The sequence below is a fragment of the Barbus barbus genome (genome assembly GCF_936440315.1).
Source record: "Barbus barbus genome assembly, chromosome: 12".
In the NCBI taxonomy this organism is placed as follows: domain Eukaryota; kingdom Metazoa; phylum Chordata; class Actinopteri; order Cypriniformes; family Cyprinidae; genus Barbus; species Barbus barbus.
In genome coordinates this window covers 10,087,568-10,148,515 of record NC_136740.1, presented here as the reverse complement: position 1 = coordinate 10,148,515, position 60,948 = coordinate 10,087,568, and the positions used below count along the sequence as shown (strand labels likewise).

General features: G+C 40.7%; 3 protein-coding genes across 4 annotated transcripts; all 3 read left to right on the top strand.

The window, feature by feature from the left end:
- Positions 1-8,666: 8,666 nt before the first annotated feature.
- LOC306878516 (angiopoietin-1-like) lies at positions 8,667-39,490 on the top strand (the record flags this gene model as incomplete). Its single annotated transcript, XM_079430961.1, has 8 exons — positions 8,667-8,678; positions 8,794-8,952; positions 9,148-9,266; positions 9,394-9,626; positions 10,222-10,352; positions 14,995-15,110; positions 15,265-15,395; positions 39,432-39,490. The coding sequence occupies 8 exons, from the start codon at positions 8,667-8,669 to the stop codon at positions 39,488-39,490; spliced, it is 960 nt and encodes a 319-aa protein (XP_079287087.1).
- Positions 39,491-44,383: 4,893 nt separating this feature from the next.
- Positions 44,384-55,428, top strand: LOC306877897 (zymogen granule membrane protein 16-like). Of its 2 annotated transcripts, none has more exons than XM_079429923.1 (4): positions 44,384-44,500; positions 44,764-44,854; positions 53,512-53,638; positions 53,779-55,428. In XM_079429923.1, exons 2-4 carry the CDS (start codon positions 44,800-44,802, stop codon positions 54,104-54,106), a joined length of 510 nt encoding a protein of 169 aa, XP_079286049.1. In that variant the 5' UTR covers positions 44,384-44,500; positions 44,764-44,799; the 3' UTR covers positions 54,107-55,428. The 2 variants fall into 2 exon arrangements, with proteins under 2 accessions (XP_079286049.1, XP_079286050.1); XM_079429924.1 differs by having other exon boundaries at positions 44,497-44,560; positions 53,779-54,408.
- Positions 55,429-56,168: 740 nt separating this feature from the next.
- LOC306877970 (zymogen granule membrane protein 16-like) lies at positions 56,169-58,502 on the top strand. Its single transcript, XM_079430035.1, has 4 exons — positions 56,169-56,210; positions 56,528-56,618; positions 56,917-57,052; positions 57,272-58,502. Exons 2-4 carry the CDS (start codon positions 56,564-56,566, stop codon positions 57,585-57,587), a joined length of 507 nt encoding a protein of 168 aa, XP_079286161.1. The 5' UTR covers positions 56,169-56,210; positions 56,528-56,563; the 3' UTR covers positions 57,588-58,502.
- The last annotated feature ends 2,446 nt before the right edge of the window (positions 58,503-60,948 follow it).

The window sequence follows — 60,948 nt, the reverse complement described above, 5'->3', positions numbered from 1 at the left end:
AAACTGCTGCGGTACATGGACAGGGTGCTCATTCTGCCGGCCGCCAGACGTCATGCCCTGGTGAAAACATCAGACGGAGCAACGCTGTCTTTCTTTCCAGATTTTTCTCCGGTCACCGCAAAAAGAAGAAGTGCATTCGTGCCAATTAGGAAGGAGATGAGAGACGCTGGCATCCAGAATTTTCTAATTTATCCTGCAACGCTGAAGGTCATTCTCAATCAAGGTGAACCTAAAATGCTACATTCCCCAGAAGAAGCAAGAGATTTTCTCAGATCCCATTCATCCACCAGCTCTCAGTGAACTCCAGCTGGACATTTGTTGTCTAATCGGAGAAGAGATGCTCTGGATGGTTAGGTGACTGTGTCTTTCACTGTTCACTTTAATGTTCACTTCTTAATTAATAGTTCATTGTGCATACAGCATTGCTTACTGATTATGATATTTTTTTGTTTTAGTTGTATTCTTTATCTCTCTTCTCTTCTCTTCTCTTCTCTTCTCTTCTCTTCTCTTCTCTTCTCTTCTTTAAATAGAAATACTACCTAATCAATATGTGACTATGGGGCCAAATGCTGGTGCTACAGTAATGTGCAGGGTTTTGTTGACGCCACGGACCATATTAAGGGGTGCAGGCAGATCAACGTTTATTCTTAGTTTGATCTGCCATAGTTCATGGGAATGTGTTTATGTTTTTTTGAATGGTAACGGGGAGGGTGGGGGTGATTTAATGGTAGACTCAACTGGTTTTATTTTCAAACTTGTATTTTGTCTTATTATGCAGTAATTCTGTTTGATACCTATGACTGACCTTAATATTCTGAGTTGTAATATTAATGGGCTAAATGACCCTCACAAACGTACAGGTTTTCGGGATTTTTTGCGAAGAAGAAAGATTGATATAGTGTTAGTTCAATAATCCCATTTGAAAGAGGAGGATATACGCAGGTGTAATAATACGTTTTATAAAGTGGTATCTCACTCTTCTTCAGATACTAAAACCAAGGGTGTCCTAATATTGGTGCGGAGGACTTTAAATATTACTGTTTTAGAGAAAGGCTGTGATACAAATGGTAGAATAACACATATAAAAACAATAGTGAAGAATAGGAATATTGAATATTAGTTTATGCCCCTTGTACTCCTGACCCTACTTTTTTCTCTGTTTTGTCAACCTATCTCTTGAAGTTTTCAGATTTTGAAATTGTATTGGGTGCAGATACGAATTCTGTAATGTCGCATATCCTAGATAGATCGGGACCAAAGGAATCACACTCTCAAGCTTTGTGTTCTGACAAACTTCGGCAATGTGTAACCTCATCCTCGTTGGTGGACAGTTGGCGTTTATTAAACCCCCAACTGCTCCCAGAGCGCCACAGCAATGGCTGCCCACTGCTCCGGGTGTATATTCACTACCGTGTGTACACTTGGATGGGTTAAATGCAGAGCACAAATTCCGAGTATGGGTCACCATACTTGGCCACACACCACTTCCCTTACCCCCTTTCCCTAATTAGAACCTTCTGCTAAGTCTTTCACTTTCTTTTCTGCTACTCATAAATCATATTCGCGAATTGACTGTATTTTCATTTCTACTTATTTATCTTCAGCTGTTCGTGATACCGATGTCTGTTCCTTATCTCTGTCAGATCATGATGGAAATTTGTGCAGATTATCTTTGATCCCTCGGCCATCTCGTGCCACTAGATGGTGATTTAACCCTAAATTGTTACAGGATGAAAACATTTGCAGTCAATTCAGAAATAAATTTTAGTTTATTGAAATTAACCAAGGTTCAGTGGATGATCCTCGAACACTTTGGAATGCAGTTAAAGGATTTATAAGGAATAACTCAATTTTATATGCCTCTTTCCTTCAGAAAAACCGACACAAAAAGATAGTTGAACTGGAATCACAGCTCCAGAATCTGACAAGAGATAATCAGTGTTGTTTCTCAGACAATACACTCAGTAAAATCATGGTGGCTAGGTCCGAACTCAATTCATTACTGAGATCCAGGGCAGAGTGCCTGATCCAAAGATCCAGGCAGAATTACTATTTTCAAGGGAGTAGACCAAGCCACCTTTTAGCCCTAAGATTACGCAACAATTAAAAGTTTGCTAATATTTCAGCTGTGAAATCCCAATCTGGGCTCATTATGACAGACCCAAAAGACATTAATATTGCACTCTTTGTACTCTAACCTCTATACTTCTTCCTCTGATGGTGACCCTGATTATTTTGCATCTTTTCTGTCCAACCTTGATTTACCTAGGCTGTCCGTTTTCAGATTCGGAATACCTGGCTGAACCGATCTCTCTTCAAGAGCTGGAGTCAGCAATTCGATCAATGAACAAGGAGAAATCCCCAGGCATAGATGGCATTCCAATCTAATTGTATCCTACTTTTTGGTCAGATTTAGGCCCCCTCATGTTAGATATGATACATTTTTCAGTTACTCAAGGCTCATTTCACCCATCCATTAATATAGCTGTTATTTCTCTCTTTTTAAAAAAAGATAAAGACCCGACTTCCTGTTCTAGTTACTGGCCACTTTCTTTGATAGGGACTGATGTTAAATTAAATGCTAAAGTACTATCTCGTAGTCGAAATTTATGAATAGGCTAGTTCATCATGACCAAACAGGATTCATTAAATCTCGCTTAGCTTCGGATAACTTACGCAGGTTATATCATATTATTAATTCAAAGAATAGTTTGTCCTCTCCGTATTATCTCTATATACGATGAAAGCTTTTGACCAGCTAGAATGGAACTATTTATGGGCGGTTCTACAGCATCTGGGTCTAGGATAGAGTTTCATAAATATGACAAAAGTTCCGTATGCCAATCCAGCAGCCACTTTTCTCACAGGTGCTGTTCACTCTAACCCATTCTTTATAAATCGAGGTACTCGTCAGGGTTGCCCGCTGTCTCCTCTGTTATTTGCCCTAGCCTTGGAACCCTTAGCTGAAGTGGTCCGACAATCTGAAATGATTTCTCCCATAAATATATGGCATACTCATCATCATATTTCTTTGTTTGCTGATGATATCTTATTGCTTTTGGAGAAGCCGTCACATTCTATTCCTCATGTGCTGAATTTATTTGACCAGTTTGGATCTCTCTCAGGGTTTAAAATTAATTGGAGTATGTCATGTTTACTTCCCCTCAATTCTAAAATTGATTCCATGTCCCTTTCTATATCTATTCCATTGGTTCAAAACTTTAAGTACTTGGGGATAGATGCTTTTCCTTCCCTGCAGGAAATCGTCTCAAAAAAACTGTAATGTATTCTAGCCAAAGTATCCTCAGATTTGGGAAATTGGTCTCGTCTTCCTACTTCTTTTCAGGCCCATATATTGGTGATTAAAATTAATGTTCTCCCACGTATCAATTTCTTTTCTTCCATGATTCCTCTCGCTCCACCGGTTGGCTACTGGAACAAACTAGATGCATGTGTTTCACGGTATATATGGGATGGGAAACGTCCTCGTATTAAACTGACTACCTTACAACGATGTAGATTACATGGAAGTCTTTCTTTCCCTAATTTTAGATTGCTCAAGCCTTTTCCCTCTGCCATTTAGCAGTTTGGTTTGATCCTGACGCTTCGGTGTCTTGGAAAGCAATTGAGGAATCTATTGTTTATCCGTATAAATTGATGCATCTTGTTTTTTTGGGAATTCCGCTTAGGCAGTGTAAATCTTGGTTTGGTCCCATTGTAACCCACCTCCTCTCCACATGGAGGGATGTTGAAAGACATTCACAACTAGCTACAAAATGGTATAGACATTCAGCCAATTTTACACAATAATAATCTTTTGTCAGGCAGTACTTCATTTCATTGTCCGCAATGGACTCATAATAAAGTAAACACTCTGGGAGATATCTATGATGATAGTGGTTTAAAATCCTTCCAGAATCTTAAAACTCAATATAATCTGCCAGGCACCTCCTTCTTTATGTATTTGCGCATTAGATCGGCCCTACAGGCATATGGAGTGCCTTGGAACTCTCAACTGCCTGTTCACCCTTTGCGTAAACTAATCCTTCATTCTGAGGAATCTCCCTCCTCTGCTTCAGTCATCTATCTTCTTCTTCTTGAGCATTCATACAAACCTTTATCTATTACTACTGTTTGGACTAAGTATCTTAATGAGGATGTGCAAGTTTTATTTTCCGATCAGGTATGGGGTATGTTTAAATTGTCTTCTAAAAACCCTAATCACCAAATGATTCATTGGAAATTGCTGCATAGCCTTTATTTGACTCCAATGAAACGTTTTTATAGGAATCTGTCGTCTTCTCCTAAGTGTAATCTCTGTTCCCAACGAGTTTTAGGCACGTTTTAGCATTTTTTTGGGGAGTGCCTTTCTCTCTCACCTTTTTGGACTCTGCTCTCACTGGACCTATCATATTTGTTGGGCACTGAGATATGTTTGACTCCGCGCCATTTTTTCATGAATGACTTTTGGGACTTCACCTTGTCCGCCCAACAAAGATCTTTACTGTTAGCTGCTCTCACAGCAGCAAAAACAAATGCTGGTCAACCGTTGGAATCCTCCTCACACAAATGGAGAGACAAACCTGTGTATTTGTTGGACATTATCTCGATGGAACTCTCTACTTCTCGTATACATGGTTCTAACGTGAAAACTGTTAATTCATGGCATTCAGTTTTTAATGTTGTGTCTTCTTTTCTAAAATCTTTGTAAAATTATTTTATTGTTATTTGTTTATCTATTAATATTAATTAATATATTTGTATTATTATTTATTTATTGATTGATTGATTTATTTATTATTATTTTTTTTTAACTCTACCAAGGGGTGGGATGGGTTCTAAATTTGTACGGCTGCTTTTTGTTTTGTACTACTGTTCCACAGAATAAAATTCAATAAACAGTTTTTAACAACATCAAACAAAAAAAAAAACCCAGCATCTCTGATGGTATGGGTGTGCATAAGTGCATACGGTATGGGCAGCTTGCATGTTTTGGAAGGCACTATGAATGCTGAAAGGGATATAAATGTTTTAGAGCAACATATGCTCCCCTCCAGACGACGTCTATTTCAGGGATGGCCTTGTGTATTTCAGCAGGACAATGCAAAACCACATACTGCAGCTATTACAACAGCATGAATTCATAGTAGAAGAGTCCCGGTGCTGAATTGGCCTGCGTGCAGTCCAGATCTTTCACCTATAGAGAACATTTGGCAGTGAAAAATACGTCAAAGATGACCACGAACTATTCAGCAGCTGGAAACCTATATCAGGCAAGAATAGGGCCAACACTAAAACTCCAGAAACTCATAACCTTAATACCCAGATGTCTTCAAACTGTTTTGAAAAGAAGAAGAGATGCTACACCATGGTAAATATGCCCCTGTCCCAACTATTTTGAGACCTGCAGAAGGCATCAAATTTGAAATTAGCTAATTTTATCCATAAAATTGTAAAATTTCTCAGTTTAAACATTTGTTATATTATCTATGTTCTATTGTGAATAAGATATTGGCTCATATGATATGAATTTATTTATTTTTTTAAGTTAAAAAACATCCCAACATTTCTGGAATCGGGTTGTAATTGTATTTAGTACAAATAATACTATGTTTTCATTTGCTTGTAGGGCAAACAAATCTGTTGACCAATGAGAATGTGCTTCCCATTGCCACATGCACAACTCAACTGCTGTATTCCCTCTTGATTTCAAAATGATACGGCTCTTTCCACATCTTCAAAATTTATTTTATACATTCCTATCGGTCAAGCACTTCGTCAGAGCTTTCTTAAGTGAGTAGGCGCCCCAGTGGGGCAGGGTTGTGTGTTTCTGGGCTGATGGGGGAGACTTGATCTGTTCCTAAGAAAACACCCTCTGTCCCCATTTCAAATCCCAGTGAGCTAACGCAGCCAGCAGTGAGGACGTGTGGGCTTTCAACCATACCTTGGGGACTATGTTCTACGTGAAATCAGGACTGAAGATTGAAACACTGCAGCAAATACCCTTTTTTAAAAACAAATATGGAGATATGTCCCTTCAGACTAATGACTGATGATTAATTGAAAAAAGGAAATAAACTTTAATACTTCCATTGTATGCCAACATGTACCGTACATGTATTTTGGTCAAAAACAAATCCACTTGATGTTCCATTCTATGAATCTCTTGAGATTCTTCGATCAATGTACTTCACTGCGCTTAAAAAACAAAACAAAAAATTGAAACAATTTTAATTATTTTGAATACTTTTCAAATGGCCTTTATTTATATATTTTAGTGTTTTAACTATTCAGACTTTTAATCTGAGTCTATAAAAATTCTTAAAACTATTAATTATGTTTAATAATCTTAACCATTGTAATATATATTGTGTTAATCTAATAGAAACAATACGATCAAAAATGTAAAAATAAATAAATAAACAAACCAAAAAAAGTCATGACCTAATTTCTACAAAACCAATTTGCTCGATTTAACATTTATAAAAAAAAAAAAAAAACAGCTAGTGATTTTTGATGCTGCTGTCTAAGGAGAGCATTCATTAAATAATTCAATATTACTTGTGAGCAGAAATGATTTTTTTTTTGTATTGAGCTTCATTCAGAATCGGTCAATTGGTCATTTTATTGTTATATTGTACTACATGTTAAAAATGTAATTTCCATCACCATCACCATCACTAAACATAATTGAAGATAATTTACCTCAGATAACACACTAATGTTTCTGAGTCTGTATTATCTTGACCTATTGAAAAGTCTTTCTGTCTACACCATCTGTAAATCACAACCCCTGCTCTCTTACCACTGATATGCTCTGAAAGAAGATTGCGACTTGTTTAATCCCTGCCTGTGGCAGTTTGGTCCAGCTAGCACAGTCTTACTAGGATACAGGACAGTAGATAAACACATCCTGTTACAACACTTCATCTGAGTGTTATACACTCCAGGCCCAGAGGACATACAGCTATCACTTCAATGCAGCGAGTATTTATACATCTTGGACTCAATCTCACTGAGAGCAGCTGAAAATATCTCTTTCTGTAAACACTGTACAAAGTGCTGATAAGCAACCCAGAGAATGTGCCAGTCCTGAAGCGTTGCTCTATGGGATGTGTTAAAATTGTCTTTGTTGTGATAGAGTAAGAGTAAGCAGAAGTGTCATAATATTTTGATGATATGTTCAATTTATAACTGGTGCTTTGCTTGGATATAGTGGTATTTGTTCCTGCTACAACAATTACTGGCAGGTGCACAAAATCAAGCATAGAGTCATGCAATTTCCAATACATTTTTAGTAGATTGGAGTGTACCCTTTCTGTCTCAATATGACAGTGTTCATGTACACAAAGCAAGGTTCATAAAATAATGGTTTATTGAGTCTTGTGTGGAAGAATTTGACTGCAAAACATTGAGAACTTTGCCCCCATTTGTGTCAGTGACATATGCAGTAAGAATGATCACAATAAAGAAATTTAAAACACGTTAACTTTTTTTTTTTTTTCTTTTTTTTTTTAGGAATTGTAATGACTCTAAAATGTAATTTGTTGTAACCATCAAGTAAAAAGTGAGTGCACACATTCTCATACTGCCCAGTGTACTGTGTTAATAAAGGAATTTTCCATATTGATTTTTACAGGTGCTTTACCCCATTTCGAAGGAAATTATCATAAACTTAACTGAAAATGTACTGGTAATTTTCTGCCAGAACATTATCCATTTTCCTACTGATTGACTGATCGATTGATTGATTATTTTAAGTTTCTGTATTTTTCAAGTTAAAAAATGTTTTACAAATACAAGGAATTATTATTCATAAATGTCATTAAGTTTTTAGAGAGTCCTGAACTAACCTTGCCTTGTCATAAAAAAAGTCAAATTATCTGATATTATAAGAAAAGTGCTGACCTTGATACCCAGTTGTGAGTGTCTTCAGATGCTCTCTCTATATGATATTGTTTCTTGCTTTTATTTCATAGCATATTTCTGCATTTTGATTGCAAAACATGATTTAATTTTCAAAGGTTAAATATCAGTGAAGCAGTTTGCTCATCGTGTTTAGATGTGTATTCAAGTCACTGACCATTTAAAGTAATGTTACACGTTCCTGTGACTAAGCCCTGGAAGTATCACTAGATGGACTTCAATAGTCATGCAGACACCTTTAGGATTAATTGAAATGCCAAGACATTTAAAAGTGGACAAATGCCTGTAGATGGAAGTGATCCAGCTGAACCCAGTCCATCATGTTGAGGAACTCTCTGCAAAAGCACAACTGTAGCATAGTTTTCATGCATGAGATTGCCATAGCAAACAAACACGTCTATATTTTATCAACAAAATGGGATTACAAACAGACTTTGTCTTGCAGCTGTTTTGTTATTTTAACTGGAGTTTATAGATAAAAATTCCTCATTCAATGGAGCTTTTATCCCCATTTTGTCTCAAAAATGAGGCAGTGGTCCTCATACTTAAAAGAGTTTCACAATAAGACATTAGTAATGATACTCTGGGTGTTTGAGGAATTACGATTAGGGTTCCTCATTGTTTTTCTCTTCTTGGTTCCCTCACTTTAATATGAGAAAATGTACAATGAAATATAATACATATTGTCTCATTCAGGGTGTATGTAGCTGCTCAAGACCAGAGTGATTCAATCCTGCACAATGCCCCAAAAAGTACAGCTTCAAGTATTTCAAAATAATGTAAAGTATGTGACTTTGTATAAAGACCATAATGAATAATGCTATGCTCCCAGTCACTCTTTCTCTCTGCCTTTGTGTTTGCATACAGATTGAGGTCTTTGTAAGAGAGAGTCTGACAGAAGACGCAACACGCCTGCGGAATAATGCTTTACATGACAGTGAAATGACAGTAATGCTGGATCTTGGCACCAAACTGCTTTCCCAGTCCACCCAACACATCAGGAGACTAACATACATGGAGACACAGGTGTGAATTCATATCCAAAATGTCCAAAGGCATTCATCATAACATGCTAATATTGGCTTGTAAGTATTCTTGGAAAATCATGAATTTACTTAATAAGAAACACCCTTTTCCTGTGTGTTGATGGCTACAGAGAATTGTGAAGCTGAAAAGTCTCTAATATGACAATAGCACAACTAATATGTCATTATATAACAGGTTTTGAATCAGACTTCAAGAGTGGAGATTCAGTCACTGGAAAACTCCTTGTCCTCCATCAAACTTGAGAACAAACTGGTCTGGCAAACCAGTGAGCTCAAACAACTTTGGGAAAAAACGTAGAGTAGAGGGTCTTTCAATGACACTTTTTGACACTTTTCTTGACACATGATGCATCTTTCACTTACATTTTTTTTGTTCTTGTTGTTTTATGGTAATTCTTGTACTATTCATGTCTGTGTTCAGTGCCCTAAAGCAGCGTATGAGTAACATGGAGGCACGTCATCATGCAGAACTGGGTTGGATAAAGAGTGAGCGGAAAAAGCTCCAGAGACTCTTGGCATCCCAGAGCTCTTCAATACAGAGCCTGGTGCTCAATCTAGAGCAGGTCATCACCAACAAGAGCGCCCTCTACCGTGAGCAACTACAACTGCATAGTACCATCAATAATCTGCTTAAAATTTGCCCCAAGAACAAAGGTAAACAAATTGGAGATAGAGTTATATATACACACGACAGGGAAAAAATACATGTAGAATCAATTTAGAATTTGTTCCCACAACTTATTAATTAATTCTCTCATTTGTGAGGTCACAAACATTGTATTGCATTGCATGCACTGAGTTTTATCAACTCCAATGATTAATTTCTTCAAATCTGTCTGCTTTACATCATGTAGAATCCAAATGTGATTGGCTCACATCAGGGGTCCTGCAGACCATAAATAACCCACTTTGCTGCCAAGTTTTACTTGGATCTGAAACACTGTGTGAAATGTCACAGAGTCGCACACTTCCCACGTCAATCTCAACATACTGATATATGAGGCTGAGGACTTAGAGCAAGTCACGTATATAGAGATGGATTCTTTCACTTAAGGTTTTTAGGATTCAGTTGGTAGCCCAAACACTGTGATTTGAGCAAAGGTCTAATTTTTATATCCACAAGGCTGTAACCAGTATTTGTAGTTAGATTTACTCGCAATAGCTTACAACCCCCTTTTTTTTTCTCTATGTACTGTATACGCAAAAACTGAATGCAGTCTTTACTTTCTACATCCATGCTTGTTTGAAGCAGTGAGTCCAAATGTTTTCAAACAAATGGATGAGCAGAGAAAATACAGAGACTGTGCCGAACTCTTCCGGGCTGGATTTAACAGGAGTGGAATTTACACCATCTACATTAGCATGCAAGACATGCATAAGGTCAGTCAAAATGGGATCTGATAACACAGCTACAGGAGTCAGGCCAGTAGAGTTGCATTTGTCATGTTTTGCTGTGGATGTTTCCTCATACATAACATTTATTTCCTTCTAAAGTGAAGTAATTAAATTTTTAGTTTTAAAATACTTCCTCCTTCCGTATGTGATGAGACAACTATGCAAAAAGCATTTTGTTGTTGACTTATTTCAGAATCTAACTATTCTGTGGGGCTTTCCACATTACCATACTGTGATGGCAATGAAAACTGGCGAATTTGTATGATCTGCTGATTATTGAAGATAATTAATACAGTATACATGCACATCAGTGATTAATATAATTTTCAACATGTATAGCATAGATTTAGAATAAAGCATGGGCAACATACTGAATAAATTCATAACCATACACAAAAATGTTATGTTTGCTTTTTCTGGAGTAATCAGCCTACAGTATATCTGTGTCAGAGTGCACTGTATCAGTTATTGGCTAACTCAGGAAAAGCAAGAGCTGGAAATACTCTTGGCTGAACTCTCAGAGTAACAGCTGCGTGAATGCTGCACCCCAGAACTTACACTGCCTGTACTTGCCTCGTAACTTATTTCTGAGTTCTGGTGCTGTCAGTAGCAAGCCCATTATTACATTTAACCTGGTTGATGGCCATATAAGTAGAAGAGCAATATATTAGAAAAAAAAAAAAAAAAAAAAAAACATTATATATTAATAATTATATATATATTTAAATGCCGAGCGCACCTCTCCTCGTGAGACCGGTCTTTTCCAGTGCATGCACGCTGGTGTCCTCGTGGGTCCAGGAAGGGCGCGTCGAGTAGGAAGACTGCCGCACCCGTGACGGCTGACGGGCCAGGATGCCGGGCCGTCTAATCCCCCAGAAGTGCCGGGGGCCAAGGAGTAGGACGAAGCCGCTGGAAGAAGCCGCCGCCACTCGCTCCCGGACCCGAGAGGGGAGCGCGTGCGGCCACCGGACTCCGCCCCTTCCCTGGATCCTTTCCGAACACTGCCCTCCTTCACGTACCAGGCAGCATGAAGAGGACACCAGATCCCATGTTTATTTTGGACACTTTTCCCCCTTGGACACTATTTTGATCATAATTGTTTAATAAAAACCTCTCCGAGGCCTGACGCCATGCCCACTGGTGGAGAATGCAGGCAAGGCGGAGCTACACAGCGCAGTTGGGCAACACCTGACGACGTCATCCCCTCTCGCTCGCAAAAGAAGCTGTGGAGCCCGTACGGGGACGGAGGAAGGACGGGGACAGCCTCCCAGCCACCAATGGGGTAAGTGACGTTCTTTTTGTGTCATTACCCCGTAGTTGGTTGAGGCTGTCGACTAATACCCGCTTTCTCTGTCCCGTATCTGGCGCGGTGCGAGAGGGACAGTTGCCCGGAGAGGAATTCCTGCCCCGCCCACTCCGACCGCTGGAGCCTGGTTGAGGAAGGTAGCACTCCTGAGTGGGCGCCGACCCTAGGACGAGGATGTCGCTTGGGGGGGGTGTGACGAGTCGGCTGCCTCCCCCCTTATTATCATAACCACCCCGTCCCGTATTCGCCGCCCTTCACCAGGCTCCCGACGGGAGTGGGTGTGTGAGAGAGGAGGGGCACTGAAACAGCCAGGGCTGGCGGCGTGTGATGAGGCGCACCTGATGTGAATAGAGCCTCATCACCGTCGCCGTTTAAATGTTGAGCGCGGCTCTCCTCGTGAGACCGGTCTCTTCCCCGTGCATGCACGGTGGTGTCCTCGTGGGTCCAGGAAGGGCGTGTCGAGTAGGAAGACTGCCGCACCCGTGACGGCTGACGGGCCAGGATGCCGGGCCGTCTAATCCCCCAGAAGTGCCGGGGGCAAAGGAGTAGGACGAAGCCGCTGAAAGAAGCCGCCGCCACTCGCTCCCGGACCCGAGAGGGGAGCGCGTGCGGCCACCGGACTCCGCCCCTTCCCTGGACCCTTCCTTTCCGAACACTGCCCTCTTTCACGTACCCCGCAGTACGACGAGGACACCAGATCCCCTGTTTATTTTGGACACTTTTCCCCCTTGGAATTGCGATTAAAGTCTTGTTAAAAATATTAGGGAACATAATTTTTGAACAAAGCAATCCAGCAGAGCAGTTCAGCATGTACAAAGGATATTGAAAGGACAACTCACTGGTTTGGTTTGTACTTAGTGCTGACCGAGGTCTGGCATAACTCCCAGAAGTGACTGGCCTGGTACACAGAAAGAGGCACATAGCAACTGCCATCTTGATTTGGTTCATCTAGAGCAGTAGTTTTCAAACCTGTCCTACAAGCACCCCTGCCCTGCACATTTTGTATGTCTCCTTTATCAGTCACACCTGATTCATCTCATCAGCTCGTTAGTAGAGAGTGCAAGACCTGAATTGGGTTTATCTGATGAGGGAGACATACAAAATGCGTAGGGCAAGTGTGCTTGTAGGACATGTTTGAAAACCACTGATCTAGAGGACATGATTTGCCTGTGGCATGGACAAGCCAGTTCTCACTATTCTGATCTTGCTATGGGTAATATCTCAATGATACAGTGCAGCTGTCCCGAAACAAATCCTATTAAGTCTGTATGATTTTTTTTTTTTAAGTTATGGAGGTTTTTGTCAAAAAACATATATATATATATATATGTATGTATGTATTGTGGTCATAAATTAAGAATTTGTTCCCATTGGGCATGATCTTATGAAAACATACAAAATTCATACAAATTCACCATCAGTTTGCTGAATAGTGAAACAAATTATTTTTATTAATTTCCCCTCTTATTTTAGTTAAATCTTGGCCACAGTTGAATTTAATTAAAATGATTGAGCAAATTAATACAATGGATATTGTTGGACACGTAGCATTGTACTTGCTTGCAATGTTTGGAATAGTAGCTTTTAGTAACACATTTGTTGTAAGCCTTGCCTGGTCTTCTAAATATGATTCAGATTGTCCCAAGTGTTCTGGTTAAATTTTCAAGTAAATTATAGTTTTGAATTCTTACACTAGGCACTTGGTTGAAAGTTGAACTAGGCAATGTAACAAATTGTAAAATGTAAAAATTCAGGTTTTTGTGTGCGTTAGATTTCGGAAAATATGGTAACACTTTTTTATGAGAATCCACTTTAGACATTCTACTAACAATATATAAGTTTGTAACTACAATGTCAACTACAAGTCATAATAGTATTAGTAGAATGTCTGCTTAATATCTGCTAACACTTTATTTTGATGCTCCCCAACACAATTTCTTCTGACAATGAGTAATTCCAGAAATGTTGGGATGTTTTTTTTAAATTTGAATAAAATGAAAACTAAAAGACTTTCAAATCACATGAGCCAATATTTTTTTCACAACAGAACATAGATAACATAAATGTTTTCAAACCGCCCATGGCCAACGCAAGCCTGCCACTGTCCGCGGCTCTCCCAAGCCGGTTACTGGCTTAAAAGTTACTGATAACAGTCTTATGTATCATCTGTATCCTCCAGGTGATGACAAGGTAGAAACATTACAAGTATTATTTGAATAAAATTTTCACAAACATGTTTCTTTTTCTCCCCCAGAGTCTTGTGTACCATAGCTGCTTTTATTTAAAAAATGCTTTTTTTATGAATATCGATTATTTTCTTAGCATCCCCACATATTGGTCTAGCCCCTGATTAGCCCAGTAGAAAAAAACACAAATGTCAGAGCATGTCAAAACTTCTTCAGGCCCCCAAAACCCCCTCAGAGCCCAGAGGGTTAAACTGTGGGGTTATAAATTCTCTCTATGGTGGTGTTTACACAATACACAGTCAAAACAGTCAGAGACAACATAAACAAATGTTTACCGAGACGCATTTTTAAAAGCTGTAGCCCTTTTACAAAAGTCATGCTCTTGAAAATTGTCAGTATCAGTCAGGTGTCTTTGTGTATTATTATTTTTCAGCAGCTTACACCATGAGCACCAGCTCTTGAGTCATCTTTTGTGCCATTCAACTGACTGTGCTACACTGAAGTATTTTAGTTTACCCCATAAATGATTTTTTAACTTAACATGCATTCCTACAATGGTGCTATTTGAGGTAAAATGCTGAAAATAACAAGCTACATAAAAATCAAACATGTCCATCCACCTTAACCCTAACAAATGGTAACACTTTATAATATGGTTCAATTCATGCATTAGCAGTCAACTAGCAATGAACCAATGTACAGCATTTACAAATCTAGTTTAATGTTAATTCACAAATATACTATTACACTATTTTTCTTGTTAAACCATGAACTTGAATTATATTAGTAAAATTATAGTACAATTATAGAGTAGAAAATATAACATCAGCCAAGCATTGTTTGTTCATAATGCATGGTACATGAACTAATGTTAATGAACTGAAATTAAACTTATTTGAACCTTAAGTGTTACTATATATATATATATATATATTGTGACGAGCGTCCCGATCTGTCATCAGCGTTGCCCTGGAAACGCACCAGGAACACCTGTCACCGCTCATCAAGGCTAAAGCGGACACACCTGATCCCCATCAGCCCGCGGCCAGATAAGCCGCGTGAGGCCTGGAGACAGGGAGAGACCTCTCCACTGCGACAGAGATCTAATGGGCATTCTCTTCACTCTCTTTTGCAGAAACAAGCGCCTAAGCGACCCAGCCTGCATCCTGCACTGCACCGGTCCACTGCGCCAAGGAAGAGCACGGAGAGCACCCCGAGCACCTCAGCACGCACCTTCACCGATCACCGCCTGTTTTCTTAATAAATCCACCCTCCGGGGTATTTACCTGAGCTCTCCTTGTCGCGTGATTCTTCCACCCTGCCACAATATATATATATATATAAACAGGATGCAGTACTGCTTTATTTTATACTCTCTTTTTTTCTACCTGTCTTTCTGTGTTAGGTTGTTCCTGAAAAGCTACAGTGGTACAGCTGGCAGACAGAGCAGTTTGGTGATAAATGGGGCTGACTTTAGCACAAAAGACATGGATAATGACAACTGCATCTGCAAGTGTGCACTCATGCTCACAGGCGGTAAGCAGCTCGATAGAAGTGGAGCAGGCAAAGTTTATCCTTTAATGTAACAAATTAGGTGAAGTGCCCAGGGGAATCGCTGCTGCAGGGACACCGCTGTCTGCACCGTAACGCCACCCAGGAAAAAACTTCGAGGCAAACGGCTTTGTGGAGATCTGATCTGTTGAAGACTTCTCATCCACTCGGCTCCGAAGCAAAAATCTGATGAGTGGATGCACCTGTCGCCCTTTTATACCCGTATGCACGGGGAGTGGCTCAGGTATGCAAAATCCACTAGCCAAATTTCATTGGCGTTTTCTCTTATCAGAGGCAGTCGGGGCTCCCAAGTAAATCCCCTAATGTCGTCACGACATAACTCATAGTGACCGACAGATAGGGAACCATGGTTCCCTGAAGGGAACGAGACACTGCGTCGAAACGCTTATGGGAACGCCTTCAGTGTGACCATGCTCTGAATATTATGTGCAATCAGTCTGAAGGAGGGCGAGGCGTCACGGGCGGGGTGATGTCACGACCAGGAAGTATAAAAGCACGTGCGGAGGAGCCGACTTCAGCTTCAAGTCATGAAGCAAGCGCGGGCAGGGATGCCGGAAGTGTGGCTACGCGACGCAGCGTCTCGTTCCCTTCAGGGAACCATGGTTACATATATAACCTGAGACGTTCCCTTCCAGGAACTTCGAGCTGCGTCGAAACGCTTATGGGAACGAGAATTCCAACGCCGCCAGACTGACAAGTCCCTGCCTGTGTCAGGACGAGAGGACGGATGAACCAGGAGTGGCTCGGATGTCGAGGTTATAGAACCTGGCGAAAGTCAGGGGCGTGGACCACCCAGCAGCGTTGCAGATGTCCTGAACCGGGACACCTGCCCTGAGGGCCTTGGAGGCCGCCACACCTCGGGTCGAGTGCGCTCTGACTCCCAGCGGCGGGGGGCGCTCAGAGGCCTCGTATGCTAGAAAGATGGCATCCACTATCCACCTGCTAAGAGTGGGCTTCGTAGCAGGAAGACCCCTCTTAGGGGGACCATAGCACACAAGCAGTTGGTCCGATTTCCTCCACAGGGATGTCCTGTGGATGTACGTGCCCAGTGCTCGCACTGGACACATACAGTTGTGCTTCTCCTGGTCTGGCTCCCTGAAGGGAGGAGGACAGAAGGCCTGGAGTACGACTGGCTGTGGTACGACCGATGGGACCTTAGGTACATAACCCACGCGGGGGTAGAGAAATACTTTCTCCATGCTGGGCGCAAAGTCAATAGAGGCCGTAGAGAGGGCCTGAAGGTCACTCACCCTCCTCAGAGAGGTGATAGCCAGCACTAGAAAGCGGTCTTGATGGTGAGGAGTCTATCAATTATCTCCTCAATAGGCTCGAAAGGTGCCTTGCACAGAGCCTCCAGAACCACAGCCAGGTCCCACGTGGGGACGCGGGAGCGTACCGGCGGCCTCAGCCTCAGCGCACCACGGAGGAAACGTGTATCTAGGGGGTGTCTACCCACTGTCTGGCCACTAATAGGGGCGTGGTATGACAAAATAGCTGCCACGTAGACCTTAATAGTGGAGTGGGTTAACCCTGTGGAGAAACGGGCCTGCAGGAACTCCAGTACTGTACCAAATGGGCAGTTGAGCTGGCGGTCCCCGCACCAAGAAGTGAAGAGCCTCCACTTCAAGGCGTACAGTTTCCTCGTGGAGGGAGCTCTGGATTGGAGGATGGTCTCGACAACCTCGGTTGACAGACCGGAAGCTATGAGCTGTGCCCCCTCAGAGGCCACACCCACAGCTTCCACAACTCTGGGCGAGGGTGCACAATGGTGCCCCTGGCCTGTGAGAGGAGATCTCTCCTGACTGGAACCCGCCACGGGGTGCCGTCGAGGAGAGAAATCAGGTCCGAGAACCATACTCGGCCCGGCCAGAACGGTGCTACTAACAGTAGACTGACCTCGTCCCGGCGCAGTTTTTACAGTGCAGTACAGCCTAGTCTAAAATGAAATGTATTTGAATGCAAATTAATTTTGTTTAGATCTGTTAAACTTTTTTGCTTGCAATTAATGCAATTAAATGTGTAAGTGAGAACAACATAATGATAAATATGTCGAAAATTAAACTTCACAGAGTTCATAGTGCAAGAGCTGGCAAGTTTTATTGGAGTATACTGTATATTGTCTCATTGTCTTATTGGAGTATATTTAAGTATAGAAAAAAATTAATTTAAAGTGCATTAATGCACAGTATATATTATATACTATAGACACTTAAAATACATTAACAAATGTAATTTTGAAGAAAATTATTTTACATATGCTTTAGTATATTTATAAATATTTCAAAATAAGTGTACTTATTTAAAACACAATCATAATTATGTAAAATGTATGTTTAATAATACTTAGTTAAACATTATAAAGTGCATTTTTAAAAAGTACACTTAAATATGTTAAGACCTATTGTTATTAAAGTGTACTCTCTTTAAGTACACCTAAGTGGCCTTTAATTTAAATTATATTATATTATCTGCAAGTGCACTTTTTAAGAAGTATACTTTTAATAATTGAAGTACACACCAAGTACACTTTTACTGTAATTAAGCACACTTCTTTTTCACAACGGTATGCCTAGGTGTATATCGTGAGCCAAGGCAATGAACTGAACTACTATAGTTCACAATATATTGGACAGGCAGCCACCCTGAATTCATCAGCTGATATGGCCGTGAAGGTTGAAGCAAGCACAACCACTTCTACATCATCCTCCATCTCAGGAACATTGCTCTGTAACGGCAAGCGAGACAAGCAATCAGCTACAACATTCCAGGTTTATACTGGATGAGCAGTGTTGTGAGTGGGCTGTGGTCTGTGCGTAACGTAAAATGTCACCCTCAGGTAAGTTCCCCATTTTTCCGTTGCCCACACACAACAAAATGCAACTTTGGGTGGATTTGCGAGAACCAAATAGAGCCTCATTAAACAAACACGTCAAAGAGGTATCTCTTTTGGATTCAATGGTTTCAGTTGCAATGGGCCCAGAATTCCTAGCGATGCCACTGTCCACCAGCCTCTGTGGGATTCATCTTGGAGAGCAATTAAACCAACTTAAACTAAAGATTAGATCAAATAATTTGCTACATTTTTCTTACACTTTTGTTTTCTCAAAGTTCACTAGTTTGAGTTACCTTATAACAGATTATGCTTGTTCAATGAACTAACAATTTCAACCAATGTAAAAAACTTGAAATGCCTTATTTGTTCAACAAATAAAATGAGACAAAATTAACTTTTTTAGAGCAATGAGTTTTCATATATCTAAGTTCAACTTGTATGGGTTTACATAGGTTGTGAAAACATTATTACATGTATCCATATAAAGTGTATTATCTTTAAAGAGTATTTTAAGCAGCTTATGCTTATTCACAATAGAATCCCTGAAAGACTTTCATATGAATCAGTGTCCCTGACAGTAAACAGCAAAAGAATGTAATGCAATATGTTAAATAATTAATTTCCATATATGAGGTGTACTACTGTTATATTTCCAAATTACAGCAATATATTCATGGACCAAATTATGTCACTTCAAAGAGATGTAAATTCTTGTAAACAAACACAAATAAACAAACAAACATTTACATTTAGTCATTTAGCAGACAATTTTATCCAAAGCAAACAAACATATACATAACATATGGATGTTTTAACTGGTGGACTGAATGGATGTGGTATGAGCTCCACTGTGTTCCCCTGTGCATCAGCTGAGGGCACTGTTGTTCCAGTTTTGCCTTTAAGTTAATCAGTTTATCTTATGTCAGCTCATTGTCAACATTAGAAAAACGTGTGTGTGTGTTTTGTTCACGTTTGTGTTAGTGAGCTTTCGTTCAAACACAACTAATTTGATTAACCAGCTCATTAATACAGACTCCAGGACCTGAAATTGGTGCTTCAGACAAAGGAGACATGCAAAATGTGCAGTGATGGGGTGCTGCTGGAATGTAGCAGGGAACCATACAGAAATGTAATGCAAGATGACATATATTTGTCCAGGTGATATGTGAATTTTTTTTTTCCACTTTTTCATAAAAGCATGACACTTGGTATACTTGCATAGCTTGTGATGTCCACCCTTTTGTTCTGATGGTCAAGAATTACAATGATACCACATACAACAACATAAACACTTCAGGTGAATAGTTAATTGTGAAATCAGCAATGTGAGAAGGAAATCACAGTATCTGATGATCACGGTATCACAGAATTTACAATGGTCCATATTATGGCTATTCTTTGATAATTAACTAATATTTGATTCAATAATACAATAAAACTAAATTTCAAGAATAAAGCCATATATTTCAGAAAGATAAAAAAAACATCAAGTAAATGTATTTTTCCTTACCTCTCAGGCAGAGTCAGTTAGGCAGTAGTATGTTTTCAATACATTCTTGTTCTCTCTCAACAATGATCGAACATCAATCACAGATGACAAATAAATGAATAAAAATAAATAAATAAATAATACTCAAAGAAGAAAATTATCTAGACCAGGGGCGTTTCAGGTGATCACAAGCGAGATTATGGGTGCTCCAGAGTGGGAACAAAATGTCAAAAACAAAAAGTGGATTCCATTGCAAAACAAAAAAAATCCACATCCAGGCAGTCACATAGCAAGCGAAGTGCAAAAACTTTTATTATCAGACAGGGCTACATATTAAAAACACCAACGCATATCAGCCCAAGCCGGCCTTCGTCAGGGTGTTAAGCCCAAGACACACTGCACGATTTTCGGCTGTCCCAGACAAAAGATTGGCATCATAAAACAATCGTGGCATCAGAAATCGCCACGGTTGTTTCACGATGCCAGTCTTTCTTCTGAGACAGCCGAAATCGTGCAGTGTATCTCGGGCTTTAGACAATCAAGAGTGAGAACTGATTAAATAGATACACCTGTGACTATACATTTTTAAGACTCAACCACCAGATGTCTATTAGGAGTTTAAGACCTTTCTCTGAATAATTATATCTGTGAATATTAATTTTTAAAAACTAATCACTAGATGACTCTTGGGTATTTACAAATTAAACATTGATCAACCCATCCCAGGAGGGGAAAAAAAAATAAAAATCACATAACCCAAGAATAATATAATTACAAAGTCACAGGCTGTAAGGATATAACAGTGAAAAAGGAGAAAAAAAAAAAAACTATTGGACAAATACCAATAAAATATATAAAAAGCACCTACAAACAAATCTAACAATTACAAAAATTGATAAAAAATCAATATCTTCATTAATACCAGGATATGAGAGAGCATCCGATTTATGTATCCAAAACGTTTCTCGTTATTCTAACCATTTAAGTCTATCTCCACCTCTGATGTTTAATGACACATGTTCAATTCCAATCACCTTCAAATTATTATCACTACCATGCTTGGCCTGTATAAAATGTTTCACCATCGGATAGTTCATGTTGCCAGTTTGTATTACATACCTGTGTTTGGCCAATCTATCACGTAACCAAAATTAATTCTAATTAATTAATTAATCCAAAATGCCACTGCAAGAATAATCTTTAATGAGCCGAAAAGAACGCACGTCTCGCCTCTGTTCATCAATTTGCACTGGCTACCAATAGCTGCTCGCATTAAATTCAAGGCATTAATGTTTGCCTACAGAACCACCACTGGCTCTGCACCCCTTTACCAAATTCATTACTTCAGACTTATGTGCCCTCTAGAAGTTTACGTACTGCAAGTGAACAACGCATTATTGTGCCATCCCAAAGAGGCACAAAATCACTTTCACAGACTTTTCATTAACTGTTCCCACCTGGTGTAATTGCCCAACTCAATCCGAGCAGCTGAGTCCTTAGCCATCTTCAAGAAACGGCTAAAAACACATCTCTTCCATCTTTATTTGACCCTCTAACTCTAGCACTCTCTATTCTAATTCTATTTTATCTATCTGTCTTTTTATTTATAAAAAAAACAAAAACAAAAAAAACACACACACATTTGACCCTCTAGCAATTGCATATTTATTCTCTAACACTAGCTTTCTTTTTTTCTATTCTATCTACATGTTTCTTTAAAACAAACAAACAAAAAACCACTAGGTTTCTTTTTTAAATGAAAATTGTCCAATATTGAAATGGAATACGTAAGCTTTTAGTGAATGAACATTGGTGAATGATGACGTCAAATTGGTGATTAAAAAAGTGGGTGGACGATTTGTATTGTTTAGCACACTGAAGAAGGCCTTTGAGCTCAAACGTTTGTGTCCTAGTCCTATTGGCGATATATGTATGTTACGAGCCCAGGCTCTTTCTCTTTTTGTTTTCTTCCTTAATGAAATGAAAAGAGAAGTGTCACAGATCAGCCAAGCTCATTCAGCTCCCAATCACAACGCACTCCTTCACCTGAGTATTAATTGCACACACAGTTCATCAGCTCCCTCATCAGCCTGAACATAAAAGCACACACCTCACACCAGCTCATTGTCTGATCTCGTTTCCTTTTGAAGTGGACTGATGCTACTACCCTGTGTACTTACCTTGGTCTCCTACTTACCCCGTCTCATCTCCAGAGTGTTCTTCACAGCTCTACTCCATCGTCTGTGTCTCCAAGGATCTCCACGAGTGTGTCTCCCCTGTCCAGGATTGTGAGGTGTGTGTGCTCCGTCTCCCCTATCCACGAGTTCCTGTGAAGGCAAAGGATATTCCATTATCACCCTCATCGTACTACTATACCTGTTCATTGAACTTGTTACTCCCCTCCATCAGCAAACCGCTGACTCCACCGATTGCAATAAAACCCTGTTGTATTCTAACCATCTGTCTGAGTCTGCTTCTCTAACAAGACTGTATCATGTGAGTGTGGCTCATTGTTTTGTATTTGTTGAATCAAACTAAATATTTGGTAACACTTTATAATAACATTCAGTTGTAAGTCATTTTTAAGTGATTAGTTAATGAACTAATCATTTACAAAACATAAGCGATTAATAAGTGATATGCTTAAGGCAAGCCGTTTTGACTTTTAGTCCTTCTCAGGATATGAATTCTTGATATCAGCAATTACATTTCCACTAGTAACAATGTTAATTCTTGATATCTGAAAGTGTATTTCTGATATCAACAATTGGGAGGGTAATTTCTGATAAACAATTTAATTCTTGATATTAGAAATTAACTTTGTCACTAGTGACAACTGTTGATATCAAGAATGGACATTTTTTTTACTAGTAAGAATTGTATTTCTGATATGTGAAATTGGAATTACAATTCCTAAAGTAGTTTACACTTTAGATTAGGGGATGCAGAAAGCTTTGTAAGTGATTTATAATGTTTATTGAGATAATAGTACAATGTTGACATTTCACTGATTTATAAATGAATATATTAACTAGTAACCTAACGAAACTATTAACCATTAAGGATCTCTGATTATTTCATGATGCTATTTTTTAAAGATAATTTATGACAGATTTGTAAATCGTTAGCATATTACTTAATCATTTGTGAACGTATAGTCATGTTTTGTAAATGATTAGTTCATCATTAGCTAATTACTTGTAAATGACTTGTAAATGAATTAACAAAACATACACATTGTTAGCATATCACTTATTAATCGCTTATGAATGTTTTGTAAATTACTAGTTCAATTGTAATCTCTCCATTTTTTCAACGGGGGCTTCTGGCCGATAGCTTGGCTTCACATAGGTGTCTTCTTATTGATACAGTGCTCACAGGTAACTTTAGACTTTCTTTGATCATCCTGGAGCTGATCATTGGCTGAATCTTTGCCATTTTGGCTATTCTTCGATCCATTCGAATGGTAATTTTCCGTTTTCTTCCATATCTTTCTGGTTTTGGTTTCCATTTTAAAGCATTTGATATAATTTTAGCTGACCATTATCTCCACATGATCTCATTGAGATCTTCTGTTAATATGTTTATCTTGTACCATTTCATTAAAGACCGTTCTTGACTCATCAGCTAAATAATGAATTTGAGTAAAATATATTTAAATAATTAAAATCTAGTTACCTCTAGAATGGTTGCAGTCTTCAGCAAAAATTTTAAATAGACTTTTGCTTTTTGAATGATGCCTGACATAAGCAAATTTTGACCATATATATACATATATAATATTAGATATTACAGCAGTAAAGGTCCTTTTTATTTGAGATACAGTGGTTTAACATGACTTATTTTTCAGTGTTACAACTGCCCCAAACAGTGTTACAATTGTAACACTCTGAACTCTTGCATTTCATTTAATATTATGGTCTTGTCCTTAAGAGTGAAAATATATCAGCATATATGCATATATGAAATATATGCATTATTAATTAGTGCACCTATATCTGTTTCTTGCATCAAAATATGACTAGTGTATTTCAAGTAGTCTGAGTTATGAAGGAAAATGGAAAAAAAAAAAAGTTACAATTGCCCCTGGTCTCCCCTACTCTGCAGGTGATGAGCAGAGCTGGTTTCCTTCAAACATGATGCTTAGAAGTCATGGCCTAATGGTTAGAGAGTCGGACTCGTAATCGAAAGGTTGCGGGTTTGAGTCCCCGGCCGGCAGGGATTGTAGGTGGGGGGAGTGAATGTACAGCACCCTCTCCACCCTCAATACCACGACTGAGGTGCCCTTGAGCAAGGCACCGAACCCCCAATTGCTCCCCGGGCGCCGCAGCATGGCTGCCCACTGCTCCGGGTGTGTGTTCACGGTGTGTGTGTGTGCATTTGTTCACTATACTGCTGTGTGTGTGTGCACTTGGATGGGTTAAACGCAGAGCACCAATTTCGAGTATGGGTCACCATACTTGATGTGGCGTTCGGGCTTATTACCAGGGAATCGCCCTAAACAAATTAGGAGCACACAAGGCTCACATGCTCGTATTGGTTGGAGTCAGGCATGAGACATGGGTGAAGAATACAAACAATAAAATCACTTTATTGATTAAAATGATACAAACAAAGAAAGTCATCAGAAAAAGGATGTTCAAAATTGGACACTCCTGGCAACGGAAATTGGGAACGGCAGCCGTATTACTCCACCTAAGGGGCCTCCCTATTCTCCTAAAAGAAAAGAAACAAAGAAAACCACAAACACACGTGCACTCACACTGCACTCCGTCAAACACCTCCGAGTGGCACAGCAATCACTCCAAAATACCACCACCAAGATGAGGAGGGCTGCCGCCCTTAGTTTCCTTGCCGCCCAGGCCTACAATAAAGAACACACATCAGACTCATACACCACAAGATGAAAAAAACAAAAAGGAGAAAACAAGAAATACACAAAAACAATTATTTGACCCAAATGCACAATGTTCATCTCAAACCAATATGATAACAAGCACTCTCATCCCAGAAAGATACATTCCAGATGATCGTCACCTCACAACATTGTTGAATAGTACACATTCACCACTTAAATCCAGGGTACTCTTATGAGAACAATTGGATAACCGGGTATCCTAGACATCATCAAGAAAATACAGACCAGGTGGTTGTTTAACTCGTACCGCACTTGAGCCAAAAAGACAGAATTGAACAAAACAAACATTCACATAATAATAATAATAAATAAACCAAAAACAAAAAGAAAACTTAAATCAAAACAATAAACAGTGATGACTAAGAATAATGAGCATCAAAAGCCACTTTAAATACAGCTCCTTACATTCTGAGTACCCAATATCAAATCCCGGGCAATGAAAACATCCACACCAGTTCTCATAGAATGGCAGAGAAAAATTAACATTAATGGTGCCGTTAAAGTCGGAGATGTCGCAGTGACGCTAGTCAGTAAGGCTACACAGCAGCGCAGCACATAGTAATTGTGGTCGCTCAACAGTCGTATATTCGTGAAATCAAGCCAAACAGCAGCACGTAGTAATTTCGTAGTCGCTCAGCAGTTTATGTTGAACCGGACTTCTGATTAAAGCGTCCAGTGAACGACAATGATGACGAAACAACCCACCATAACCTTAAGCCGGCATATGAAACACACCTGGATTAAAACAAAGAGAAAACTCACCAAGCGGACTTGAGTCGGACTGAGGCATTAAATATAAAAGGTTGAAAACATACCTGAACAGCCCGTCATTAAAGAACCACGAAACTCATCCGCTTTTCTGGAAGTTCACACAACAGCGAGCGCCGCCAAGTGTACGCCGATTAGTTCCCCTGTCCACTACAACAAAGAAGTCCATATCACCCGGTGCCACAGGAATCATTTGCAACAGAGTCGCTAACCGGCAGCTCTTACCTCTCCAGCTCTGGCACACCGCACCGGAACAACAACAATGACATGACGTCACGTGTAATGCCCTCACTGGTAACGTACACCAACCACATTTATAGTCCTCATAACTAGCACTAAATCACCATCCAGCCGAGCGTTAATAGGCGGGGCGAGTGCCTACTGCTACAGTCTACCCCCCAACTTCTCATCGTCGTCCCGACGGTGAAACAAATACCTGAAGTTCCTAAGCTCGGGTGACTTAATGCCACGGTCTAAACAAAGCCACAACAGAATGAGACCCTTGCACTGGAGAATTAGCCGCTCCAGGGTCTACCCTTCCAACTGCTCGTGGAAGGTGGTGCATATTGGAATGTTCTCCAGCCCCCCGACGTCTTGATCGACGTGAACCCACAGTCAAATCGGATGACCTCGGGGATATAGCCGGTAGCACAGATAGTCGACTCGTATCTCGGCCATCACTATCTTCCTCCAGCGGCATACTGGAGGTGTTGTCGGGTGGGGTAGCAGCAGTCACCACTCCCAACACTGGGGTACCCGCGGTAGTCCTTCCACGGGCCACTGAGGGAGCTCCAGGCACCAAATAACCCAAATCGACATCCTCTAACTCTTCCTCCGCCACTAATTGAACTGGCGACTATCACAATGTCGAGTACTTCCTCAGACACCTCATCACAGATTTGGGGCTTCAACAATGACCGATGGACGTGACGGATCTTACTCTGATCCTCCACAGGAGCTACTGTATACACAGCGCCCCCAGCTTCTCGGGGTGCCCTTATGACTTGATAGATAGTCGAACTCCATAAATCCTGAATCTTATGACGACCCCGTACTGAATGATCACGAAGGTACACCCGTCGCCCCTCCTGCAACGGTAACTCCCTTACCCGCTGATCATATGTCACTTTACGCCGAGTGGCCGCAACCTTCAGACGTTCACGAGTACTCTCAAAGGCCACCTGTAACCGAGCCTGATGCTCCTCGACCCAATGATGCACCCCACCCGCAGCTGGCTCATGCACCCGCCCCAGCAAGAAATCTACCGGCAGCCTTGGCTCCTGTCCAAACATTAAAAAATAAGGACTCTCACCAGTAGCTTGATGAGGGGTTGTATTATAGCAAAACAGTACCTGTGATAAACAGGACGCCCAGTCTCTCTTCCTCCCAGTATGCAAAGTTCGTAGCAGATTGTGTAAAGTACAATTAAATCGTTCACACTGGCCATTACCTGCCGGGTGGTATGGAGTGCTGCGAGACTTGGTCACTTGATAAAGACTGCACAACTGTTGGATCAAGACGGCTTCAAAGTTGCGGCCCTGGTCGGAATGAATCCGCCCAGGAACCCCAAACTTGAAGAACCACTCTTCCACCAGGACCCGGGCAACAGTCTCTGCCCTCTGGTCGGAAGTCGGAATAGCCACCGTGAACTTACTAAATACATCCGTTAATACCAATACGTTCTCCTGCCCTGAAAGTGACGGCTCTAAAACCGTGAAGTCCATAGCCACGATTTCATTGGGCCTGGACCCCAAAAGGTGCCCCATGAAACTTCGAGCAATAGGGGGAGCCGCCTTGGCCAACTGACACCGCTCACATCCCTGAACCCAGTGAGCAACATCAGCGGCCATGACCGGCCAGTAGCATCGCTGTCGCACCAATTCCAGAGTGCGTTCAATGCCCTGGTGCCCATGCTGTTGATGGAGCTGTGTCAGTACCTCTGATCTCAAAACTCTTGGCAACGCTAGCTGTAGTACCTCCTCTCCGCCATCCGGACGGAACACTCTTCGATACAACAGACCCCTTTCCTCCACCAACCGGTCCCATTGCTGGAGAAAAGTCAACGCAGACTTAGACAAACGTCGCCGCTCCATAGGCCCCGGACGTCGTTGCTGTCTCCACAGACTCCACACCTGCTCGATGTCGGGGTCAGCCTCCTGCAGTGCACTTATATCTGCACCGGAACGACTAGGCAATGCCTGAACAGCACCTGACTGGATCATCCCTATAGGTTCCGACTGTGCAGCTCGCCTCAACAGCTCCGGTACTACCAAACCTGGAGACCCACTATTTCCTTCCTCCCGGGCAGCGGCGTTCTGGCGAGACAATGCATCCGCGTTCTGATTGGTTCGGCCAGATCGATATTGGACCTCAAAATCGAATACCGCTAATTCTGCTGCCCATCGCTGCTCAGTAGCACCAAGCTTAGCAGTGGCCAAGTGGCTCAACGGGTTATTATCGGTTCGTACGACACATTTATTACCTAGAAGGTACTCGCGAAACTTCTCAGTCATAGCCCATTTAAGGGCCAAGAATTCTAATCGCATTGAGCTATACATGGCTGTATTACGCTCCGCAGGCCTAAGAGTACGGCTCGCATAGGCAACTGGGCGAACTTTGCCATCGATTTCTTGTGAGAGTATCGCGCCCAATCCCACATAGCTGGCATCTACCTCCACGATAAATGGTCTTGCAAAATCAGCATAAGCCAGAACGGGTGCCGTCGTAAGCCGGTGCTTAAGGGTCCCGAACGCCTCCTCACACTTCGTAGACCAAACCTCGATAATCCCTTGCTTACTTTTCTTACCTGACTTCCCTCCAGTCGCCTCGGCTACCAATTTGTGCAATGGTGCAGCTAGCTTCGCGAACCCTTCCACGAAGCGCCTATAATAGCTCACGAAGCCCAAAAAGGTCCGTAGCTCTGACACAGTGGACGGACGAGGCCATTGAGCTACAGCCTCAATCTTACCCGGATCCGTCGCTATCCCCTGAGCAGAAATGACATGCCCCAGATATTTAACTTCTTCCCGAAAGAACGCACACTTGTCCAATTTGGCCTTCAAATTCTCAGCCCGTAGGCGACTCAGCACTACTCTCAACCGCTGCAGATGTTGCTGCACTGATGAAGAAAATACAATTATATCATTAAGGTACAATAAAACGGTTTGATGTCTTTGATCCCCAAAAAGTCGCTCAATCAATCGCTGAAACGTACTCTGAGCGTTACAAAGGCCAAATGGCATGCGATTCCACTCAAAAAGCCCGAATGGGGTACAAAAAGCGGTCTTTGGTCGGTCGGATTCAGAGACAGGGACCTGATTGTACCCGCTGGCTAAGTCCAATGTGGAAAACCAGCTAGCCCCTGTCAATGAATCCAACGTTTCTTCGATCCTTGGTAATGGAAAAGCGTCCTTACGTGTCTTAGAGTTAAGTTGTCGGTAATCGACACACATGCGGAGTCTGCCATCCTTCTTCTTAACTAACACGATAGGTGACGCGTAAGGACTACAACTTTCTCTGATAATTTGGGAGTGCAGCAACTGGATAATATGGGTTTTTACCAACTCATACTCCGAAGGTGGAATTCGCCTATAGCGCTGTCGGACGGGAACGTCATCAGTTAGTGGGATCTCATGGGACAACAATCTAGTACAACCCAGATCTCCCTCATGCATTGAAAACACACTCTGATATTCTAGAAGTAGGGCCTTAACCTGTGACTGTTCCTCAACCAATAACCCCCCCAAATCAACCGATTCAATTTGGTCGAGTACGGGAGTACCTGAAACACCACCAGCAGCAACCTGTGCGACCACGGATGGAACCTCAGCCACTCCAACAGGCAAGTCTGTCAGATATACTTCTCTCAACTCACCTATGACTGTGGTGGGGTAGAGCACCACATCCGCAGTGCCTACATTGACCAAAGGCACATAAACCGTACCTCTGACCACCGGTACGAGTGCGGGAGAGGCTAATAGGCCCGCAGGAAGACCAGTCTCTGGGGGCTCGAACAACACAGTGCTACCCATATACAACGCCGAACATGTTGCTGCCACTAACTTCATGGTGCCCCCTGGAACGCGACACACCTTGCGCCCCCGTACCCTTACGTCACCCCCCCGGTTAGAAACTCGAATTGCCCTTTGGCAGTCCTGAAATGCCTGTACAATACTAGGGTCACGTGTCACAACCGGTAATTCAAACAAGGCGGATCCATGTTGCCCGAAAAGCTCCCTATAACAGCGACTGAGTACATTCATCCCCAAAATACCAGGAACATCAGCACTCCAGCCACTAGTAGGATTCCGGACCACCAGCACCCCACAATTAGAGAGTACCTTACCGCAAAACTCAATGTCTAATTCCATATAACCGATATATGGAATTTCAAGCCCATTAGCCGCTCGGAGCTGCAGCCAACGACACGATTGCAAGTGATCCTGGCCCCGTGGTTCAAACTGTTGCTGAAAGCAACGCTCGGTAATTGTCGACACCATGGAGCCAGTATCAATTAAACAGGGCACCGGGACTCCCCCAATCTTAACAACGGAATGTGGACATGCGGAAACCAAACGGGATACCGACTCGTTACCACCTGGAAATTGAGAGCCAAACGCACCCCCAACCGAGCTGTGGCTCTGCAGCCCGGTGGGTACTAGTTTCCCGAAGGTGGTAGTACATGCGACGGCCTCGACTCGGAAGCCGAAGGGACAGCAGAAGACCTCTGTGGAGGGCAAGGGGGACGCCATTTCCCATTGCACTCCCTAGCAAAATGGCCCGGTTGCTGACAACGCCTGCAAATCAACCGATCTGAACGAGGGTATTGACGGTGAACACGGGGTGATTGATTATGGGCAAGGGCTTGCGTGAGCCGATTTATCTGCTGTTGTTGATGCTGCAACAATTCCCGTAACTCCCTCAGCTCAGCCGATTGGTTCCCATAACTCGGACCTGAACTAGCCCCCCCCTTGTACCCCATACTGAATTCCACCCAATGAGGGAACTGAATGACTTCGACCCCGCGCACCGCCTGGCATTCCCTCTCGTTCCCATCGAATTGCCTCCCCCCGAACCTCCAACAATGTCATGGTGGGCTGTCGTCGAATAAGCTGCTTGAGCTCCCTGCGAAGAGCATTATCAGACACATACTCGATAAATTGATCCCGTACAACAACGTCAGCATTTGTAATAGCGTGTGGCGCCCGATCTTTCACTTTCTCTAGTAGGCTCATCAGGACTAGGGAAAATTCTAACAGAGTCTCACCCGCCTGCTGCCTCTGAGAAAAAAAAAGCTTCCTGTAAAGCAACGTACGACTCAGAACATCCGTACACCTCACGCAACGCTGAAATTACTTTAAGAGGATCATTTTTCTCAATTTCTGGCCGATACTTTATCTCTTCACGCGCTTCACCTTCAAGATGGTCGAACAGAAAGAAAGCCTGATCTGCAAGAGAAAGATTACGTACGCGCATACATGCTTGAGCTTCTTCTACCCACTCATTAATACGGACGACACCGGTACCACTAAATTTAGGACAGCGTCTGTCTCGTGGTATAAACACCAATCTCTCCGTCACTGCAGCACCAACCCCGACTGACTGTGGTACAACTGGTGGTACCATGCTAGAAGAGGCTGCCCCAGGATCAGGCGACCCAACTGGTTGCCGCTCCCGCAACAGTCTCTCATTATCGGCCTTCAATTGGGCTATTAAATCCCTCATTACTTGTAACTCATCCTCCATAATTTAACAGAGGATTTACTTACCATGAGGGCCCAAAAAAAAAATACTCACGAACCAGTCACCACTGTTCTAAAAAAAAAGAAAGAGAGAAAAAAAAAAAAAAAAAACTTTGCACCCTTGTCTCATCCTTTGACCACACAACCAAACCCTGCCGACTACGCCAGATTGTGGCGTTCGGGCTCAGAAACAGGGACACCAAATAAATAAACCAACTACGCCACCCTGGGGGCTTATTACCAGGGAATCGCCCTAAACTAATTAGGAGCACACAAGGCTCACAGGCTCGTATTGGTTGGAGTCAGGCATGAGACATGGGTGAAGAATACAAACAATAAAATCACTTTATTGATTAAAATGATACAAACAAAGAAAGTCATCAGAAAAAGGATGTTCAAAATTGGACACTCCTGGCAACGGAAATTGGGAACGGCAGCCGTATTACTCCACCTAAGGGGCCTCCCTATTCTCCTAAAAGAAAAGAAACAAAGAAAACCACAAACACACGTGCACTCACACTGCACTCCGTCAAACACCTCCGAGTGGCACAGCAATCACTCCAAAATACCACCACCAAGATGAGGGGGGCTGCTGCCCTTAGTTTCCTTGCCGCCCAGGCCTACAATAAAGAACACACATCAGACTCATATACCACAAGATGAAAAAAACAAAAAGGAGAAAACAAGAAATACACAAAAACAATTATTTGACCCAAATGCACAATGTTCATCTCAAACCAATATGATAACAAGCACTCTCATCCCAGAAAGATACATTCCAGATGATCGTCACCTCACAACATTGTTGAATAGTACACATTCACCACTTAAATCCAGGGTACTCTTATGAGAACAATTGGATAACCGGGTATCCTAGACAGCATCAAGAAAATACAGACCAGGTGGTTGTTTAACTCGTACCGCACTTGAGCCAAAAAGACAGAATTGAACAAAACAAACATTCACATAATAATAATAATAATAATAAATAAACCAAAAACAAAAAGAAAACTTAAATCAAAACAATAAACAGTGATGACTAAGAATAATGAGCATCAAAAGCCACTTTAAATACAGCTCCTTACATTCTGAGTACCCAATATCAAATCCCGGGCAATGAAAACATCCACACCAGTTCTCATAGAATGGCAGAGAAAAATTAACATTAATGGTGCCGTTAAAGTCGGAGATGTCGCAGTGACGCTAGTCAGTAAGGCTACACAGCAGCGCAGCACGTAGTAATTGTGGTCACTCAACAGTCGTATATTCGTGAAATCAAGCCAAACAGCAGCACGTAGTAATTTCGTAGTCGCTCAGCAGTTTATGTTGAACCGGACTTCTGATTAAAGCGTCCAGTGAATGACAATGATGACGAAACAACCCACCATAACCTTAAGCCGGCATATGAAACACACCTGGATTAAAACAGAGAAAACTCACCAAGCGGACTTGAGTCGGACTGAGGCATTAAATATAAAAGGTTAAAAACATACCTGAACAGCCCGTCATTAAAGAACCACGAAACTCATCCGCTTTTCCGGAAGTTCACACAACAGCGAGCGCCGCCAAGTGTACGCCGATTAGTTCCCCCGTCCACTACAACAAAGAAGTCCATATCACCCGGTGCCACAGGAATCATTTGCAACAGAGTCGCTAACCGGCAGCTCTTACCTCTCCAGCCCTGGCACACCGCGCCGGAACAACAACAATGACATGACGTCACGTGTAATGCCCTCACAGGTAACGTACACCAACCACATTTATAGTCCTCATAACTAGCACTAAATCACCATCCAGCCGAGCGTTAATAGGCGGGGCGAGTGCCTACTGCTACATTGACAATACGTCACGACTTTACTTTTTTAAGAATTGAGGTACATCAGACCAAAGAATCTTGTTTCTCAAAGCCAGGGGGTCCTTTAGGTGTTTTTTTTTTTTTTGCAAATTCCAAGTGTGGTTCATGTGTTTTCATTGAGGAGAGGATTTAGTTTGGCCGTACCACCATAAACCCCAGATCAGTGGAGAATTGCATTGAGGTTTGTCCTTCTGTAGGTTTCTCCCATCTGCATATATGATCATGGAGCTCAACTAGAGTGACCATCAGGTCACCAGTCTAGACAAGGATCTTCTGTATCAATTGCTCAGTTTAGCCAAGAGGCCTGCTCTAGGAAGAGTCCTTTCAAACTTCCATTAAGGGCAACAGAGACTACATGCTTCTGTGGACCTTCAATTCTGCAGAATCTTTTCTGTATCCTTCCCCAGATCTGTGCCTTGATACAATCTTGTCTTGATCTACAGACAATTCCTTGGACTTCGTGACTTGGTTTGTGTTCTGACATAAAATGTTAACTACGGGACCTTATATAGACGTGTGCCTTTCCAAATCATGTCCAATCAACTGAATTTACCACAGGTGGACTCCAATCAAGTTGTAGAAACATCTCAAGGACGATCAGAGGAACAGAATGCACCTGAGATCAATTTATTCATTGTCATATATTGAGCGTCAAGCAATATCACACTCATAGATGTGAGATATGGCCGTATATCGGCACAGCTGTGATTCGGCTGTAGGTACTGTAATCACAGCGTGCTGATATACAGCCATATCTCACATCAATGAGTGTGATATTACATTTACACAACAGTTCGACTGCACAAGTATGTAAATACATAAATAACAATGGAGAGTCTTTGAAAGCCCTCTTTTGGGCAGAACTACTTTCTTCCTAAATTTCAAAACATTACTTTAGAACAAGTAATGAAGGATTGTTGTGTTGCTTCATTAAAAGCTTATTGAATTACTGTAATAAAAGCAAAGTACTATGTATAGTAGAGTATTATATGAGAGAGATCAACTCAGAGAGTGTGATTACCTACATCTGATCCAGCATTCATTCTTCAGATCAATCTCATAATCTCAATAAAACATCTGTTAAGGGTGACTTCTGATGAATACACACTCAGTGCATTCGTTGGCTGCGTATAATAACTTCCTTGTTGAAATAAAATAACCTCCTTGTTCATAAGTGTGCTTTAGTATTTTTCAATTTAAAAGTCTTTACTGCTGACAAAACAGTCTCTTGTTGCCTAACTAAAATAATTTACAAACGCATTTTCTTCTTTTATTTGGATCCACAAGATAAGGAACAAAAAACGGAATCCAAATACTTTGGGAATTCAGTTTGCAAGATGACAGGTACACATGGCTAACAAGTCCTTAAATTTATGACAATCAAACATCTTTTCCATATTTGCATACTCCCAATAATGGCTGAAACTGAACAAAATTTTGCAAGTTTTTTTGCTTTCTTTTTTTGCAATCCACCCAACTGCAGTCCTTTAATCCCATTCTTGTGCACATGACCTAAACTTCCAAATACTAGGATAATTAAATTACACTGGTTGTCAATTTGATGGATGGCTTCAACCAATGGCTGATATTTCAACAATTTGGAAAGATAGCAGGTATCCAAATACAAGTCAAAACAACAGCCAACTTCAATAACAAATACAGTGTTCAAAGCCTCGTTTACAATCAAAATGTCAGGAGTATTTGGAATGTTTTTAAAATAGTCTCTGTCAAATGTGTTGTGATAGAACCATTTCAATTCAACATAAGTATGTTGGTAAATCTTACTGTCTTTATGTATTGTTTTCAAATCCTGTACAAACAAATCAACCAGGTGATCGTGTCTGGACACATACAGTCCTTTATAACAAAAACATCCATTTAAGATGTGAGCAACGGTTTCATTTTCCTGTTGATTTTGATGTAACACACAGTAGGAGTAGTATTTTGACGGAGCCGTAGCAGGGCAGGACGGGACCAGAGCGCACCTGGGCGGAGCAGGAGACCCCCAGAGCCAGACAGCTGACCACCACCGCAGAGCAGACAGAACCAGAGCCCACCAGTGTGGAGTAGACAGGGCAGAGGATCTCCACGGTAGAGCAGACTGCTCAGGAAGCCATGGCAGGATCAGGGATCTGGGGGAAACAGAGACAGACACCACAGGGAGAACAGAAACTGACAACACAGAGAGAGTCCCCATGGTCCCAGGGGCTGTGACCGGGCAGGTAGAGAGTTCATGGACGGTCTCTATGGCTGTGGCAGGGCAGGAGGAGAATATGCAGACGGCCTACTTAGCCGTGACTGGGCAGGACGAGGATTCACGGACGGCCTCTTTGGCCGTGACAGGACAGGGCGTGAGTTCACAGACGGCCTTTTTGGGGCGCTCTGGAGGAGCGGGCACTTGAGGGCCAGGAACGGCACTCTTGGCCATGACTGGAGAACTGGATTCGGGATCGGCACTCCTGGCCGTTGCTTGAGGACTGGATTCTCGGGATACGGGATCGGTACTCCTGGCCGTGACTTGAGAACTGGATTCTCGGGATATGGGTGTAGGTGCCACCACTTCGGGAGGTTCTGCAGCGGAAGCCGCCACCTCTGGAGGCACTGGAGCAGACTCGTGAACAGGAGAGACCTCAGGAACAGACTCGTGGACAGGAGAGGCCTCAGGAGCACAGTGTGCAGCCCACACACTCAAAATGGTGACCGCCATAACGGGAAGCACTGAGGTCAGGGGAACAGTCTCTGTAACAGCCAGGGTTGAGGCCCTGGGAATGCCAGCTACTCGCACCGACATCAGTGGTGGGTCCATCACACTGGATATCAGAACTCGAAGGACTGACCTTGAATCTGTGGTAACAGCCTCTGGCAGATCGGCGGAGGCGTGAAGAGACTCTGGCTGAGGCGTGAAGAGACTCTGGCTGGAGCACGGAGACGGGGTCTGACTCTGGCTGGAGCACGGAGACGGGGTCTGACTCTGGCTGGAGCACGGAGACGGGGTCTGACTCTGGCTGGAGCACGGAGACGGGGTCTGACTCTGGCTGGAGCACGGAGACGGGGTCTGACTCTGGCTGGAGCACGGAGACGGGGTCTGACTCTGGCTGGAGCACGGAGACGGGGTCTGACTCTGGCTGGAGCACGGAGACGGGGTCTGACTCTGGCTGGTTAAAGCCATCGCAAAAAAAATCTATTAGCATACAATCCGGTAAATCTGAGCCATTAGCCAAAGCCAAATATTCAATGATGTAACGCTCTAGTGATCGTGTACCCTGCTTGAGGGCCAATAATAAGATCGCTGCATCCATACCTGACCGATGTTCTTTGGGAAAGCCGCTGGATCCTTGTTGGGCCGAGTATTCTGTTACGGGGCTGACGAGACGTGAGACGTGCGGATCCATTTGCAAAGCTTTATTGTAAAACATGGTCATACAGGCAGGGTTGGGAGACAGCAAACAGGTATGGCAGAGGCAAGACAGAGCAATCCGTGGAGCAAGCATGGGTCGACGATCGGCGAACAGTATCCAAACAGGGCAAGGCAGAGAGAATAATCCGGGAACACAGGCAGGAATCAAAACACAGGAAATCTAACTCGGGAAACAGAGAACGCTTTGTAAAGAGACTAGGCTAACAATACTCGGCGGTGAGCAAGAGCAAGTCCCAGGCTTAAATAGTGAGTGGTGGTGATTGTGAAATGATGATCAGGTGTGGGCGAGATAGTGAACAGCTGTGCATGTCGTCAGTGCAATGGATTGTGGGAAATGGAGTCCAATGTGTGTGAGTGAAAATAGTCACTGTGGTGAACGGGTGACCTCTAGTGGTGGTTAACCGGGAGAGCATGGACCAGATTCGTGACAAATAGAATGAGATATAACACTAGTAATAAAGATAATAGACAATAATAATAATAAAATATCTGTATGGTAATAAAAATATATATATAGATAAAATTGAATTATGAATGTGCAAATGTTTCGAGAAGTTATGTATAAAATATAGAGAAAATTGAAAGAATTATAAATGTGCTATTTTACAGAAGAAACGTTTTGAGAAGTTATGTACAGATGTACAGTCCTGAGATGTTATGTATTGTTCAGGTGAAACAGCCTGAGGGAAAAACCTGTTCTTATGACAATCAGTGATGATTTATGTGCTGGATTGCAAGAACAGAAACAATGTCTTTTTATTGAAGGCCAAATTTCACAGGCTAATTCATGTGCATCCATACTCTTGTTTTCATCTTTTTAAGATGACAGAAGTGACACAACAATAAATAGTAATGTGTGATAGTTTCTCATGCGCACATGAAAGTCTGTGTATTTTTTATTTTTTGCAAAAGTCCCTTTAGGGACTCCGTAATTATTATACATACAGAGACATCAGAACAAACATTTCTGCATTCATGTTGGCTTTAGTGCTCTCTTTAATCTAAATATTTTTTGTGCCATGACAGCCAGTTGTTCCAAGAAGGCATGTGCATTAGTGAACATAAAAACAGACAAAAAAACATTCTCATGCAAATACTTTTTTTTTTTTTTTTATGAGAAGCTACTGGGCAAAATTCTCAGAATGCACCTGGTGTCTCAGTTTGAGATTATAAATAATTTCTTTGTCAGAGGAATGTGTATCAGAATGCATTTTTAAAAGCCGTGGGCTATGTGCAAAAGATGTGCTCTCATAATTTGTCTGCATCATTCAGGTGTATTATTATTTTTCAGCAGCTTACACCAGTAACCCCTCACTGTAGAACAAAGATCCAGGGGGCAGGGTTGGATCCACATCTAGGGGTGGGGATAGGTGGGTTTAGGGATCAGGGGGTGGAGACGGGTAGATTTAGGTATATGTAAGGTGGGAGGAGTTGGATCTAGATCCAACCATGCCCCCTGGATCTTGTGTTCTACAGTGAATACCATCTCGCTTACGCCATGAGCACCACTCTGATGCCTTTTGAGTGTCCTTTCCTGTCATTCTGTTCACTGTGCGCCATTGAATCTTTGATTACCCCATAAAGGATTTTTAACTTCACACTTTTCTATGTGTATTTCTTTACACAGTTCTATGGGCAGATGAACAAGAACAAATGTTGAGGCGTGTTGTTGTTACAACAGATGCCTCCAACATGGGCTGGAGTGCTCTCTGCAATGGCCAAGCAGCTTTGTGCTCCTGGACTGGACCTCGACTGCAGTGGCATATCATTTGCCTCAAGTTCCTTGCAGTACTGCTTGGTTTTTGCCGTTTCTGTCTACTGCTACAAGACAAGCATGTGCTCGTCCGCACAGACAACACTTTGACGGTTGCATACATCAACCATCAAGAGCGGTATGCTCTCGTTGCATGTTGCAATTCCTCCTTTGGAGTCAAACGCAGCTCAATTCGCTGCAGTAACATTCACGTTCCATGTGAGCTCAAACATGCAACCAATGCACTCTCACAACAGCTTACCCTTGTCAGAATGGAGACTCCATCCCTAGGCGGCAAGGACCTTCTTTCTCAGGGGTAAGGCACCATCTGGTACCCACGTCCCGATCGATGGAACCTGCATGTCTGGTGTGATAGACACTATCACCTAGGCTAGAGCTCCTTCTACTAGGCAGGTCTATGCCCTGAAGTTGAGTCTGTTTATTGATTGGTGTTGTTCTCGTCAAGAGGACCCCCTTGCCCAGTCAATGTTGGGCTTTCCTTCCTGAATGAAAAGTTGACATACACTTCGAAAGCAGCCACTGCAGCATATCACGATGCAGTGGATAGAAGATCCTTGGGGAAGCACAACCTGATCATCAGGTTTCTGATAGGTGCAAGGAGATTGAATCCCCACAGATCGCACCTTATGCCCTCTTGGGATCTCTCTGTGGTCCTTGCAGGATTACGGAGAGCCCCCTTTGAGCATATATCTATCTATCTATCTATCTATCTATCTATCTATCTATCTATCTATCTATCTATCTATCTATCTATCTATCTATCTATCTATCTATCTATCTATCTATCTATCTATCTATCTTTCTAGTCAAATGATTAATCACACCCAACATTTTTGTTTGCATAATATATATGTGTTTTGTGTATATTTATGTATACCTAAATACACTCACATACATATATTTTGAAAATATTTACATGTATTTGCATGTCTATATTTATATTAATATAATTTAAATGATAAATAAATATATTTATTAACATAACCTTTTTTTCTGAAATATATACATGCATGTGTGTGTACAGTATTTATATATACATAATAAATATACACAGCACACATACATATATTATGTAAACAAAAACTTTTATTTTGTATGTGATTAATCGCAATTAATTCTTTGACAGCATTACTATCTATCTGTCTGTCTGTCTGTCTTTCTACCTGACTGTATAAACATGATTTTTTTTATTTTTCTTCTGAAGGCTGGTGGTTTGAGGCCTGTGGAGCATCAAACTTCAACGGCATGTACTACACCTCTTGACAAAATTAAGGCAAACTTGATGCCATCAAGTATACTTTAAAGGCCCAAACTAGTTTTTACGTGCCACCACCATGATGATCTGGCCCTAGTCTTAGTTTAGCCTTAGTTTTTCCACAATGAATGAACTTACGTGCTGTGAAACCAGTTAAAAATTTAAATGAAGTCTGTGTGGGAAATTAAATGTCAAACTGGCATAAGTCTTATTTGTTTTTTACCTTTTCCTCATTTTGTACATTGTGTTTCAGCTGATTTCCCAGAGTCACGTCACGTCACAGCTGATCGTCCAGAGTCTCGTCAAGTCAAAGCTGTCATCCCAGAGTCAAGACAAATCACAGGTGGTCTTCCAGAGTTTTCTCATGTCCTGTCTGTTGCACCCAGATATTTGAGGTCAGTTGTTCAGTATCCCAGACTGGCAGCCCGCATGGAAGATCCACCGCTGGTGTCAATAGCCTCAGCTGGTATCCCCAAACCAGCTCACTGTAACCCTCCTGTCCTTGAATTGATTCCCCTGTCTGCAGTGCTTCCCATAATGGGAGGCGCTTTATGGTGTATGGACTTCTATTCACTCACCACCAGAGGTCAACTATAACCACTATGACTCTTTTCATGAACTGCTACATCTCTTCCTGGAAAGCATTTCCCAGAACTCATTGTACTATATTGATTACGAACTCACCTGCAGTCAATCACACACATACTATAAAGATCAGTCTTAAACCATCATTCAACGTTAAGCATTGTTTAGCGATTATCACTTTCCTAGTGATAGCTACTTTACGGAGTCAATCTAGTTTCTGCAGTCTTAGTTTCTGGTCTCAGACTAGTCTAGTCTAGTCTTGTTCTTTGCCCGATTTCCCGTGTTTAGATCCTAGCCTGTGTATCTCGTTTCTGTGTATTCTCTGCCTGCTCTGGATTTCGCTTGCCCGGGATTACACCTGTCATCCCTGTCGCATCCTGTTTGAATACTGTATGCATCTCACCTGGACTCTTTTTTGGATTTGCCCTTTGGATAACGTTCGCCATCGATTGACCCTCGCCTGTCTTTGAATTACTCTTTCGTCTTGCCTGTGCCATACTTTTTGTTGTTCACCATTGCCTGTTTTGACCATGTCTTTGAACAAAGCTTTGCATGTGTATCCGCACATCTCTCATCTCGCTCGCTCTGTAACAGTACTTGAAATTCAGTATATTTATAGTGCAATTGTACTCTTAACATGCTTACTTGAGGTGCATTAAAATGTATTGAATTGCATTTTAATATAATATTTAAAAGGTATACTAAAAGTACTTAATAAATATATGCTTAAGTTGCACTTTTCAGAAATAAGCTAAAACACAAGCATATTTTTTGTGACATTTAAAGGGGTCATCGGATGCAAAATTCACTTTACGAGTTGTTTGAACTTAAATGTATGTTGGAAGTGTGTGCACACATCCATCCTATAATGATACAAATCCAACCAGTGTTTTTTGTTTTTTAAATCCCTATTTTAAAATCCCCTTTCTCAAATCAGGCTGTTCTGTACAGGCCCCTCCCATGATAGTTGATTGACAAGGCCGTCTTACGTTAGACCCGCCCTGAGTGAGCTGAGAAAAAAAAAAAGAAAAAATAGACTACCTTTTTCCCAAAGAATCTTACTACCCTAAAAAAAAAAAGTGCTGAAATGAAGTGATGTACAATATTTACAATAACAGGTGAAAACAAAAAGACCAAAACAGATTTCACAATGTTTACAAAAAATCGGTATACAGAGATTCTCTTTCTTTTCTTATCAGTAGTCACAAATTCAACCAACGTGTATGGTACATACATAACATGATTCAGTCATTACTTGTAATAGGCTACTATTTATCTGTACTTTCCACAAGCATTTCATCATATTATTTGAAGAGCATCACAAATCATTATTATTCCAAAGATATGCTAAAAATCCCTATTTATTTACTTGTTTATCTACCTATATTCAAACAAACTCAAAGTATCACGTAATGGACAAAAAACAAACCTCACTGGCTTATGTGGAAGCTCAGGCGTGTTTGCGTAACAAGCATGACAAAATCTGATTGGTTCTTGTGCGCAACAACCAACCACGCCTGAGCTTCCTTTTACCAGTTTTGATGCGCGTGTGTGTGTCAATAGATGTGAATAAAATTGTCTAAATTCAAACTGTTAAAGGGTTAGTTCACCCAAAAATTTAAATTAACCCATGTCCTGCTCCATGTTTTACTCTCCCTCAAGGCATCCTAAGTGTATATGACTTTATTCTTTCTGACGAATCCAATCGGAGTTATATTAAAAACTGACCGTCACAGCAAGTGGCTGGTTTGCCCTTGACAGCCACCAGAGGGCACGCTTCTGCATCATTGTTTGTTTTGTTCAGTTCCCATCACCCCTTGCACAGATTATTGTTTCATTACCTCCAGCTGTTGTAAACACTGAAATCAGATCAGAGAGGCGAGCAAACAAGAGAGTGATACATTTTTTTAATTTCATTTCATTGAATCTCACAGGTTTAATTCTGGATGACATATTTCCAAATAACTATGACTACTGGGACTCATGCTGAGTGTCATGCTTGAATTCAGCACTTCTGTTGTAGAGATGTTGGGCCTCTTCTAACCTTATGTTTAATGTAACACAGAGTGCTGTATGGTGACGACAAATAAGAGAATAAAAACAGAAGCTCTTGTCAAGCTTGATGAGGATTTAGACTAAGTTTTGGAAGGTAAACTGAGAAGTCAAAGAAATTGTAATGCATATCTATGCTAATTATAAGCCACTGATTAATTATTTTTTCCTTTCACAGACCCTGTGATGAAGTCGTTTTCAAATACCACTGTGTCTGAATTGCAAGCCATCAGATGCAGAAAATGCCATATTCAAAGAAAGTGACCCTCCACTTGAGGATGAATATGGCGGCATTTCAAATTCTCTGTTTGTTAGGTTCAGCCATTTGCAGGGTTAAGTTTGTAAAACATTTACCTTATTCACTTCTGCACTGTTTTTGTTAGCTTCTTTGTGTATGTGCAGAAAATTGCATTATGCATTGTTATTCAAAGTTATGCAGTGTTAGAGTGATTCAAATGTTCATAGTGTACTTTCCAGTAATACATGTATAATGTTCTACTTTGATTTAATTAGTTCTGTTATAGCATTTCACTGATCTTTAATTTATTATTATTTTGGTCGAGTTTATATATGCTTCTGTGTAATGTACACAAGATTCATTGTTGTAAAGTACATTCAAGTTTTCTAGATTTGAAAGAGTGTGTCATGTTGATTCAATGATTTTTGTGCTTGTTAATAAATCATATTAGAGTGCTGAAAATAGTTTTATAACAAACTAATAGTGTACTGGTAATGCATTTCTAATGAACTGAAATGCTATTGAAAATGTTCTTGAAGCATATTAAAGAAGCTTAAAATATAATTTAACTTTACTTCAAGAAGTATAAAAGTATATTTTAAATAATTTAAAGAAGTACACTGAAATTACACTAAAGATGCTTGAAGTTGTTCCATTTTAACACAACTAAATATGTTAAAATATATTGCAATTAGCTTAAAGTTGATCTTAAGCATATCTTAAAGAGGACTTAACAAAGTTGTTTCAAAATTACACATTTATTATGCACTTTTGCATAGTTTAATAAAAATATAAGTGCATCGATATTAGAACAACTAAAGTGTATTTATTTTTTTAACTGGACTGTCAATGGTTTTATTGTTCAGTATATAATAAAATATCAATAAAGTGAGTTAACAAGAACTACCAATGAGAAACTGTATGTTCATTAACTATTGGTAACTAATGTACTGTACCTTATTGTAAATCATTACCAATAATTAAATAAAACTGAAAATGTACATATTCTCAAGATGTGATACAGGCCTGTGTGAGAGATTTTTGAGCAACACTTGAGACATGAAAAATCCAGAAGCTCAAGTTATACATAACAGAATACATACTTTAGCATGTTATCAAGTTGGAATGTTGTCTACGAGGAAATACACCAGGGTTCCTGTAATCCCTTGCAATTTCTAGATCTTAAAGGGCCATTTATTTTTTAGCATAGATAAAAATTATATTATGATGATGATGATCACTGTTTATACTTGTGTAATAGCTCTATTTTTATGTTTAAATCTCTTTTTATCTCATGAAAATACTTTGTCTCTCTTGTCATACAATACATACATACAGTACGTAGTGGTAAATGCTTAGCCATTTTTTTTTTTTTTTTTTAAGTTTAGCTTTATTTTTCAATGGTACTGCTACTTGTGTTACAAAATTCAAACCATCAAGCTAAGTGAGGTATTTCATGTCTTATGATCAATGTGATTTGTCAGGTTCAAATAAATAATCTAAAACATTTGTTCTTCATTAAAAGAAGAAAAAATAATATCCACCAATGCTAGATGATATATAGATTACAAGACAAATCATCCTTATCTGTATTTAGTAAATTCTAGTTAAAAAATGTTTAAAAACATAATATAGCTAATATTTAGCAGACCAACAGAACCCTGTAATTTTTTGACCAGGAACACCACATATTTAATGGAGCTCTGCACAGAGGGCCTGATCAACTTACTACAAATTCAGTAATAGTGTGATTCAGTGAAAGTTGCTTACATTGTTCTAAAGAAATATAGTGTTCTAATATAAAAACTAGTGTTATGTTATCCTGGATTTTCTTAGAATTTCATGTATAAGCCTTTTTCCTATCCTTGTTATTTTGTATATTTTTTATTTGTTAAAAAACTGTGTTCACTCTTTGGCAAAATAAGCAAAGTTGTATATATCATTCTAATCAATCTTTGAACTTGGACCAAAACTTGTTTTGCATTCCAAAACATTCTATTTGAGGTGTGTCATAATTGAGACAGAAACACAATCATACCTTGTCCAACAGAAGAGGTTTGACTAGGAGGAGAATATAAACGCAGGAAGGTTTAGTAAGCAAACCAGACTGCTCAAATATCAACCACATCAAGTATAACTGCAGGTAATAACTTTATATTTCTAAAATGACAGTAATGATCTTTTATCATATTAATGTTCTTAGGTATATACGAAAACCCCAATCACCATTCTGTCAATATGTAATGTAGTTAGATGTTAAGAAAACTGCTACCTAGTGATATAAAGTGATGTAAATCAAATTGCATAGTGATAACAAGATTCAGATCCAGTTGGTCAATGGCAGTAGTGAGCCAGTTCTTGTAGTATTTACTGTTTCACAAGCATGATCTATTTTGTTTCATTTAGATTATTGTTGTGTGCTGGAAAGCAGCTTTTTCCAAAATGTTGAATCTTATTCTGCTTCTCTCTGGAGTTTGTGCAGTGGGCATGGCCATGCGTGAGTATCATAAACCACTTTAGTCATTTTAATCATCATTTTATTTTATTTTCTCTTTTTTTTTTTTTTTTTTTTTGCAAACATATTTTTTGATGCATGATTTTGCATGTTTGTGTGGCAACCACAGGGACAAAGGACACTATATGTTATATGTTCTAGTTAGACTACGCCACCCTGGGAATTTCGCCCAGAGAATATTATCCGCGCACAGGTTCCCACTAAAGACAAAAGCCTGGAGACACAGTTATTTATACAAAGTTACAAAAAAGTTTATTATAATTTATAATAAAAACCCACACACAAAAATAAGACAAGCCTCAAGCAGTCAAATACAATGTTCACAGAAAGGAAGCTGCGGCCTTGCAAGAGAATTGCATGTTCCCTTCATACACACTACACACTCACTCTCACAGCACAAAGAAGCCCCAGTGAAATGATCAGTCACGGCACACGTTGTAGACACCACCAAAGATAGGAGGGAAACGATCACTTTCCTAAGCCAAAAAGGCCGCAGCTCCTGAAAGAGAACACACTCCACGCCACACACACACCACACAAAAGAAAATATTTTAAAAAAGGTTATACAAGCTAACAGGTGGATGGCAAAGACTCATCCACCTACAAGCCTTTACATTCAACCTTAATAGGCCCGATCAAATAAAGAAACAATAACAGTAAACAAATTCAGTCGTTTTACCAAAATCAACAAACAAAAATAGTATTTATGGTTCACACATAAATCGACCACTTCAAATGAATCAGCAATATACCAAATAAATCAATTCCCACATATTGTATTTACCAAAAAAGACAATGTAAAACATAAATTATACAAAAGACAAAAGACCCACACTTATGAACCCCATAAATTACTCCTACAAAACAAGATATCAAAACAGAAAAAAGAACAATAATTTGAGATCTTAATATGGGCAAAATATCCACTAAGGAAGTGTGTGTGAGCAGAAAATATAAAGATGTAAGGCATAGCAAGATCAAAACATTGTATCACAGCAGTCTCAAAACGGCCTATGACAAAACAGCGATGACACTGCACGAGCTGCAGTTCTCCTAGAATTCACACCAATGATTAAGACAATCTATATATGCACATAAATTTTAAAAGGAGAATTTAGATGGTGACCTACCGTAGCTGCGAAGCCAGGCACCCAAAAGGACATCCCCTCAATAGATTAATACAGTCGTCATTCACACCAAATCACGAACTAACAAAACAAATGCAGGAGAGTTGCCTTCTAACCAGTTGCTACACTTTAACAAGGTATCGACAATAAATTAAAACCTGTCATACCCGCACCTGAAGTCCACAGACGCCCGCACAACAGTCATCCGAATGAAGCCAAAACCACGTTTAATGAAACAAAATGGGAAATTTCTGTCCGCCCAAAACGGTCACAGTCGCATGCAGCGAGAAGCAAACAGACGAGGGTCCACAAACGGCGCACTAGGAGCGGTCACAGCAGCGTGAAGCATGAAGCAACCAGGCGAGGATTCACAGAAGACGCGCAAGGAGCCTAAATACACGCGCAGATTAATGACGTCACATAACTTTGAATGCGGACAAATGGGCTTTCAGCTCATTATGCCACAATCTACCCCACCTTTTTTGCAACGTCGCCCCGACGATGGACTCAACTCCAGGGTCTAAAGACAGAAACTGAACTAGAAACAGCTGCTGATCGAATAGCAGACATTCGTCTTGGCCTCACCTGACCATTATCTGGCTCAGGGGGGTGTATAACCCCTGGCAAGATAGAGACCAAACTGCCACCCCCCACTTCTACAGGATCAGGATCAGGCTCACTTGGAGCCACTAATGGCATTGCATCAGTAGTAGATGACTCAACCAAAGCATGACCGTCCAAGGCTGACACACCTACTTCCTGATGCTCCCTTGGAACCACATGCCAACAATCCACCTCGTCCCGCTCCTCACACACAGTCTCTAACAAAGTTAAAGACACATCACTAGGACTCAACTCCGGAGTCACCACCTGACTTCGTCCCTTCAACAGGGAACGATGAACACGTTTAACCTGACCAGGCTCTTCCCGTGATGCAATAGAGTAAACAGCACCATTATCCTCTGGTGCTTTCACTACATAATAGGCTACAGGACTCCACAAATCCTGGATTTTATGGCGTCCTCGTCTACCACACTCCTTCAAATACACCAGCTGGCCAACAGCCAATGGGACATCTCGAACATGCTGGTCATGGTTCACCTTTCGATGATCTGCCGCGAGCTTTAACCGTGCACTAGCTCCCTCAAAAGCAGCCTGTAGCCTTGCTTGATGTTCTACAATCCACTCATGCACGTCACCAGGAACGACATCCTGGACCCCTCCAAGCAGGAAATCCACTGGGAGCCGTGGCTCCTGCCCAAACATAAGAAAATATGGGGACTCACCCGTGGCCTGGTGAGGTGTGGTGTTGTAGTAATATACCACTTGTGGGAGACAAGACGCCCAATCCCTCTTCCTTGAGGGGGGAAGGGTGCGCAACAGATTATGCAAAGTGCGATTAAATCGCTCGCATTGGCCATTGCCCGCAGGATGGTAAGGCGTTGTGCGAGACTTCTTGATGTTGTACAATCTACATAACTGCTGCACCAAGATGGACTCAAAGTTACGCCCCTGGTCGGAATGGATTCGACCAGGGACTCCCAGCCTATAAAACCATTCCCCCACTAACACCCTAGCAACTGTCTCGGCACGCTGGTCTCGAGTTGGGACAGCCAATGTATATTTAGTAAACACATCGGTCATCACTAAGACATTCTCTATCCCTGTCTGAGATGCTTCCAAAATAGTGAAATCAATTGCTAGAATCGCATTAGGCCGAGATGCCAACAGATGGCCCATATGACTACGAGCAGCTGGTTGCGTATCTTTAGCAACCTGGCACCGCTCACAATCTCGACACCACTGGGCCACTTCTGCTGCCATACTTGGCCAATAGCAGCGCTGCCTCACCAGTTCGAGAGTGCGCTCTATCCCCTGATGTCCATGTTCCTGATGCAACAGGGTCAACACTTCACTGCACAGAGAAGAAGGGAGAAGGATTTGAAGAATCTCCTCTCCTCCATCAGAACGAAAAATACGGCGGTACACTACACCTTCTCGATCTACCAACCTATTCCACTGGCGGAGTAAAACTCGTGCTGACTTGGAGAGCCCTCTGCGCTCCTCCACATTGGGAAAGGTCTTACCATCCCAAAACTCTAATACCTCAGCAAGGACTCTGTCAGCACGCTGCTGGACCCTAATTTCTTCGGTCGAGTAACTCGGTAGAACGGACATCGCCGCCTGAAGAACGTGGGGACCTACTTCTCCCTGCCTCCCAGAACACAGCATCTCCTCTGGTACACTAGTCCCATGAAGCGCATGATCTACCCCATGACAACCAGATGGACCCTGTCTTGAAAGAGCGTCAGCATTACGATTGCTTCGGCCGGACCTATACTTTATCTCAAAGTCAAATGAGGCAAGCTGTGCGGCCCACCGCTGCTCTGTAGCACCAAGCTTGGCAGAATTCAGATGACTCAGGGGGTTGTTGTCAGTGTAAACTACACATTTCTGTCCCAACAAATATTCCCTAAATTTCTCTGTCATGGCCCACTTGAGCGCTACAAACTCCAGCTTCATGGAGCTATAATTTGACATGTTGCGCTCAGTGGGCCGTAAACTACGACTCGCATAAGCGATGGGTCGCACCCTGCCCCCCTGCTCCTGAGAGAGCACCGCTCCCAGTCCTCTATGGCTGGCATCTACTTCTAGAACAAAAGGTCGAGAGAAATCAGCATAGGCCAGGAGAGGAGATGACGTAAGCCTACCTCTCAAACCATCGAAGCTTTGTTGGCACTGTTCAGACCATGCCATCCCAAAGCGTTCAACCGTATGCTTCCTGGATTTAGACCCGGCAAATTCTGCCACTAACCGATGTAAAGGGGCAGCCAACTGAGCGAAGCCCTCCACAAAGCGACGATAATAACTTGCGAACCCCAAGAATGAACGCAAGTCCTTGACCGTCTCTGGGCGGCGCCACTGGGCCACTGCCTCAACTTTACTGGGGTCGGTGGACACTCCCTCAGACGAGATGACATGTCCTAGATATTTCACCTCCTTCTGGAAAAAGGAACACTTCCCCAACCTAGCCTTTAACCCTTCAATCTCCAATCGATGCAAAACCACCTCTAGACGCATCAAGTGTTGTGCCACTGATGACGAAAACACTACAATGTCATCAAGATATAGTAATAACGACTGGCACTGCTGGTCTCCAAACAAGCGTTGCATTAATCGCTGAAAGGTACTGGGGGCATTGCAGAGCCCAAATGGCATACGATTGTACTCAAATAAGTCAAATGGGGTGCAAAAGGCAGTCTTAGGCCGATCCCCCTCAGCTACCGGGACTTGGTTATATCCATTAGCCAAGTCCATGGTTGAGAACCAGCAGGCCCCTGACAAGGCATCTAAAGATTCCTCTATGCGAGGCAAGGGAAATGCATCTTTTCGGGTTTTGGCATTTAATTGACGGTAATCTACGCACATGCGTAGAGTACCGTCCTTTTTCTTTACCAGGACTATCGGTGAAGCGTAGGGGCTACAGCTCTCTCTAATCACCCGTGCCTCAAGCAATTGATTAATATGTGCTTTAACCACCTCATACTCAGAGGGCGGGATCCGGCGATAACGCTGCCGAACTGGAACGTCGTCCATGAGGGGAATATCATGAGCCAACAAATCAGTACATCCCAAATCCCCCTCATGGGCCGAAAATACCGACTGGCATCTATGAAGCAACGCCCTCACTTGATTTACCTCCTTCTCCGATAATCCTGGCAATCCTAGAGCATTGATCTGTTCCTCCATAGTGAGAGCCACCTGAGGAACCTGAGTCTGGACAGTGGCGGCAACAGATCGAATCTCTGCCACATCTGGGGGCAAACTGACCACGAGCACCTGATCCAAAGTTCCTAAAAGGCTACGGGGATAAAGCATGACATCAGAAATCCCGACGTTAACAATGGGCACATATGCAGTACCCCGGATTACCCGAATTAGCGCAGGAGACGCCAATAATCCCGCAGGTAACCCCTGCTCGAGTGGTTCAAAAAACACAGGAGAATCTGAATAGTGCTCAGAGCATGTAGCAGCGACAAATTTTACTGTGCCACCGGGTATACAGCAAGCCCGGTGGCCACGAACTCTGACCTTACCAGCACGACCCTCTATAGGTTCAGTATTAACGTGACAGCAATACTGAAGTGCCTGAACCATAACACTCGGGGTCTGGGTAACAAAAGGCACTCTAAACCATGCAGGGCCATGTTGACCAAAGAGCTCCTGGTAACATCGGCGCAAGACATTCATCCCCAATACACCGGGAACTTTGTCACCCATGCCACCAGGAGGGTCTCTGACCACCAGAACCCCACACTTAGGCACCAAGCACCCACAAAGCTCAATGTCTAACTCTACATAACCAATATATGGAATCTCAAGCCCATTTGCCGCACGCAGCTGCAACCAATGACACATTTTAAGCTCTTCTTGTTCTCCTGGTGCGATATCTCTACGGAAACAGCTCTCTGTAATAGTGGACACCATTGAACCAGTGTCCACCAAACAGGGAACTGAAACCCCACCAAAGACGGCAACAAGATGTGGACAGGACGAAATTAATAAAGGCATGTTTTCAACGTGATTTAAAACCGAGCCCATTGACACCCCAACCGGACTGTGGCTCTGCAGCCCGGTGGGAACTAGTTTTCCGACTGTTGTACTGGACGGGGCTGTCTTCCCCCATATGTGGGTACTACCGCGGAGGGAGGCCAAGGGCGAGGAGAAACCCGGTCACCATCGCATTCTCTAGCGAAGTGACCAGCACGTTGACACCGTCTACATATTACAGGACCCCTGCGAGGGGAGGGCTTTTGCAAGGATGAACCCTGTAACTGGGCAAGACCTTGAGTAAGCTGGCCCAACTGCTCCTGTTGAAGTTTTAGCATCTCTTTTAACTCATCAAATTCCGACCTGGCCACCAAGCCACCACCCTCTAACCCAGAATGCCCTTGCATTCCATATTGGACACCATACGCTAACGGGAGGGACTGACTCCGAGCTCTCGCACCTCCCAACATCCCTTCCCTTTCCCACCTTATCGCTTCACTACGCACATAAAAAATTACAGGAAGGCTCACGACGGACCAATTGTTTAAGCTCACGGCGCAATGCTGGATCTAAAACGAATTCAACAAACTGGTCACGTAGCAAAACCCCTGCATTTGGCATCGCAGCCGGTGACTGTTGCTTCACCTTCTCCTGGAGGCCCATTAAGGCGAGGGAGAACTCCAACAAGGTCTCCCCCTCCTGTTGCCTACGGGAGAAGAAAGTTTCTTGTAGTGCTACATACGACAAGGAACAACCATACAGGTCACGAAGTGCCACAATAATTTTATCAGGGTCTCCTTTTTCTGAATCAGGACGATGCCTAATCTCCTCTCGAGCTTCCCCCTCCAAATGATCAAAGAGGAAAAAAGCTTTATCGGCCGTGGACAGACAACGGACCCGCATACAGGCCTGTGCTTCCTCCACCCACTCCTTAATACCTACTCCTGATTTACCACTAAACTTTGGGCACCTTCGATCCCTGGGGACAAAAACAAACCTATCAACAGCTTCAGTGCCGACCTCTAAAGGCCTAGATGTCGCCGCATTACTACCCTGCGAATCACTTATGGCACTTACTGAAGGTTGCTGTCCCTGCAGCCTTTCGTTCTCAGTCCTCAATTGGGCCACCAGGTCCCGCAGCTCAACATCCATATCTAACAATTTTAATTGAGAAGAGAATTATGAATTAAATACATAAACAAAAACGTAAGGATGTTAGAGAAAACAGTTTATGACACCGCTGTTTTGTCAAAATACATACAATCACACAAAAACACAAACAAAAATACCCATGTCTCCAAAACCTCATCAAATTAATAAGCAGATCCTGCCGACTGCGCCAAAAATGTGGCAACCACAGGGACAAAGGACACTATATATGTTATATGTTCTAGTTAGACTACGCCACCCTGGGAATTTCGCCCAGAGAATATTATCCGCGCACAGGTTCCCACTAAAGACAAAAGCCTGGAGACACAGTTATTTATACAAAGTTACAAAAAAGTTTATTATAATTTATAATAAAAACCCACACACAAAAATAAGACAAGCCTCAAGCAGTCAAATACAATGTTCACAGAAAGGAAGCTGCGGCCTTGCAAGAGAATTGCATGTTCCCTTCATACACACTACACACTCACTCTCACAGCACAAAGAAGCCCCAGCGAAATGATCAGTCACGGCACACGTTGTAGACACCACCAAAGATAGGAGGGAAACGATCACTTTCCTAAGCCAAAAAGGCCGCAGCTCCTGAAAGAGAACACACTCCACGCCACACACACACCACACAAAAGAAAATATTTTAAAAAAGGTTATACAAGCTAACAGGTGGATGGCAAAGACTCATCCACCTACAAGCCTTTACATTCAACCTTAATAGGCCCGATCAAATAAAGAAACAATAACAGTAAACAAATTCAGTCGTTTTACCAAAATCAACAAACAAAAATAGTATTTATGGTTCACACATAAATCGACCACTTCAAATGAATCAGCAATATACCAAATAAATCAATTCCCACATATTGTATTTACCAAAAAAGACAATGGAAAACATAAATTATACAAAAGACAAAAGACCCACACTTATGAACCCCATAAATTACTCCTACAAAACAAGATATCAAAACAGAAAAAAGAACAATAATTTGAGATCTTAATATGGGCAAAATATCCACTAAGGAAGTGTGTGTGAGCAGAAAATATAAAGATGTAAGGCATAGCAAGATCAAAACATTGTATCACAGCAGTCTCAAAACGGCCTATGACAAAACAGCGATGACACTGCACGAGCTGCAGTTCTCCTAGAATTCACACCAATGATTAAGACAATCTATATATGCACATAAATTTTAAAAGGAGAATTTAGATGGTGACCTACCGTAGCTGCGAAGCCAGGCACCCAAAAGGACATCCCCTCAATAGATTAATACAGTCGTCATTCACACCAAATCACGAACTAACAAAACAAATGCATGAGAGTTGCCTTCTAACCAGTTGCTACACTTTAACAAGGTATCGACAATAAATTAAAACCTGTCATACCCGCACCTGAAGTCCACAGACGCCCGCACAACAGTCATCCGAATGAAGCCAAAACCACGTTTAATGAAACAAAATGGGAAATTTCTGTCCGCCCAAAACGGTCACAGTCGCATGCAGCGAGAAGCAAACAGACGAGGGTCCACAAACGGCGCACTAGGAGCGGTCACAGCAGCGTGAAGCATGAAGCAACCAGGCGAGGATTCACAGAAGACGCGCAAGGAGCCTAAATACACGCGCAGATTAATGACGTCACATAACTTTGAATGCGGACAAATGGGCTTTCAGCTCATTATGCCACATTTGCAAAAAAAAAATAGTAATTATAATAATAGCAATAATTTATATTAATAACAATTTAATAATAATAATAATAATATAGACAGACAGACTTTTAGTTGTTATTTCCTCTTTCAGCTTTACCTGATTTCTACTCTTACTCACTGGCTGCTGGGGATGGCACTGGGATAGAATATTCCACTGCACATGCGGGTCGCATCACTGGTATCAGAATCTGGGAATACAGTAATGCATACATTGGTGGGTAAGTGAACCAATGCACCACTGATCACCTATCAAGACGAAAAGAGTGCCAAAGTAATTAAGATGTGTTTTATTTTGACTTAATTATGTCATTTGCATTGTGTGTATCTATTTGAACACTAACGACACATATCTGTTTAGAATCCAGCTGAGTTATGATGGTAACTGGACAACACTGGTTTGTGCAAACTATGGCACTCCGCTGGAGATGACACTCCTTGACAATGAATCCATCGTTCAGGTGTCTGGAAAGTATGACTATGGCTACATATATGAGCTTATGTTTGTCACTAGTCAAGGCCGATCTTTTAAAGTTGGACAGCCTTCTGGAACCTCATTTAACTTCTACCCGACCCATGATGGAAGTGAGCTACGTTTTCTCAGTGGTCGACACAATGGATACGGAATCACCTCCATTGGGGCTCACTGGGCTGTCTACCACACCCGTGACAACAGTGTAACACCTTAAGATCATATTAGTTCAGTTCAGTGCCCTTTACATTATTTCTGCAAGCATTACATAAACTTAATCTACAGAAACGTTTTTTTTAAATCTGTGTTTATCTAGTTATCTAGTTTTATCTGTTCTCATTTTTATAGACAAGATTCTCATGATTGTTACTTGAATAAAGTTGATTTTGTTTTGTTCATTTTAGCCTATCTGTGTTATGTGGGTCTTCTAAAACACACTCATTTTCAGCTGCATAACCATTGTATCTTTTCTTTTTGTTATATGAAGATCACATTAAAAACATGGAAACAGTTCACCTTGCCTTTATTGTTTATTTCTCTTACTCTTTAAATTCCTTATATGCATAGATTTTATTATTTTATCTTTTTCATATTTTTAATCTTAAAAATCCAATATACAGCTCTGGAAAAATTTAAATACCACTGCAAAGTTATCAGTTTCTCTGGTGTTCCTATTTATGCGTTTGAGTAAAATGAACATTTTGGTTTTATTCTGTAAACTGACAACATTTCTCCCAAATTCCAAGTGTCATTTAGACCATTTATTTGCAGACAATGATAACTGATCAAAATAGCAAAAACTATGCAGTGCTTTTAGACATCAAATAATGCAAAGGAAACATTTTAAACAACACAATATAGAGGTTTCAACTTAAGAAGAGTTCAGAAATCAATATTTGAGAAACACAAAGTTTTAACTTAAGAAGGGTTCAGAATCAATATTTGGAGTAACCCTGATTTTCAATCACAGCTTTCATGCTTCTTGGCATGTTCTCCAAAAGTCTATGGTTGTTGAGTGACATTTGAATGAGTTGGCGGTCATCCCAGTCAGTGGAGAGTAATTTTCACGCTCTGCTTTGTTGTCCCCAGTGTCTGCAGCTTGACCTTGTTCTTATGAACCGCCGTCTTCCAAATTTTAAGAATATAAACAACTTGATGCTCACTGTATCCCTGCCAGTAAAGCCAGAATTGAACCCTTCTTTTCCTCATTGAAAACATTTTTCAACTTTTTTGGCATGGTCAGTAGTTACAGTATTATTTGAGTTTTTGCCATCCAGCAAAGTTTTTGCCATCCAGCTGGTCCTACTGCAAGAGGACAGTGATGACAACAGCAGTGGTTTTTATACTTTTCCTTGATAAAAAGATTACTGCTTTCAGAAAATTTGGAGTAGTCTCTAATTTTTTTTTTCTAGAGTTGTAAAATAGTAATTTTTACATGTAATTATTACATTCAAATAGTAATTTTTACATTTAATACATTTACATAGTAATTATTATGATTATGTAAACATTATGATGATGTAAACAACAAGTAACATGAATAATAAAAAAAAATTAAAAAAAACCTTTTTGTTGTTGTTTGTTTTAAAATGTTTTAAAATACTTATTGTGTAAGTGGCTCAAATTACGACTGTCACAAAGCTGTGCTGTCATTTCCATTAACAACCAACTTGTTTAGTGCACAGGAAACAGAACTTAAAATATTTGAAACATGTGATCAGTGAAGAAAACAAAGAAAAATCATTGTGTTAGAAGTTGATGCTAACTGAGTGAAGGTGAAATAAAGAACTTGTATTGTCCATTAACTGACTGGGATATTTTACAGAGAAGCCACACAATTGTTATGTAAATAAATAGTAGAAAACCTTGTATCATGATTTTTTTTCTTAACTGATGTGAATTATTTGAAATCATTTTATTTAAATTGGGATTGACAAAAGCTCGTTGTTGTAAAAGGCAATGGAAATATGATGTATATTACAAAGGACAGGTAATTAGAATAATATAATTTGACATAGTGCTTCCAATTCTTATTTTCTGTAAACAGTAGAATAAAATTGGGCACAGAATTCAGATATTTTGTTCTGATAGTTCATCTATAGTTCATAAAATTAACCTTTAAATCCGAAAGTTGGATATTTTGATGCCGGTCATGCCATAGTTGTGAGCTCTAAAACATTCCATCTGAGGAGTGTAAGAAAACAGAAGACACAAAGACATATTGTTCAACCAATAGCAAAATCCAATGAGCAGAAAAGTGTACGAGCAGGTTTAGTCAACACACTTGTCTCTTGAACTATCAACCACATACCTGTCTTCAGGTAATTGAAAAGATCTTTATTCATATATATCATATCTGTTTGTTGTTGTTGTTTTTGTAAATGCTTTGTTATGTTTACCCTTGTTATAGATGATCATTTGTGTATATGCAGTGTAATCATTTAGCAGAATGTTAAATTCTACCTAATTTATTATAATTAATTGCAGTTTAGTCATTTTCATCATATAACTCATTGAAAGTGATTTATTATTTGTGACTAATTTGAATGTTACATGACTATCTGACAATATATCAGATACATCATGAAATGCACAAATCCAGAAACACTCTAATTCGATATTACAATCAAATACTTAGATTCCTGGAGTGTGCAGGACAGCAATTTATTCCAAAATGTTGCAGTTTTTCCTGATTCTCTCTGCAGTTTATGCCCTGGGCATGGCAGCGCGTGAGTATTACCACAAGTCTGTGATACGATTGTTCAGCTCAAATAAGTAAGCAAATAAGTAAATAACTAAATATATAACAATTAAATTAATAGATAAAAATAGCAACTGAGGCATAATTACAATAGTCAATCAGAAGTCAAGGTCCAAGATAAACAAGAAACAATGTGAACAAAAGACAAATTACTTTTTAAGTTTAGGTATAACTTCAGCTCTGCCATTCATTTTCTTGAATAATCCTTTAAGTCACTATTGAAATACATGCGAGACAGTTTTAAAAGCTATTATTCCCTCTTTCAGCTTTACCTGATCTTTTCTCTTACTCACTTGCTGTTGGGGATGGCAGTGGGCCTGAATTTTCCACTGCCAGTGTGGGTCGTATCACTGGGATCAGAGTCTGGGAATACAATAACTACTGGGCCGGCTATATCTCTGGGTAAGTATCCTCAAGCACTTTAAATATTAGATTATGGCTTTGAAAAATCACATTATAAAAGTATATTTAAATACCTTTTCAAGTTGATATCAGAAGTTGGAGTGACAAAGAATGTATTGTCACAAATTAATGCTAAAAATTAATTCTCTCAGGGAGGTATTTGTGATTTAATTTATATAATATAATTTAAATTTGAACATTATTTACATATTTGTTTAGGTTCCAGCTGAGGTACGAGAGTAACTGGACAGCAGCGGTTGGTGTAAATAGTGGCAATCCGATGGAAATGACACTCTATGACAAAGAAGCAATTATTCAGATCTCTGGAAAGTATAACTCTGGTTACATCTATGAGCTTGTGTTTATCACTAATCAGGGGCGCTTTTTTAAAGTGGGACAGTCTAGTGGGGCCTCATTTAACTTCTATCCAACCCAGAAAGGAAATGAGCTGCGTTTTCTCAGTGGACGACAGAATGGAAGTGGCATCACCTCTATTGGGGCTCATTGGGCCGCAATACGTATTGGAAAACCCTAAAATAATTTTTTAACTTATAATATTTAATTTAATGTGAATTTACTACTATACAGAGAAAAAATAATCTTGTACTTGAATATCTTTGATAATTTGATTAATTGTAATTATAATTTGATGTTATTTTTCTCATTCAGTAAACTGATCATATACAATGTGTATAAAAATGTGTGAATAAACAATATGTAAGATGTACATCCATTAAATATAGATGATACATGGAAAAATGATAAACAAAGATAATAATAAGAGGATAAATAATCAGAAATCAAAAGTTGAAATCAGAATCAGAAGTTGAACATGTTGACAGAGCAAAAACTAGTTTAGCCTGTTATAAGAAATGTCTGCTATGAGGAAATTGGTTTATCATTTCCCTGCTATGAGGAAATTGGTTTATACATTTTAGAGAATGTCCTCTTCACATCAAATATTTTGCATCACTGGTGCCATTGACCTTACATCATATCAGTGCATTGGAAATATACAGAATAATATATTTTGTTAATGTATTAAAATATATTGAATAATACATAAGGAATTTAATAAAACGGTCAGTTCCCAGCAGCCTACTTCATACTGATTGGTCAATAACTGATTTTCTATCTATCTATCTATCTATCTATCTATCTATCTATCTATCTATCTATCTATCTATCTATCTATCTATCTATCTATCTATCTATCTATCTATCTATCTACACCCTAGCAACCACTGTATTGGAGAATCTGCATTTATGAATGAAGTAATTGGCCAAAATCATAATTTTATTTACCAAAGGTTCAACAACACAAAAGGACAAATATTTTAAAGTTTTAAAATCAAAGACAGGTATTACATACTTTAAACTTAACCAAGCATAGAGGTCATCCCAGAATGTTTTTTTGAGAATTTGCATAAATAAAAGAAATGTTCCAATGACTCAATGTCTGCCTCACAAAAGGTGCACTTATCACAATCCAAATTAAATCTGTGTCTGAGGAACTCATTACAGGGACAAATATTGTTAATAATTTTAAACTGAACTTCTTTTACCTACAAGGGGTCTCTTTTTTTACTTTTGAAGGGAACGCCTGTGTATTTACTAATGTTCTTAGAATTTTATGTTTACAACTCTCCTCTGTAAAATAATAATTATTAATACCAGAGATGATTAGATTACCTACTCTTGGTATCACAGGTAAATGACACAAATCAATGATTAAATGAATCAAACCAGCAGGAACAGCTTTCAGCAAAGACACATAATTCCTGAGTAAAAATAATATTGTATTTTTCACAAAAATCATCATATCTAAGGAAATTTCCATCCCCTGCCATAATGTGTAAAATGGACCGGACACCATATCTGAATTATAGTAAAATTATAGTCTTGAATTCTAAAAGAGAGTTGAACTAGCCAGTGTAGCAAATTGTATCCTAATGAAAATGTAACAATTCAGAAAGGTTTTTGTGTGTGTGAGATATAGGGAATAAAAAATATGGTAACACTTAGTTAGACATTCTAGTAAATAGAAGTAACTTTGTAACTACATGTCAAATGCCAGTCATTAGAGTGTTAGTAGACTGTCTTAATATCTGCTAACACTGCTTAATTTTGATGATCACCAAGCACACTTCTACTGACTCTTAGTAAATATGGAAGTACGTGTCAATTTATTCTACTAACCCAAAACCGATCCCTAATCCAGTCTGTAAAGTCCACCCACTTGGCCCAACAAAGGTATCCAATGGTGGCTGAAGTATTCGGTCTTTTCAGTGTGCAAAGTATGATGATCAGATTGGAGAGTTTGTGACCATGAGGTCCATGTAAAACGGCCGATGTGAGACACTCTGAGCGACATAGATTCCTAATGAACAAGTAAAATATAAAGTAAAGAGTTAACCAGAGGTTATGGCTAGTACTATGAAGTATATGCCTGAACCATGCTTACTACACCAGTAGTATTTTTGTTAGCCCCCCATAGTTAATTCAACTGCATAACAACTTAACAAAAAAGTCAAGCAGTTAGTCAGAAATCTAGAATCTCCCATTATGTTCCCCAAGCTCAATCTAACTATACACCTTAATTTATTCTACCTGAGAAAATAATTTTAGTGTAAGTCAGAATAAAATCAAATTTAACTATTTATTATCAGTCAGGTAAATATGTATTATGCACATTAAATTGTCAATTCCGAGATATCAAATCAAATCAATAAAAGACATCCAATTCTCAAAGATAAATCTAGGAGTAAAAGATGCATACAGTACATGACTTTAGAAAAATACATAGTATGGAGTTAGTAAATACTTGTCCAAAATTTTCATGATAGTATATTTATACAGTAGAAATCAATGGAAAGTCCATGTGTGTTTGTGTATTTCAAGGCTCTGGGAGTCTGATTGGAGAACACTGGTTGGGACATGGACTTCTCTCAGTACAAGTTTCACCTTAGTAGTAGAAATAAAACTACAGGTAGAGAGTTAAGTAGATTTACTCAAATTTAAACTCATGACAAACTCTAATGCATGCTAGAGAGCTGTCACTGTTTTTGTAGATTTTGTAAATGTATACTCTATTTTGTATATATTTTCTGTGCTACAAAATCAAGCTCAGTCACACTCTGTCAGACATAGACATGAGAACAAACATTTGTACATTCAGGTTGGCTTTAGTGCTGTCTTTAGTCATCAAAATATTTTTGTCTCATGACAGCCAGTGGTTCCAAGAAGGCATACGCATTAATGAACATAAAAGACATTCTTTAAGAGTGCAAACGCCTTTTTTTTACGGGAAGCTATGGGGCAGAATTCCCAGAACTGCACCTGCTGTTTCAGTAATGCAGATTGTTTTTTAGACTGATAGTATCAGAGCATGCTGTAGATGCATTTTTAAAAGTTGTGGCCTGTGTGCAAAAGATGTGCTATCACAATTTGTCTGTGTTACATGTCGGTTTTCCTTTCAGTTCTGTTTTGACCTTATTTGGTAGTTCCTGTTCTTATTTAGTTAATTAGTAATCATCATTTAGTCTTGTCACCTGTGTTTAATTAATTACCTTGTTTCCTCGTTTGTTCCTCTCCCTTTATAAGTCCTCAGTTCTGCCTGTATTGTTGTCCGATCTTAAGTTAACATTATGTCGTAGTGTGTTGATGCTGTTCATTAAAAGATACCTACTTTTGTTTATGTCTTCGTCGTGCGCCTTTTCATCCACAACCACAGACCGTTACAGTCTGCATCAGTCAGGTGTATTATTATTTTTCAGCAGCTCACTCCATGAGCACTAGTTTAAGATGCCTTTTAAGTGTCCTTTCATGTCATTCTGTTTACTGTGCACAACTGAACTATTTTTAATTACCCCATCAATAGTTTTTAAAAGGGATGG

Coding starts and splice junctions, on each gene's coding strand:
- LOC306877897 (XM_079429923.1), top strand. CDS start 44,800: ATGTTGAATCTTATTCTGCTTCTCTCTGGAGTTTGTGCAGTGGGCATG. Junction 44,855..53,511: donor TGCAGTGGGCATGGCCATGC/GTGAGTATCATA, acceptor TTCCTCTTTCAG/CTTTACCTGATTTCTACTCT. Junction 53,639..53,778: donor AGTAATGCATACATTGGTGG/GTAAGTGAACCA, acceptor ATATCTGTTTAG/AATCCAGCTGAGTTATGATG.
- LOC306877970 (XM_079430035.1), top strand. CDS start 56,564: ATGTTGCAGTTTTTCCTGATTCTCTCTGCAGTTTATGCCCTGGGCATG. Junction 56,619..56,916: donor TGCCCTGGGCATGGCAGCGC/GTGAGTATTACC, acceptor TCCCTCTTTCAG/CTTTACCTGATCTTTTCTCT. Junction 57,053..57,271: donor TGGGCCGGCTATATCTCTGG/GTAAGTATCCTC, acceptor ATATTTGTTTAG/GTTCCAGCTGAGGTACGAGA.